Below are 72,089 nucleotides of genomic sequence, written 5' to 3'. Positions count from 1 at the left end.
TTGATATCTGATAATGGTCTTCAATTTGATAGCAAGGTTTTTCGGCGGTACTTAGGGGTGGCAATTCGTGTTTGCGTGTCGGGTTCGTGTCGTGTTAAGTCATGAGTATTCGACTACATAGGTCAACACTAACCCGACCTGTTTATTAAACGGGTCAAGATTTCTCAACCCTAACACAACCCATTTATTAAACGGGTCAGTCGTGTCGACCTGTTTATCAGATTTTATCAAAATGAAAAATAAAAATTAATGAAAAAACAAACAAATAAATATTTTTAATATAAAATTTAGAACTAACGAGTAACTGCATCACAAATAATCATTCAAAGTTAAAGCATATCTCAATATCACAAATAATCAATCACAATATGTCAAAGAAAATAAATCACAACAACTAATAAGTTTATATACCTAGAGTTTGAAGGGTATATTGGTAAAATATCATTTAATTAAACGGGTCAGACGGGTCAAACAGGTTCTATGTGTTCAACCCTAACCCAACCCATTTATTAAACGGGTTAGTCGTGTCAACCCGAATATGACACGAACCCGTTAAGCCTCAACCCATAACCTGCTAATTTCGTGTCGTGTCGTGTCGAGTTCGCGGGTCGTGTCAAATTTTGCCACCCCTAGCGGTACTGCGCGGAAATTGGAATAAGAAACGGATATTCCACACCGTACTATCCCCAAGGAAATGGACAGGCCGAAGCAACAAATAAAGTCATCTTGGCAGGATTGAAGAAACGATTGGATGACGCTAAAGGAGGCTGGGTAGAAGAATTACCTCATGTATTATGGGCTTATCGCACTACACCTCGAAGATCAACAGGTGAGACTCCCTTTTCAATGACGTATGGAATGGAAGCTATAATACCATTAGAGTCAGGTTTTCCCACCCTGAAGTCCGACCAGTATGACGAAGCAAGCAATCATGATCTGATGAATGATTGTTTGAATACTATTGAGGAAAGTAGAGAAATAGCCAATGTGAAGATGGGCAACTATCAGCAGAAGCTCAAGCAGACGTATGACAAGGGAGTTAAGACCAGGCCCTTGGTACCAGGAGATTTGGTACTAAGAAAGGTAGTGGGGGTAGCAAAGAATCCTGCCTGGGGAAAGTTGGGTCCTAACTGGGAGGGGCCATATAGAATTACCTCAGTGGCAGGTGTAGGGGCTTATCGTTTAGAGGATCTGGATGGGAGGGTGATCCCTCGTCCTTGGAATGTAAATAACTTACGACGATATTATTATTAAGAAAAGAATCTCCTTTTATATGAGGCTTCTGTTCGTTTCAATTCCATACCGGCAAAACTTAAGTGTTAAACTGACCTTAGTTCTTGTTCGGCTCCTCGGGCCACAAGTCTAAGAGAAATTAATCACTTACAAAAAGCATAAGTGTTAAACTGACCTTAGTTCTTGTTCGGCTCCTCGGGCCACAAGTCTAAGAGAAATTAATCACTTGCAAAAAACTTAAGTGTTAAACTGACCTTAGTTCTTGTTCGGCTCCTCGGGCCACAAGTCTAAGAGAAATTAATCACTTACAAAAAGCATAAGTGTTAAACTGACCTTAGTTTTTGTTCGGCTCCTCGAGCCACAAGTCTAAGAGAAATTAATCACTTGCAAAAAACTTAAGTGTTAAACTGACCTTAGTTCTTGTTCGGCTCCTCGGGCCACAAGTCTAAGAGAAATTAATCACTTGCAAAAAGCATAAGTGTTAAACTGACCTTAGTTCTTGTTCGGCTCCTCGGGCCACAAGTCTAAGAGAAATTAATCACTTGCAAAAAACTTAAGTGTTAAACTGACCTTAGTTCTTGTTCGGCTCCTCGGGCCACAAGTCTAAGAGAAATTAATCACTTGCAAAAAGCATAAGTGTTAAACTGACCTTAGTTCTTGTTCGGCTCCTCGGGCCACAAGTCTAAGAGAAATTAATCACTTGCAAAAAACACAAGTGTTAAAATTGACCTTAGCGCTTGTTTGGCTCCTCGGACTACAAGTCTAAGAAGAATTAAACGCTTGCGAGAACATAAGTGCTAAACTGATTTTTGTTCTTTTTTGGGCTAAAGGATCTCAAGCATCTAAAGCGTTAGCACAAATGAATCATTAAGCCTCGTTGTTCATTATCATGCCTGCTCTTTCAAACGTCAAAAAAGATTAAGTAGTGGAATTATGGTATCCAGGTTAAGTTTTTTCGTGTTTCTTCAAATCACAAGTATGATGAACAATTTAAAGTAGTATTATGATTTTTAAGGTAAGCTTATGAATTCGTATAAAGTGACAATCGGATGGTAGCATATTGTAGTAAGACTCGTATGTGAAACAAAAAGAGAAGAGCCAAATGTTAATTCCTTAATAAGTACTCATTACAAAATTGGGGCAATCATACAGCCCCTTACATCCGTATAAAAAAAAAACAAACAACAAAAAAACAAAACAGCAACAACAACAAAAGAAAGAGACAACCATGATAGATTGACTAAGTGACAGGTTGCTTGTCCTTCCTCTTCTCTAGTTCTTTGTCTTTCTTTTTCTTTTTTGGCTCTTCGGCCACATCACCCATGATTGTTTCTTCCACGGGATGTACTGTGGGAGAAGGGCCCTTTGAGGCTGCAGCATCAGAAGGATCGGGAACAGGAATAGGCTCAGCTGGTTCACTTGGTGGCATAGGGGGAGCAGGAGCAATCCGAAGTGCTGTGGGGTAGTAAACATTATCTGAGGCTCGAAGTTCAGCATCGGCAGCTACCCCAGCAGCGTCCAAGGCTTGACCCCATACCTCCAAGCAGAACGCCCTAGCAACCCCTTTGAGTTGGGCAGTCAGGCTATCCGAAGCCTTTTTTATTCCTGCATCGTACGCAGCTTGTTCCGCTACAGCCTGCTCCTGCTCCTTGGCGGCCAATTTCTCTTGCGTTTGCTTAAGCTCAACAACAGTTAGAGCGAGCCTACTTTGGGCTTGTTTTTGAGCCTCAAGAGCAAGGTTTGCTTGAGATTCGTAGCTTTTCAGGGCCGACTCAGCATTCTTGTGAGCCTTTTCTACCTCGGACAGGTGAGTGAGGGTCTCCTTCAAATTCAACTCAGCTTCTTTTTGTGCCCTCACTGCCGCCTCGGCATTCTGATCAGCTTTGCGGGCAAGATCCAGTGAATGATCTACCCATTCCTCAGCCATAAATGAAGCTTGGACCGCCTATGATGTATTCAAGTACAAACAAAAGAGTTAGCCATAATAAAGAGTTAAACTTATGTATAAACTGTGCAAAGGCTTAAAAAATACCTTGGCCAAGTCCTGCTTCAAAGACAAGAAAACCTCCCTTTTGCGGAAGGATCGTAACTCTGCCATATCCTCGGGAAGGCACAGAGCCTTCTCTAGACACTCGGCCACCAGGCTTGAGCTTCCCTGCCCTCAAGTTCGCATCATCCATGACAGGGCTGCCCGAACTGAGAGTGAAGTTGGGTCGCCAGGCTGACGCCTTCTTTGTAGGCTCACTACTGGGGTCCTTAGACGAACCAGTAGGAACAACTTTCTTGGAAAGGGCCTTTGCAGCCCTGGTATCTTTAACAGAGGGGTCAAGGTTTTCCCCTTCTTCGATGTCTATAACATGTTTGCTACTCTGACCCCTTTTGCGTTTTTTATCTGTCGCCTCCGAGGGGGGTGCCTGAGTAACAGCTGGAGTAACGGGACGAGGAGGAACCGACACGGCTGGCGAAGAGCTGCCTGCATGTGCCTGTAGTAGGGCCAACAGGTCGGGCTCTTTTTCTTGGAAACCCATTTGACTGGTGGACGGTTGGGAACTGGAAGGAGCGTCTGGGCGGTAGAACACCTCAAAGTCTTCCTCTGTCACCTCGAGAGAAGGGAGCTCGGGCGTGGCAGCTCTTTCCTCAACGACGGGATTAGCAGCTTGCTCCAAAGGAGGATAGATCAGTTGGGCGGCGAGCGAAGCAGGGAGTTGTGCGTCCTGAATTCCCGCAGGGGGAGGTACGGCTAATAAGAATCCCGGGGCGGCAACGTCAATTTGAGCTAGCCTTAAATCTCTTGCTCTTATCACGTTCTTCGGGCTTTGGAAGCGTTTAGTAGAGGGGTTGTATCCGAGGATGAGGTGGGCTGCTCGGAGCTGTCCGTCCCTATGTACGAATATCTCCGATCGAAGAATCCTGTTCAAATCAGCACGGTTCACGGCCGACAGATTCGGGGCAGTATGGTAATCGTCTGCAATAAAAAATGAAGGCATTTAAACAAATACGTGGTGTGGTGTAAAGCACAGAAAAGAATATGGTTAGTCCTAAGTGCTAGGTTAGTCCTCGGGAACCCTACCTGGTACCCCTTCTCGGGTAGGGCAATGCAATCCGTCATGCCAATTGCCCGAGATGACGAGATAATCTTCATCCATCCCTTTGCTTGAATCGGGTAAACAGGAAATCAGCCTAACAGAAGGGATTCTACACTTCATATAGTATTTAGTCCTGTCCCCTTTTTGGAAGTTATATACCCAATTTACATCCTGCCAGGTCAAGTTGGTTCCCAGTTTTCGGTTAAGGGCATCCGCGCATCCTAAAATTCTAAGGACATTTGGGGAGCATTGCGAAGGGGTAAGCCTATAATTTATTAGAAAATCCCTAGTTACTCTACCCATAGGAATTTCCATACCCCCCTCAATAAATGCAATCATCGGAATCAAAATGGATTCAGGTGGCCGAGACACCAGTGGAATATCTTCTACCTCACAATACGTAATATCTACGTCATTGGGGATCCGATATCGGTCCTTAAAAGCGGCCTTCGCCTCATCCGTATTCACTAACTTAGCGTATCTACCCATTAACCCCCGCTGCAAGAGGAGAAAAGCAAGCAAGAAGAGAAAAAAAGGAAAGGAAAATGAACACACCTCTGAAGATCGCTTAAGGATGGTCCTCGGGAGCTCACTTTTCTTTCAATCCTTCGAAATGGCAAAATGAGCTTTATCCAGCGTAAAAAGTTGCTTTTATAGGGGTGGGGGAAGAGGAAGTAATGGGGTAAAAGAATAAGAGCGGTAACTTTCCCGCTCATAATTAAGAGCAAAATCTGAACCGTACATTGCTCATCCAACCGTAGAACGTGCGCGGGAAAAGAAGCGTCAGACGCCATAAATGCCTCAACGTGGGATACGAGGCGCCAGATGCGGATCATGGGGCAGTGAAGAGACGTCTGTACGTGTGAAAACATAAAATGGGTAAAAAGCGTGTATAAGAAGTTAAAACTTAGTTATTAATACATGATTCATAACTCAAGTATTAAAGGGGCTGTTGTGAGGACCTGAGGACCTAAGAACCCGAGGACCCGAAGAAAGGAAGGCCAACATTTAGAATGAAAGATGAGGTCTCTCCGGGTGTGCCCGAAGATGAGGTGGCGAGGACGATAACTACATAAGGGGCATGTTACAAATATCTGGTTGTAATAGGCTGATTTGGAAGGTTGCAAAGTTGCATTAAATGCTTGGCAACAACCATTCTGGCCGCATTAATTAGTAAGCATCTCCTCTATCCGTCGCATTAATGTGGACATGACCTGAACAGTGCGGGATGCAAAGTGGAATCTTGTTCCATTGCCGACGGACAAGTGTCACAGGAAAAGGACCGCAGATTGCAAGGTGTAAGGTTACGATGAAAACAGAGAATAGTATAAATAGGAATCAAGAGACTACGAGAAGGGGGCTTTTTGTTGTTGAACCCTCTCTACCAAATGTATTGTATGAGGACTCTTAAGTGAATAAAGCAGCAGTAACGTTTTGAAGTTGATTTTATGAGCTTTTGGTCCTTACACCTACCCTTTATGTTTTTTCAGAATTCTTTTCAGTATTCTAAATTTTAGATTTATTCAATTAAGGTTTTTCCATCAATTTTTATTAAAATTTTTTGGAAAAAAAAATTGGAAATTTTTCAATCATTAATTGAATTTTTTAATTTAAAAAATTTAAAGAAAATTTTAAATTTGAATCATTTTAATCCATTATAATCTGAGATTACTACATTTTTCAATTACAAAAAAATTTAGGGGTGTGATGCAAATTATAATGGATGTAAAATATTAACCTTTACAAAAAAAAATAAAAATAAATAAAGGAGAGTGATCCTGTTTTGTAAGTAACGTTTTAGTGGGAGTTAAAGATGTATTTACTTATAATAAAAAGTGTATATATCTATTTAGTCTAATTTTTTTCTTTTGATAACTTTTTTATTTTTTATATTTAGTTTTGTTTTTGGATAAACATGGAGTGTTTTTTTCAAGGGAAAAAAACTGCAGTGAATATGGGTTGTTTAACTTATTTTTCTATTAAAAAAAAACGTATAGTTACTTTGAAGAAATGAGTTAGTGGATAAGTGTTTTTATTTTGTAGGCAATATTTTAGTGTAAGTTAGACATGTATTTTTACCAGACTATCCTTTAATTTTATTTCTACTTAAATCTAGGGGTGTAAGGATATTTTGAAATAAAAGAAATCCGGTCAAAATAGAGAAGCTTTTTTAAATAATAGTATAAATAACAAAATTTGATGGGAAAACCTTAATTAAATAAAATTGAAAGTTCAAGGACTACAAAAGTAAAGTTAGAGTACCAAAATGAATTTTGGTAAAACATAGGAAGTGATCTTTGCATTTTACCCAAAAAAAAAAAAAAAAAAAACCTTTAACAGACTAAACCCTCCCTAATTCTTAGTTTCTTTCAGCCGTAAGGTCCCTCCGACTTCATATCTGTCTCTCCCTCCGATCCCTATAGAGGGAAAGAGCTGCCCGGTGATCCCTAGCTTGCAGCACGTCCGGTCGTTAACTCCTCGCGCGGCTGCCGCCGTTTCTAGGACCGACCCACCCACGCCTCACCCGCACAGGTACCTACGTAGTGTAGTGTCGGTCGCACATTCAACATAGCGTTCGCACTTATCTTTTTGTATAAATTATGAAAAACCCATTTTTCTCTGTTCACACTTGTACAGACTCGTACCCAGAAGAAAAGCGATACGCTGTGTGTATATTGATTTTGCTGTTTGCTTCTACATTTGCCTCTTTAACTTTTATCAATTTCATGCAAAATGTTTGTTAAAAAGTTTCTGATTAGTTAGTGGTGTTTAAAAGTCATAATAATGTTATGAACTAAGTTACATGTAATTTATGCACACCACCTGTTCGATTCAATGTCTCACTGAGATTTTGCGCTCTTTCATGTTCTTATGATTACCTCTCTCTTGAATAAGACCATAGGAATTCGTTTTTCTTGAACCAAAATATTTAACTGATATCAATTTATGCAAAATGTTTGTTAGAGTTTCTGATTAGTTGTGTTTAGAATTTACAAGTCATAATAATACTGTATACTAAATTACATGTTCCTGATGCGCCCACCACCTTTTCGGCTCAATGTCTCATTGAGATTTTGGCTCTCTCAATTTATGCGGCAATGATTTTTCATTGTTTCCAATGCTGTTGAAACTTCATGTGGCCTTTATTGAGATCTTCATCACCATAGGAATTCGTTTTGATGGACCCAAAATAAGCATCCTTTTTTTTTTGTTTGTTTTATGCTATGGAAAATTTGATTCTAACAAACTTTGTTGTGGCAGTGTGTGATAATCTGAGTAAAAATTTGGCTTGTATACAAAGAAAAAGCGGTGACGTTTAGTGTCATATTATGTAATTCTATCCCCTTAGCTAACTGTTATTTCTTTCTTTATCCTTTTCAGAATAACTCCTTTATCCATCGTTAACTATGGGAGCAAAAGGCAGAGGTTTTATTTATTTATTTTTATTTCATGTTTGTTTAGTTGTCACTAGTGACCAGGCTTATGCTGATTTATGCTGCTTTTTTTTTTTGGTTACTCTCAGTGAAGAGTTTGGATAATGAAATGAGTGATGAAGAGGAGAAAGAAGAAACCAAAAGCAACAAGACCTCCAAATCTCGGAGTCAAGCCAAAGAGCATAAGAGTCAACTAGAAAGACTTAAGGACAAGGTACTTACATACATATATACATACATACATACATACATATATATATATATATATGTGTGTGTGTGTGTGTAACATTTTTTTTTGCCTTAAATGCACAGGTACTTTTTAAAGTTTAGCACAAGAGCAATTGTAGTCATCACTCTAGAGGTTGTTAGGGACCAAAATCAATCACTTTTTAGTTTTTTAGGAACTAAAAGTGATCATTTTAAATTTGTTAGGGACTAAAAGTGTGGCCAAAATCACTTATGAGCAAAAGTTTAGAGACCAACTGTAGCTTTCTAAATGAATATTTTATTTTATTTTCTCTCTGTGCTCTCTCTTCCTCTACCCTCCTTCTCCTTTATCTTCTCTTCAATTCAGCAACATGCTATGCAAATCTATACAAATCATCAAACTCATTCTAAATCTAGATCCAAATTCATCAAACCCATATACAAATTCATATAAATAATCAAACCCAAATTGCAAAAGAAGAAGGAGAAGAAGAAGAAATTAAGAAAGAAGAAGATGCCGAAGAAGAAGCAACAATTGCAAATCCACCCAAAATATTTGCTTTCTCCGCCCAAAATCACTACCCATAATCAAACCCAAATTGCAAAAGAAGAAGAAGAAGAAGAAAAAAGAAGGAGAAGAATGAGAGGCATGTTCAAGGAAAATAGAGATAAGGAAAAGAAGAAGAAAGGGAGTTTGTGTGTTCAGAGAAAAAAAAAGAGAGCGTTAGGTGGGGGTAGGTGTGAAATAATAAAAAAAGTGAGGAAAAGTATTATTTAAATAAAAGAGTGTGTATGATAGATAAACTAATGTGGGTGTTTTTGTAAAGTATTTGCGTAAAATAGAAAAAGTGGGTTCTTATGCTAATATAGACATAAAACTTTAGACGGACCGGAATGCTCTAAAAGCTAGCATTTTGTACAATCTTACTTCAAGTTTTCACCTCAACAACTATAAACCAAACACAATTTTCTGTATTCATTGTTTACTTTATAACCAAAAAAAAAAAATGTAGTTTTGTATTGCAGTTCATATGTATAACATATGCAAAAGACAACAAAGCACTTAGCCAAGAACTATAATACATGTAACAAACTTTGTGAGTCTGAGTGTGAGAGGGAGAGAGAGACAGAGATAAAGAGGAACACCTTCAATAGGATCTGTTTGATTTTGAGCTTGAGCTAACCCAAATAGTTGGCCAAAGACGCAAGCAACAAAAAACCAAAAACTAGAAGAGGTGATGATCCTACCATGACTTCAGTAGAAGAGCAATGTAACAGATAAGCTAGAGAGAGAGAGAGAGAGAGAGAGAGAGAGAGAGAGAGCTTCTCATAGATATGCAAAGCCACTAGACTAAATTCCCATGTTAATATCCCTTTGGTAAATATCTATTAACTATATAAAAAGAGCCAATAGGCGTATGAATAGTGTTAAGAATAGTGTTTTGGTTTAATCAAGTTTTTGGACGCTACTAAAAAATCTTTCATATTTATTCAAGGCATTTAGCCAATCTGGTTAGATGGATTTTTTTTTTCCTTCTCAAGTACACCAATATGTTTTTGTTTTGTTTTATATAATATTATTTATATATGAAAAGAGCGAATGCCTTGAAGCTATAGTTTTTTTGGTTTGTTCAACTTGCACTGTTTCACCAATTGCTTTTTTTTTTTTAATGCGTAAAGGTACGGTAGTTTTGTTACATTATTTTTGGTTGATTCAACTTGCAATGTTTCACAAAATAATAAAATTAATACTGTAGGGGTATTATTGTAGGGGTATTGGGCCCAGTAATTCATGAAGGACGGCCCAACGAGGTCTTTTGGGCTAGAAACCCAAATCCGAAAACATCAAAATGATCGTGGAGTTATTTAAGTGTCCCACACCATCCGAGGAGTAGATTTGTCCTCGGAATGTTAAGCCGAGGATACACAGTATACGTGGAGGACAGTAGAAAGAGCGGTGGAATGTTTAAAGTAAAGCTGCTACCACCGCCCATATATTAAAGACTCTGTAATTGATACGCTGACAGTATAGATGGAAGGATGGGACCTGAGCATAAAGCTTGGAACTTGGTCCCAAAATCCCAGCGGGCTTTAGGGAAGAATGGATGGGACAAGTATCCAAAAATCAGGGTTGCAACCATAAAGTGGAAGATGATGAAGAGAAGAGGATGAGTATAAATAGGAGGGAAGGCATACGAAGAAAGGGGGAGGACTTTGGTGAGTAGAAGAGATAGAGTCAATAGTAATCAACACTTGTATCCAAACTTGAGAAATATTATTATAAACCATCATCGGAAACAATCCGAGGACGATTTCTCAGTCTTACTCTTTGCAAACGATTCTTTGTTTTGTTCCTTTGGGCCCAAAGCCCGTTCTTTTTGTAATTGTCTAAACCATCCTTGAAATCTAAATTACAAACCCATCATCTACAAATTCATTGTGAAGAAAGGCCTTTCAAGCCCATTTTTCTCCCAGTCGTGGTTTGGGAATTTGAATTGTGTCCTTACAATTGGCGCCGTCTGTGGGGATTTAGTCTTCAAGGAAGTTTAGGACATCATGGTAGGGTCAGGACCACAACGCAGTGCGGAGTCCGTGGGCTCTCAGCGTGAGGATCACTCCTTGCATCCTGATCACGGAGAGAACCGAGAAGGAAGTGTACATATTACACACACCATCAGAAGTGCAAGTCATTCGCAAGGAGGAAGCAGAGCTCCTTATGAAAGAAATGCCAGGGCCATACAGAAGGAGATTAACGGCCTAAAGAGGAGATTGCGCCACGAAAGGCGAAGGAGAACTCCTCCGGTCTCTGACCCCTCTTCGGAAGGATCCGAGGATAACAATTACGGGCAGAGATCCAGAACTCCCCCAGGAGAATATGTCTCTTCCGAAGAAGACAATCTGCATGGGGGGCGTGGCAGAGACTACCCCCCTAGGGGCTTAGGAAATGACGCAATGGGAAGAGCATTACACCAAATCTCCAGATCACCCTTCGCGCGCAGATTGGAAGAAGGAAGGTTGCCTCGGCGCTTCACACAACCAGCCTTCACTCTTTACAATGGTCGGACGGATCCTGTGGAGCACGTAAGCCATTTCAGCCAGAGAATGGCAGTGCATTCCAGGAATGAAACTTTGTTATGCAAGATTTTTCCTTCTAGCCTAGGGCCCGTAGCCATGAGATGGTTTGACAGCTTAAGGGCAGGCTCCATTGATTCTTTCAAAGAGCTTACTAAGGCATTTGGTTCTCGCTTTATCACGTGCAGTAGAGTTCCTCGTCCATTGGATTCTTTACTGTCCATGGCCATGAGGGAAGGGGAAACCCTGAAAACGTATTCGGACCGGTATTGGGAAATGTTCAACGAAATTGACGGAGACTTTGACGATGTAGCAATAAGGACCTTCAAGGTCGGCCTACCAACGGAGCATGACTTGAGGAAATCCTTAACGAAGAAACCTGTCAGAAGCGTACGTCGACTGATGGATCGCATCGACGAGTACAAAAGGGTTGAGGAAGATCAGCAACAGGGAAAAGGCAAGGCGAAGGTTATCCCACAAGAAAGGAGGGATTTCAGGTCTGACCGATACAACAACAATAGACCTGCGCGGGATTTTTCCAGGCAGGCTGGTCACATACCCCCACAAGTGGTCAACACCGTCTTCAGGGAGCCGGTGCAGCAGCTGTTGGAGAAAATAAGGCATGACCTTTTTTCAAATGGCCAAATAAAATGGCAGGGGACCCTTTGAGACGCAATCAAAATCTCCATTGCCATTATCACCAGGAGCGAGGTCATACCACCGAGGATTGTCGCACTTTGTGGAATCATTTGGAACAATTGGTTAAGGAGGGAAAGCTGAAGCAGTTTCTGTACCAACCCAACGGGCGAGGAAACCAAGCAGGAATGACAAACCACGACGGTCCTTCATCCAGACCTCCTCTAGGTACCATCAATGTCATTTTTGCAGCACCTGGTAGGACTGGCTCAGCTCCTTTCAGGGTAATGTCAGTAGCTCGAACATTGGCCGAGGATTCACGGGATCAGCCAAAGAGGATTAAGGCGAATATCCTGCCAGTCCTAAGTTTCTCTAAAGAGGACAAGATGGGGACCATCCAGCCTCATGATGATGCCTTAGTGGTAACCCTCGAGAATAGGGAACTATGATGTAAAGAGGGTAATGGTTGATCAAGGCGATGGCGCGGATATCATGTACCCCGACCTATTTAGAGGCTTGAAGTTAAGAGTTGAAGATCTTATGCCATATGACTCACCCTTGATAAGCTTCGAAGGGAGAGGCTGTCGTTCGAAGGGACAAATTAGATTGCCTGTGCAATCGGGTCCGGAGGTGGTAGACGTAGATTTCATCGTGGTCGATGCTTATTCCCCCTATACGGCTATTGTGGCAAGACCTTGGCTGCATGCATTAGGGGGCCGTTTCCTCAACCTTGCATGTCAAAGTCAAATTTCATTACGGAGACCAGGTGGTGGAGTTACTTGGGAGTCGGTACGTGGCTCGACGGTGTGTTACGAGTACAACTGCGTCGACCAGAACCAGACTCCTCGGCCTCTGCTAACGGAGAGGCATAGCAATCAAAGTCTCTTCCCACAGCCGGGGTAGATGAAGCGGTATGTGAAGAATTGGAGAGAATTCTCATAGACAATGATCCTGAGAAGTTCTTCCAGGTTGGAGTTCAATTGCCGCAGGAAGAGAAGGCAGAACTGATTTTATTTTTAAAGAAAAATATGGATGTATTTGCTTGGAACGTGTATGAGGCCCCTGGGGTTGATCCGAACTTCATATGTCATCATTTAAAGGTCAACCCAACTGTAGTGCCGAGGAGGCAACCACCTCGGAGGTGCTCCAGAGAACATTCCGAAGCCGTAAAAGAGGAAGTGCTCAAACTCAAGGAGGCAGGGGCTATCAAAGAAGTGTTTTATCCTGAATGGTTAGCCCATACGGTGGTGGTGAAGAAGAAGAATGGGAAGTGGAGAGTTTGTGTAGACTTCACAGATTTAAACAAAGCTTGCCCGAAGGACTCATTCCCAATGCCTCGGATTGACCAGTTAGTTGACGCTACCGTTGGGCATCCTCGGATGAGTTTTCTCGATACTTTCCAAGGTTACCACCAGATACCCTTAGCCGCCGAGGACCAGGAGAAGACTGCATTCGTCACTCCTACAGGAAATTATCACTATAAGGTAATGCCCTTTGGTTTGAAAAACGCAGGGGCTACCTACCAAAGGATGATGACGAGAATGTTTGAGGCCCAGCTAGGAAAAACTATTGAGGTATACGTGGATGACATGGTTGTAAAGAGTAAAGAAGTTTCTGCACATCTGGAGGATCTGAGCAACACTTTTCAGAAGCTGAGAGAATATAAATTGCGGCTCAATGCCTCTAAATGCTCTTTCGGTGTAGGATCGGGCAAGTTTCTAGGATATATGGTGACTCACCGGGGAATTGAAGTGAATCCTGCTCAGGTTAAGGCAATAAACAGCTTAAACCCACCTCGGAATCCTAAAGAAGTGCAAAGACTAACAGGTATGACTGCTGCTCTCAACCGATTTATATCCCGGTCCGCGGACAGATGCAGACCTTTCTTTCAATTATTAAATAAATGGAAAGGTTTTGAATGGACCGAGGAGTGCGCGGTGGCTTTCCAACGGCTAAAGGAGTATCTCTCGCGACCACCGGTTATGTCTCGACCGAAGTGGATGAAATTTCGTTTGCATATATTGCGGTGGCCAACCATGCGGTTAGTTTGGTTCTTATCCGAAATGACAATAACATCCGAGAGACCGGTTTATTATGTAAGTAAATCTGCACGAGGCCGAGCCGAGTTATTTACCACCGGAGAAAGCTATCTTGGCGGTGGTACATGCTACACGAAGACTTCCCCATTACTTCCGGTCTCATACGGTTGTTGTTCTTACACAACTCCCTCGAAATCAATTGCGAAGTGCAGATTATATGGGAAGAATTGCCAAATGGGGAACTGTCCTAGGAGCTTTCGATATCAAGTATATGCCTCGCACCTCTATAAAGGGACAGGTCATCGCGGACCTTGTGGCGGAATTTGCTGAGCCTTCGTTAGAAGACTATCAAGAAGGCATGGGTAAAAAGTCAGTAGGCATGATTTCGTGTGAAGGGCCTCCGTTATGGAAAGTCCATGTTGATGGAGCAGCAAATCAGAGGGGGTCGGGTATAGGACTAGTTTTGATATCCCTAGAGGGAATTACTTTTGAGAAATCTTTGAGAATAGGGTTCTCGGCCACCAACAACGAAGCAGAGTATGAGGCCGTCCTCGTAGGGATGAACATGGTTCATAAAATGGGAGGAAAGACGGTGCAAATGTTCTCGGATTCACTATTGGTGGTAGGCCAAGTAGAAGGGAAGCTAGAAGCAAGGGATTCCAGAATGCGAGAGTACCTTACCCAGGTCAGGTATATGCAATCTAAATTTGAGTCTTTTTCACTATTGCATATATCCAGATGTGGCAATACCCATGCCGACTCATTAGCCACGCTCGCAACGTCCTCGGCACAAAGTCTACCACGAATTATCCTTGTTGAAGATCTATTGAAACCCACTGGCACGGATGGTAACTCCACTCAGAAATGACATCCTGCCTGGAGAAAAGACTGAAGCAGATAAAGTTCGCAGGAAAACCACTCGTTTTTGGTTGTCCGAGGACCAGAAATTGTACAAACGTTCTTTTTCCGGACCATATTTGTTATGTATACACCCCGAGGCAACGGAGCTACTTTTGGAAGAGTTACACGAAGGGATTTGTGGAAGTCACACAGGGGGAAGGTCTTTGGCTCACAGAGCCCTCACTTAGGGCTATTGGTGGCCAAATATGCAGAGAGAAGCGCAAGATTATGCAAAGAAGTGCGACCAATGTCAAAGGTTCGCTCCGAACATACATCAACCAGGGGGAGTCCTGAATCCTCTATCTAGCCCATGGCCTTTTGCCCAATGGGGCTTGGACATTGTCGGACCCTTCCCCAAAGCAACGGGAAACAGACGGTGGCTTTTCGTGGGAACAGATTACTTCACCAAATGGGTTGAAGCTGAGCCATTATCAAACATCAGAGACACGGAAGCAAAAAAGTTTGTATGGAAGAATATCGTTACCAGGTTTGGCATCCCTCATACTCTCATTTCAGATAACAGTTTACAATTTGATAGCAAAGCCTTTCGGAAATACTGCTGTGATCTGGGCATTACAAATAGATATTCCACTCCGGCTTATCCCCAAGGAAATGGGCAAGCCGAGGCTGTCAACAAAGTAATAGTGAGCGGACTCAAAAAGAGGTTGGGTGACGCCAAGGGGAGGTGGGTGGAAGAACTGCCACATGTCTTGTGGACGTATCGAACTACACCGCGAAGATCCACAAGTGAAACACCCTTTGCCATGACTTATGGAGCCGATGCTGTAATACCCTTAGAAACTGGGTTCCCAACCCTGAAGAAAAGCTGCTTTATTCCAGATAGCAACGATGATCTATTAATGAGAAACTTAGACTTAGTTGAGGAACGGCGAGAAAATGCCATGGTTCAACTAGCTTATTATCAACATAAGCTCAAGCAGGGGTATGATTCTCATGTGAAACTTCGACCTCTTGGACCAGGTGACTTAGTGTTAAGGAAAGTTTTGGGTACGACGAAGAATCCTGCGTGGGGAAAATTGGGGCCCAATTGGAAAGGACCTTATCGTATTACTTCGGTCGCAGGAATAGGGGCCTACAATCTGGAAGATTTGGACGAACGTGTTGTACAACGTCCCTGGAATGTAAATAATCTACGAAGGTATTATTATTAAATAAAAGGCACTTCGGCCGTTCTTTGTTGTAAACTGCATTATATTCGTTATCTTCGTTCGTCTAAGTATCAAGCTGAAACTTGGTATGCCTGGATCCTCGGACCACATACCTCGTATAAATTGATATTCTTTACTAAGTGTTAAACAGAACCTGAGTTACGTCTGGTCCTCGGATCATCTACTTTGGGAAAATTAACATTTTTAAATTTATTCATCTAAGTATCAAGCTGAAACTTGGTATGCCTGGATCCTCGGACCACATACCTCGTCTAAATTGATATTCTTTACTAAGTGTTAAACAGAACCTAAGTTACGTCTGGTCCTCGGATCATCTACTTTGGGAAAATTAACATTTTAAATTTATTCATCTAAGTATCAAGCTGAAACTTGGTATGCCTGGATCCTCGGACTACATACCTCGTCTAAATTGATACTCTTTACTAAGTGTTAAACAGAACCTGAGTTACGTCTGGTCCTCGGATCATCTACTTTGGGAAAATTAACATTTTTAATTTATTCATCTAAGTATCAAGCTGAAACTTGGTATGCCTGGATCCTCGGACCACATACCTCGTCTAAATTGATATTCTTTACTAAGTGTTAAACAGAACCTCAGTTACGTCTGGTCCTCGGATCATCTACTTTGGGAAAATTAACATTTTAAATTTATTCATCTAAGTATCAAGCTGAAACTTGGTATGCCTGGATCCTCGGACCACATACCTCGTCTAAATTGATACTCTTTACTAAGTGTTAAACAGAACCTAAGTTACGTCTGGTCCTCGGATCATCTACTTTGGAAAAATTAACATTTCGAATTTATTTATCTAAGTACCAAGCTGAAGCTTGGTATGCCTGGATCCTCGGATCATTTACTTGGGAAAAGTTAACACTTCTTTTCCTTTTTTGTCAAAAAACATCAGATATTTGCATGTCTAAATCAAAAGACTATATGCCTTATTTTTACATAGTTCAAACTAGAGATCCAAAATGAAGAATCAAATACTTAAAATGCATCGCTTAATGCAGTTCCCGGCATAATTAAACCTTCCTGGAGTATCAATTTCGATTCAAGTTGTTGTTAATAACTTTGGTAAAAGACAAAGAGATGATGTTTATGGAATGATATGATCAAAACAGAGCAAAAAGTAAGAGTCATCTAAACAAGTAAAACAACATTCGCGCTTATATTAAATTCAAAATAAAGTACTTTTTCAATCACATTTAGAAATTACACTTGATCTTTTTCAAAAAAAGAGGAAGGCAGCAGGCATTCATTGTTTCAGCTTGATCTTCAGAGGGCCTTTGGGGTCTTTAGGAGATGGAAGCTGGACCGAGGACTCAACATCAGTTCCTTTGCCTTTGGGATCATCTATCAAGGATATTGGATTAGCTTGATCACCCAACTCATCCTTCGAAGGTTCCTGAAGGTCACTTGAGGGCTGTACGTCTTCAAGCGCCTTTTCTTGTACTGGATCAGCTTGCTTAGGAGCGTCTTCAGGAAGAGTTGAATCCTCAACCAAATCACCCCCCTTATCCTCAGATGATCCTTGGGCAGCTTCTTGGGCAACTTCAGGAATGGAAGAAGCGCGAATTGCGGGAGGATAGTAGACACTCTCTGCTTTCCAAAGAGTGGAAGAGGCATCAATCCCAGCTTGGGAAAGTGCCTCATTCCACACTTGGAGGCAGTAATGCCTGCATACCTCGGGAACCTGAGCCTTGAAGGTTTCGGTGACCTCCTTCACGCCTATATCATAACCGTCTTGTTCGGCTTGGTCCCTTGAGATCTCGGCCTCTTCTTTTGCTTTCTCGGCCTTTTTCTTCTCCTCAATGGCTTCCTCTTTGCCCTTGATGGCTTCCTCTTTGCCCTTGATGGCTTCCTCTTTGCCCTTGATGGCTTCCTCTTTGGCCTTCTCAGACTGGTTCAGATCTTTCTTGAGATCCTCTACGAGTCTTCGTGCTGCTAAGAGGTTGCTGTCGGCTTCACGGAGCTTTAGGCGCTGATCCTCGGCTTGATTAGTCGTTGTCTTCAGATCAGCTTCCAAGCCTGCCTTATCACTCTCTGCCTTGGCCAACTTTGCTGTGACCTCCTGCAGTTTCTTCTTGTGAAGGTCCGAGATCTTCTGGGCGGTTTCACGCCTGGATTCCTCGGCCCTCAGAGATTTGTAGGAGTTGATGGCAATCTCCTCTGCCCTATGGGCAGATTGAACGGCCTACGAACAAAAAATATAAAAATTAGACATATGTATATAGGAAATAAAAACAAAGGCCAAGGTCTTAGAGAAACTTACCATTGCAAGCTCCTTCTTCAAAGTCATGAAGACGGTATGGTCCCTTTTCTTTCTCAGCTCAACCATATCCTCGGGGAGTAACAACGCCTGCTCCAATGCATCCGCGATGCATGTAGCTGTCCCTTCATCAGAATTTCTAATGGACGCATCCACGGTAATGACCTCGTCGTCCATAGACATGTCAGGGAGCCATGCAGGGGCGCGCACGGCCACCTGTTGGTCAGTTCTTCTTTCCGACCTAGTTTGCATGGTGCGAGCTTGCTTTCCACCCTTTTCCACCTCGGGCTCCTTGGAAACAGAGCCCTTCCTTGCCTCCACCACTTCCTTTCCTTTCGGCTGATCCCTTTTTCTTTTGAGATCAGCTATGTTGGTGCGTTGGGTTTGGGAGGATGGGGGAGGAGGAGGAAGCCTAGCTTCAGGGCCTTTGTCAGCACCCTTTTCTTGAGTCCGAGGGCGCACCTCTTTTGGTGGTTCTTGGACTCGAGGGGCCTTATCAGTGACCTCAAGGACATCCTTTAGACTGGGCTTAGTCTTTCGTTGAATGCCCATATTGTCAGATTCTTCAGTAGTATCCTTTATGATATGAGTAGAGGTGCCGAGGATGGAAGTTGAATCTTCAGGAGAGTAGGGTTGATTAAAAACCTCAAACTCGTCCTCGGAATCTGATACCTCAACTATTTCTTCTTCTTTTTCCTTTACAGTGGAGTGAGAAGGCGCGGCTTCACCAAATGTTAATTTTGTGGAGAAAGGAACTGTGGGAATTCCAACCGGAACGAATTGTGGTGGTAGGATTGGTTGGGTGACCAAGGTGCCTTGAGGAATGGCAGTCCCCTCCGGTAGCAAAAAACCTTCAACAGCAACACTGATCCGAGGAAGACGAGGATCGCGGGCTTTGATCACGCACTTCGGCGCCTGAAAAGCTTTGGATATTGGAGTGTAGCCGAGGATCAGATGAGCTGCTCGGAGTTGGCCGTCAGTATGCACAAAAACCTCAGCTTGTAGGATCCTATCCAACCGTCCGAAGTCAACGAGATTGGGATGACGATCCGCGGCATGTGGATCTGTAGAGTTGTCGAAGTAAAAGAGGGTAAGAATAAGTAAAAAGACAGAGGATAATAGTATGTAAAAGAAATTTCACTTGGAGTCCCTTCCCTTGTCGGACAGGGGAGGCCGTCGTGCCAATTTCCTGATATGATCAGGAAGTCGTTTTTTAGGCCCTTATTTGATTCAGGCAGACATTGAATTAGCCTAACTTCTGGGTATCTAGATTTTAGGTAATACTCGTCTTTTTTGCTTAGGTAATGGAGGTTGTAAACCCAGTTCACGTCGTGGTGAGTGAGCCCTAAGTTCATCTTCTCATTTAAGGCATCTATGGAACCTAGGATCCTAAAGACATTTGGGGCGCACTAGGTGGGAGCTAATCTAAAAGCCCTAAGATAATCCCTAGTCACGGTTCCCATGGGGATTTTCATTCCCCCTTCGATGAACGCAATCATCGGGATTACGACTTCCCCCGTTTTTCTTTTTGTATAATACTCTTCCTCGTTACAGTACCTAATGGATACATCCGAGGGAATTTTGTACTTAACCTTAAACTGCTCTATTTTTTCGTTTGAATCTACCAGGGACGCAAATCTACCCATACTTTTTTTTGAAAAAAGGGGGGGTGTGAAGAAGACTAACTACGCCGAGGATGAAAGACACAGTGAAAAAGGGAAGACGGGAAGGAAAAGAAACAAAAAGCTGATAAGGAGGAGAAAGAGTATTGAAGAACTTACTTTTAAAAAAGAAGAAAGCACGTCACCTCGGACAGAGTACTTGATAGAAAGAGAGAGTACGGGGAGATGGAAAGTGTGGCAGGTACGTTATGAGGTTTCTGTAGTGTGAAGAAGTTTGAAGAAAATTAGTATTTATATGTCAAAAGGTGTTTTGAAGCGGGCGAATTCCCGCCTCAACACAGGAATCGCTCTCGACCGTTGGATATGTGTCATATCAATGAAACGTGGGGGACATAGAAGCGCCAATAATAAATTCGGGGGCGTTTTGCATACCGAAGCATCGGGAACACGCGATGGGTAATTCAGAAGTTATTTCCGTTAGTAATATTCCAGGATTCTGCAGGGTAAAAAGGTCTTTTAATTCGAGATCCTATTTTCCTCCCGAGGTGAAAGAAAAATAAAGAATCTCGAGGGGCTATTGTAGGGGTATTATTGTAGGGGTATTGAGCCCAGTAATTCATGAAGGACGGCCCAACGAGGTCTTTTGGGCTAGAAACCCAAATCCGAAAACATCAAAATGATCGTGGAGTTATTTAAGTGTCCCATACCATCCGAGGAGTAGATTTGTCCTCAGAATGTTAAGCCGAGGATACACAGTATACGTGGAGGACAGTAGAAAGAGCGGTGGAATGTCTAAAGTAAAGCTGCTACCACCGCCTATATATTAAAGACTCTGTAATTGATACGCTGACAGTATAGATGGAAGGATGGGACCTGAGCATAAAGCTTGGAACTTGGTCCCAAAATCCCAGCGGGCTTTAGGGAAGAATGGATGGGACAAGTATCCAAAAATCAGGGTTGCAACCATAAAGTGGAAGATGATGAAGAGAAGAGGAGGAATATAAATAGGAGGGAAGGCATACGAAGAAAGGGGGAGGACTTTGGTGAGTAGAAGAGATAGAATCAATAGTAATCAACACTTGTATCCAAACTTGAGAAATATTATTATAAACCATCCTCGGAAACAATCCGAGGACGATTTCTCAGTCTTACTCTTTGCAAACGATTCTTTGTTTTGTTCCATTGGGCCCAAAGCCCGTTCTTTTTGTAATTGTCTAAACCATCCTTGAAATCTAAATTACAAACCCATCCTCTACAAATTCATTGTGAAGAAAGGCCTTTCAAGCGCATTTTTCTCCCAGTCGTGGTTTGGGAATTTGAATTGTGTCCTTACAAATACAATTGACACAATATTTTCATGATTGTTGAGATGTTAATTTCTTATAGGCTAAAATAAAATAATAAAATATCATATTAGAATCAACTACAACTAAAAATAAAGTTATTGTACAAAAAAAAAACGCTACATTTACAACATTTTTCACAACATTTTCATAACAAATCATAGGTTGTAAATTGCTATTGGTTCTAATTTAATCTTGCTAATGAAATTACTTTTTTGCCCACCAATAACAACTTGTAATAACAACTTACTACTTATAATTTGTTATAAAAATGTCGTGGACATAACATTTCTTTTGTGAAAATGTTAAGACATCTTGTTGTCGTCATAATATTTTTAAAACTACTGAGCTATCAATTTTTTACAAGTCAAAATAAAATATAACAAAATTATAAATGTATTATGAAAATATTGTGCCATTTTGTTGTGTTTCTAAATTTTTTTATTAGTTTAGTCCATGTTGCTAAGCCAAAATTCATTGTTTCACATACAATTTGTTTGAGTTGACTTTTTGTTTTTTTTTTTTTCCTTTACACACCAATTTAAGTAAAAACACATAGTTTTACAAAAAAAAAGAACTTTTCATCCTTTAGGTTTGGGATAGTTTACAATTCCTCCTTTAACTTTAAAATCAAGCAATTTTTCCCTTAATATTTTGGAAAAGAGTAAATATGTCATATTGTGATTCTCTCAGTTGAACCCTAATGAAAGCTTATGATTCTTAAAATATTTTATTGTGTAATGTCTAAAATACTCCACTAAATTTTAACATCCTAAATTTTTTTTTTCACGTATTTTGAGTTCTAGATGGTAGTAATGCTTGGAAAATTGGAATGATAAGATAAGATATTTTATTTGTTACCTAAAGAACATTGATGGTTTAAATTTTCAAAAATTATAACTTATCTAATGGAAAATTCGATGACACAAGCATTTTGTTTTGTTTTTTTTTTTTTTCTTAGCAAAACTTAATTGCTTATTGTTGAAAGATGATGATATTCGTTATCATTCTTAGAAGTTTTTATTGAGTGTATATATTGCCTTTATCCAATAGGTACTAAAAAACTATTATAGTAAAATATATATTTATATGTTAAATAGCTACTCTAACTTTGTGTGTGATCAAAATTCTTGCACGAATGAAATTAACTTTTTATGACATGATTATCAAAATTCTTGAAATTAATGTTTCTTTTGATTAATGTAAACTCTGTATACTTTAAAAATAAAATGATTTATATCTTTGTTTTGTGATATAAATAAAATTTAGAATTTACCTTAATCACTATTCTTATTTCATGGCAAGCATGTGCCCTGACTATGTTACATAAAATGCCAATAGGGATAGAAAGTTGACCATTGTTTACAAAACTATACACTTTTTTTTTTTTTTTGAGAAACCACCCCTGAAAAAAAGGGGGGAGGGAAATTTCATTCCGGCATATCAAAAAAGTACACAGATTCAATATCAGGAGGGATTTCCTCCATCCATACATGAAAATGGGAAAACTTACAAGCTGATCTTGCTAGCCTGTGAGCTACTTTATTCCCTTGCCTATGGGTATGACAAAAGGATATACTTTTGAAAGCTGAAGAGAAAAAGTTGATATCCATGATGATGTGCCCGAAGCTTGAAGACTGCCATCCCCCTCTGGAGAGCGCTCTGATGGTAGTTTTGGAGTCTCCTTCCAAAATTATCTGGTCTAGACTTAGTTCTTGCGCAAAACCAATGGCACTGCGCGCTGCCAATACTTCAATCGTCTCTACAGATGTAGGCAGTGGAATAATTTGTGTAAAGGTAGACATTACAAGACCTTTGTCGTTTCGGATGATGTAACCCAAACCTGCTAAACTCTTTTCTTTAAATGTTGCCCCGTCAAAATTAACTTTCACCCAGCCCGCTTGTGGAGGAAGCCATCTGGAGGTGATGGGAGCTTTTGGGGCAGGTGGGAGTGCTGACATTGCTCTCTGAAATTCCTGTAGGTTGTCTAAGGCCATGGAATTAATCTTCCATAACGGAGCTGAGCTATCACCTACTCTAAGATGGTTTCTACGGGCCCAAATAAGCGATACAATCATGGCAAACAGCTCGAAGAGGTCGCTGCGCGTCTGGCAGAGCTTGATGACTTCCACAAATGAGTTGCAATCTTTGGAGAGTTTAATTAACCAAGCAAATTTGGCCTCCCAAATTGAAGTTAATTCAGTGCAAGACCATAGGGCATGAAAGGAAGTTTTACTCTTGAGTTTACAACCAGGGCAGAGGCCATCGTTAAGCATTCTTCGCTTCAACAGATTAGCTTTTGAAGGTAGAGAATCTGTTCTAGCTCTCCATAACAAGATTTTAACTTTGTTAGGAACCCGAAGGCTCCAAATGCCCTTCCAAATTCTCTTGGTGGGTGTTAAATCAGAAGGACATTGGAGACTCTTTCAACTCTTCCTCCATAAGGAGTCTATATGCCGATCTGACAGAGTATTTGCCATCGGGAGAGTGTGGCCAAAACATCTTATCCTCACACTCTCTAAGGCTGAGGGGGATGGACTTGATAGCAGCAGCCTCGTGAGGTAGGAAAATGTTGTCAATTGCTTCCTGAAGCCAGTAGCGTTGCTCTTTATCAATTAGAACAGATACTTGAGCATCGTTGCCAAGGAAATCTCTCGGTGACACCACTCTCTTGTTGTATGGATTAGGGAGCCAAGAATCATGATATATCTGGATCAAGGTGCCATTACCCACCTGCCACTGCACCCTTTTGCTGATCACGTCTCTCCCTTTTGATATGCTCTTCCAGACGAAAGAGCCATTACGCACCTTAGCATAAAAAATGGAGCCATATGGGAAGAATTTTTCCTTAAAGAATCTGTAAAACAAAGAGGACTGATTGTCTATTAGCCGCTAGACCTGTTTTGCAAGCATGGCGTCATTGAATTTTTGAAGCTCTTTGAACCCCATTCCTCCTAAACTTTTTGGCTGGCATAATGATTTCCATTTAGACCAATGGATCTTTCTTTGATTACCCCTTTAACCCCACCAAAATTTTCTTATCAAGGCCTTAATTTCGTAGCAAAGAGTAAGCGGGAGCTTAAAGCAGCTCATGGCAAATGTTGGGATCGCCTGAATCACTACTTTGAGGAGTACTTCCCGCCCCGCTTGGGAGAGTAATTGTTCTTTCCAACCTTGGAGCTTTGCCACTACTCTTTCCTTGATATAAAGCAAGCTTACTTTCTTCTTTCTCCCTACTAAAGAGGGAAGGCCAAGGTATCTTTCTTATTGCTTAATCTCTTGCACTCCTAGCGAGATTTTGATCTGATCCAAGATGTTAGGTGGTGTGGATTTGCTGAAGAAAAGACCAGTTTTGCTTCGGTTTAGTTGCTGACCGGAGGCCCTCTCATAGCAGTCCAAAAGTTCCTGGATTTTTTGGCATTCAACTAGGGAGGCTCTGTAGAAGACCAATCTATCATTTGCAAAGAAAAGGTGTGTCAACCGAGGGCCCCTTTTACATATTGACACTCCTCGGATCTGCCTAGACTCCGCTGCCCTATGTAACAGAAAGTGGAGACCCTCAGTGCAAAGGAGAAATGAGTATGGCGAAAATGGGTCCCCTTGTCATGAGCCTCTAGAGGGTTGGATCGTTTGAGTGGGCTCACCATTAATAAGAACTGAGTAAGTGATAGTCGAAATGCACTCCATGATTAGATTGATCCACTTGATGTCAAAACCCATTTTCTTCATGATAGTCTCAAGGTATACCCATTCTACCCGGTTGTAGGCCTTGCTCATGTCCAACTTCAGCGCCATGAACCCTGACTTCCACTTTTGATGGTGTTTCATGTAATGCAGAGTTTCAAATGCCATGAGGATGTTGTCTGTTATAACCCTTCCTGCTTGGAAAGCACTCTGGTTCTCAGATATCACATGAGGGAGGATAGCTTTCGGTCTATTAGCTAGGACTTTAGAGACAATTTTATATACGACATTACATAGACTGATCGGCCTAAAGTCAGTAATAAGCTTAGGAGATTTAACCTTAAGGATCAGGGTGATATTGGTACATTTAATCTCTCTAGAAATTTTACAATTTTCTAGACAATCAAGCGTCGCAGAGCAAATATCTTCATCAATCAAAGACTAGAAAGATTGATAAAATAAGGGAGGCATACCGTCGAGGCCCGGAACTGTGATGGGTTTCATCTCTTTAACAGCTTCTTCCACTTCTTCTTTGAGAAAAGGTCTGAGGAGTTGGGCGTTCATATCCTCTGTGATAGAAGGCTGCACTACCTCCATGATTTCTGAAAATTTTGAGGGTTGGGATGAAGTGAACAAAGAGCGGTAATAATCACTGGCTATTTCTTTGATCAAGTTGTCCTTCGTGCACCATGAGTTGTCAGAATTTCTTAGGCCCGAGATTCTGTTTCTCCGGAATCTATGGGAAGCCTTGCTGTGGAAAAAGCTTGTGTTACGATCACCACACTTGAGGAAAAGAGCTCTGGACCGTTGTTGCCACATTTGGTTCTCTTTGTCAAGAAGATCATTGAGTTCTGCCCTTAATACTTTAACCACCTTGTAATCAAGTTTTCCTTTAGCTGCATTAATCTCAGCTTTGGAGAGCAATTTGCCTTTTTATTCAAGTTGCTTTTTAATGCTACCAAAAGACTGGTGGCTCTAGTCCAAGAGTTTTTCTCCACAAACTTTGATTTTGGTAGCAATCTGCACCATAGAAGCATTCCTCGATGTTGACCCCTAAACGTTGTTGACAGTGTTCCTACAGCCTTCCTCGCACAACCACATTTGCTCAAATTTAAAGGGGCGGTCAAGACGAGGAATAATACCTTCCAATTTAATCAGTGTAGCTTTGTGATCCAAGGAGTGAGTGCGGAGGTGTTGTACCTTAGTATCGGGGTAAAGAGAGAACCAACCATTGTCAGCCATCGCCCTGTCTAATCTTTCAAGGAACAAACCGTCAGCTCGTTTGCCTCTCCAAGTGAATTGTTAACTTGTTACATCATGACTTAGCAAAAAAGAAAAAAACCTCAAACCTGTTACATCATATTCCACTCATGCGCCTCTATTGGATAATTGGCTGGTAGATTTTTTTTCCCTCTTAGTTAACACACAAGAGAATTGCTGTCATAACATTTTTATAATACTTTCACAATAAATTATCAGTGGTAAGTTGTGAAAATATTATGGATATAGTATTTCTCACACACACACAAGCTATATTTATTGAAAATGAGAGTTACAAAATTCCGAATACAAATGATTTATACGACTTTTTTTGTTTCACCAATCTTGTCAAATATTTATTTTACTTTCCTTATGAAATAACTAATTATTTGTAACTTTCTTTTTTAATCTATTTTATGTTTTACCAATTACAACTGATATGTATTTATTTTACTTTCCTTATAAAATATCTAAAATTTAGAATATAAAAAAGAAATACATAACAATTTGTAATTTGTGGAAAATAAAATGGAACACAAAAATGGTAGAAAATTATTTACATTCCAAAAGATGAATACAAATCCTTTATACCACTTTTTGTGTTCCACTTCAAGCACCACCAATCATAACTTGGTATGAAATTGAATTTTTTTTTTTTTAACAATTTAAACTTTGGATATTTTATAAGAAGAGTCGAATAAATATATGTTAAGTTGTGATTGATGGAACATAAAATGAAACATAATGACTTTTAGATTTAAATATATGTTAGGTGAGATCGTAGATCGTAGGATCGGATCATGAATTGTAAGATCCTACATATATTCAGATTTAAAGCAAAAAACACATTGATAATGATTTTAAATGTTGAATAATCACGTAAAATATAAATTCATCCATAACAAAACTAAGATTTGCATCATATGATGTAATTTGCATGTCATACATCACTAAGTTTATACTAACGAAACAAATATATTTAAGTTTTGATCCAATGTATCTAAAAAGTTCAATAAATGTTTAATTAGCAACCAAATACCAAAATATTTGTCAAAACATATGGAAATTTTTTTTCAAGTTTTAGGTTCCAAGTTTGAAATCCAAAATAAGTTAGCAAATGAAAACTAGCTAACTACAATATGAAATTCCAAAGTATGATGAATATTAAGGTGAAGTGGACATTTAGGGCTTGTTTGGTTTGTGGCTAACTCATTACTCAACATTCATCACTCAAAACTCATCACTCAAACTCATTATCCATCACTCAAAACTCATTACTCACCAACAACCCAAATCTCAAAATAATTTGTTTGGCTTATCACTCAGATTTTGATATCACTCATTTTTCCCCTTTTTAGTGGAGCCCACACCTGCCACAGCATAGAACGGTAACCTCAGCCCATATAAAAAATATTTAAAAAGCTCCTCTCCTTCTTCTTTAACTCACGCTGACTCCCTTCTTCCCAACCCATTCTTCCCAAATCTCAGCTCTCTCTGAATCCAATTCCAAGCTCTCCGATTTCCATTTCTAACCCATGTCATCAAATACCCATCTCCAACACATTGCAAATTCCATCTCATATCTCTAATACCCATCTCCCCAAATTCCTATCTCCAGAAAATAGAGAGACCGATCTCGTAAAGTTGTGCCCGGACCCATCGAAAGCAAAGTTCGAAGCTTCTCTTCTCCAGCAAAAGTCGAAGACCATCTCTAGCAAAAGTCAAAGACCCATATCGATGAGTTTTTGTTTTTGTTTCTCACTAAACATATCACCGAATCTAAAAACCAGTTTTCACTAAACATATCACCGAATCTAAAAACTAGTTTGGTCGGCGTACGATGATGTTTTATTTTCCACACTCTCTGGGAAAACATAGACTATGATCGGTCTCTTCGCTATTTAAAATGGTAAAAAAAAAAAACTCTGTTTCATCTAATTTTTATTATCAAAACTATCATCATGCTCTGTTTGGTTGAATTTATATTGATTAATCTCCTCAACTCTCTCTTCAACTTTCATCTTCGCAGCTTCAAAGGAAATAGGGTTTCCATTGTAAGGAATTTCCTCTCTTATCTTTGCTTTGGCTTCTCATACACACTTCAACTTCAATTCAAATATCTCAGTATTTATCATTTCCTGAATATGATATTTATACTTTTGAATTGCATTGCATTGTGGTCTTAATATGAGGAATTTTTTGTTGTTGAAGTGGTGGTGGAATCTTCACTGATTATGGGCATTTACAAATGTATTTGTAGTGGTCGGCATTTCGTTTTCTCTATTATGGGAAATTGGGAATATGAAAAATATTGGGTTTTTCTTGAAGTGCAAGATTATTTAATCTGATACTAAGTCATTCGTACTTTGTAATTTGTACTTAAGACATTTGTACTTTGTATACTCAGCGATTAATACTCAATAAGGAATGCACGCTTTGTGATTAGTGCTTAATAGATTGATTTACTTGGTGCACAACCTTACTCTTAAAAATGTGACAAATTGTTCATTTGTTTGTGATTTTGTTGGGAACTATTTGTTGGTGAAATGGTTGTTGTTGGCCTGGTCAATCATTCTTTGCTGCCTCTGTGGTATTTGTTTGTTTTTACCATAATTGTTTATTTTGTGCTATGTGTAGAGAACGTGGTGTTTGAACTTATGTCGGAAGGAAGTAACTACTACTCCAGCTCTAATGGCCATCCATGCAACATGGATCACTGTGTGGTTAGGACATCATTGAAGCTCCATAACTTTGGTAGGAGGTTTTATGGTTGTAGGGAATGGACGCTGGTGAGTTTACATTTGTGTTTAGTTACATTGTTTGTAAATTTTTAATAAATTCTTTCATTTCGCCTTAATTGATATTGTCATGTACGTTGCAGGATGATGACTGACATTGTAAATTTTTTAGATGGTTGGACAACAACACCTGCAAAAACCAAAGCATGAACTAAAGATATTGCAATATATAAACGGACAAATTAATATAAAATACTAAGAGAATTGCAATAATGTTAGCTGAACTTACCTTACAATGTAAGTAACATGAACTAAATAACAAATATTAAAAAAGAATATAATACTATAAAAAAACACCAAGTACATAACAAAGCCCACACACTAATTTAAATGATATCAAATTCATGAGCATAGTTCACAACACTAACATTACAATAAAACTACGTTAAATAAAAGTGTTCAACTGAATAAAAGAAATAAAACCAAACGTCGAACATTGTCCAAGCACACACCCATAAAGTCCTTAAATAGTACTTAAAAACTAAACTAAGTGATTCACATTGAAATCACATAACAAAACATCACAAAAGCAATCCCCATTAATTATCCGGCTGCTAAGCATGGCGCTCCATCCACCTCCTCCTTCTATGCTCTGGCATGCACATGAATAACACCATTTTCTCTTTCTTTTGGAGAGTCTCGACGATGTTAACATAGGTGTCATCATCAAGATCTTCATACTGGTTTAGCACTTCTAAAGCTCTCCTAAGCGAGCAAGGATTGCCACCACCGATGGATTGTGCAACATGACTAGAGCTACCACTAGACTTTCCCTTTTTGTTGTTGGAAAACCTTTTCCTTGCCAAAGCAGTGTACTCTTGAAGAGCCATGGTCATCTCACTAGCCCTATCCACTTTCTTGACAACCTTCTTCCCCTTGGTAGTAGGCTTTTCCATGGGACGTTTGTCCGCATGTTGGGTTTGCTCATCAACAGGGGGATCGTCTTGGGTTATGCCCTCCATGTTGGGATTGTAGCAATCATCATCACCCAACTGGGCACGACGTACCTCATTGGCAAGTTCCTCTTCTAGGGCACGCTCTTCATCGTTATTTGGGGCTGGCGTGTTTGAGGAAATTTAAAGGGAACCGGTTGTAGTATTAGGGCCAAAAAGTTGCTTCAGCTTCTCATAATTAGGACACCTTCTCTTCCGTAATGCAGCTGCCTTAGAATCCTCTTGAAATGACAATATATACATCAAAGTCTTGCTAATATGAAATAGAAAATTACAAACAAATATGCAAAGAATTAGGGTAGTAAATATAACATACTGCAACCACATTAGCCCACACCTCCTCTGAACCAGTAACCGTTTGAGTTGTCTCATCCCACCCCAACCCGGTATGCCTCAAAACATGGCTCCACTTTCTCTGTTTTTGCTTAAGCCTATTATGCTTATCTTTCACTTGCTTAGGGAGGAAACTCTTCCCAGTTTGCTCATTTAGGGTTTTCGCAATTGATAGTCAAGCTTTGGCCTTAAAGACACCATGTTCCATATTCCCCTTTTGTTGTTCATCAACCATAATATCAATGAAAATTTGTTCAATGTGAGGAGGCCACAATTTGTCGTCAGTATCCTGAGTTTCTTGTGCCATCTAATACAAATTTCCCAACACAATTGCATATGTTGATATATTTGTATATTAATAGTTCTATGAATGGGCCACTTGAATCTCTAACCAACTACTCAGCTTAAGTGAAGAAGACAAGAAAACCTATTTAGAAAGCAATTTAAGCCTAAGTGAATAAATTGGTTCTTAGCATGAGCAACTCAGATATGTGGCTCATTTTGCTACTTATCAAACCGACATCTACATGGCCTTTGATAGGAAAAATCACTTAATTTCACTTTTAGTACAAAGCATCTTATGGTACCAGTTGAGTGAGTCTTATATCATTGGGAGAATAATTTTCTAGTTGTATTCTCCTAGGACTGTCTATCAGCATACATGGTGTATAATCAAAAATGCCTTTGTATTAGAAGTAGAGCTTTAAAAAAGAAATTGTTTATTCCTAGAGTGTGAGTGATTTATAATGCATCTTGATCCTCTAAATCCTAATCTTTCTTCTAGTAAATAAATACACATTTTGCTAGTAAAAAAATCCTAGGCTTTCCATGAATTAAAACCATAAACAAATGCCAAAGTTAAACATAGGATTTCTAGATTTTCAAGCCAATCAATTTATGTAGTAATCTATCAATGCTATGCCTAACCAATACTAAAATATAAAATGTTTCAAAGAAGGATTTAACACTTCGGGTTCAAAACGAAGGTAGAACTTAAGAAATTCATAAAGACCCAAACCAACATCAATACTTTAATATATCTGATGACTACAAAATGATTAGTAGTTTAGTACACGCTTTGCTATGGTCATACGTTGTTAGGAGTATAATACAAATGATTATTTGATTTTTTTATTTGATTTTTTCACTTACATGCTCTGTTTTGGACCTATGGTATTAGAGTAAGATAATAGAACTTTTCCCTAAAAATCCATATGAGAAGAATTCAATCAACATGTACGTGAAGGAAAATTTTGAAATCAATGATAATTTATGACATACAGGCCTGTCCAAGTAAACTGTGACCTGAAGAAAACTGTCCGACATATAGTATTTCTCGAACACAAAAGCTATATTTGTTAAAAATGAGAGTTACAAATTCCGAATACAAGTTGTTTATACAACTTTTAGGGTGTGTTTGGTTGGAGTGAAAACAGTGAGGATAGAAAATAGGGTAGAAAATGTCATTTTCTACTGTTTGGTTGAGAGGAGGAGGGGCAGAGAAAAGTGGTGGAGCCCACAAGTTTTCTCTCCTCTCCCTTCAAAAGACAATCTCTCCAAATTGGAGAGAAAATTAGAGTAAAAAGTGAGAAATTTTTTTGACAAAACTACCCCACTTTTCTGGTTTTTTTTTTTTTTTTTTTTTTACGTCAACGTTTCTGGGTTTTGGCTTTTTTTTTAATAATTTTTTTTAATTTTTCTTTTGACTTTGCAACTGTAGCGTTTTTTTTTTTTTTTTGGTCAGGTGTGGGTTCTTCTTTTCTTTCTTTTTTTTTTCTCATAATTTTTATTTTTACTATTTTTTAAGAAAATATTTTTGGATGATATTTTATGCTATTTTTTTGAAATGTCTATTTTCATCTATACACTTTTATTAAAAAAAAAAGTATAATGTATTACTTTCTCTTTTATTTAAGAGGGATATGATGGTAAATTTATACAAATCTTATTTTCAACCAAACCAAAAAAAATTTCATCCCTCTACTTTTCCTCCCTCTCAACCAAACACAACTAAGGAAAACTAAAAACTTTTCTATCCTCCCACTTTTCCATCTTCCCAACCAAACAGACCCTTAATGTTTCACCAACCTTGTCAAATATTTATTTTACTTTCCTTATAAAATAGCAAATTATCTATATAAAAAAAAATTGTTCTATTTTATATTCTAACGATCATAAGTTATCATGTAATTATTTTACCCTCCTTATAAAATATCTAAATCTTAGAATAAAAAAAAAAACACATAACAAATTGTAATTAGTAGAATATAAAATAGAACACAAAAATGGTAGAAACTTATTTATATTCCAAAAAGCGAATACAAATTCTCTATATTACTTTTTGTGTTTCATTTCATGCTCCTCCAATCACAACTTGGTATGAAATTGATTCTTTTTTTTACACTTTAAACTTTGGTTTTTTATAAGAATAGTCGAATTAATACATGTCAAGTTACGTGAGTTCTAAATAGTTCAAATGGTAAAAAATTTTATAGTTGAATAAGAAATCTAATATTCAATCCTTGCTTATACCAAAAATCGATTGGTGTCTTGATTTAATACCTACACCAAAAACTAATTAGTATATTGATTTAATAATAATAAATTATCATAAAAAACGTCATAAATTAAAACTCTTTCTTAAAAGAAAAATACATGCCAAGTCATAATAATAGATGAAATACGAAATGAAACACAAAGTGGTATTGAAGATTTTTTTATTATTATTTGGGTACTGAAGATTTTTATTCCCAAAACACTACCCTATTGGTGGCAACTTGGTAGGTTTTTATTTATTTATTTATTTAGTTTAGAAAAGCAACTTGGCAGTAAGCAAGTACATGTACAGGCTTCACATTTCATTTTCGGGTTAGTTCAGCTCTAGGCCATCTAGTCATAACTCGTGGCCCTTTTTGTATATTTTGTACAAGTCAATGACTCATCATGACCGTAAAACCTGTTACAATTTCCAAAGATATTTTTGGGCAAGGAATCGGATGCTAAGAATGCGTTTGGATTCAGCGTTTTGGCGTCTGCGTTTCTCCTTCAGCTTTTTGCCTCTCTTTTTTTTTTTTTTTTCCCCCCAGCCGCACTTGTTGACTGTCCTGCATTTCTCCTTTTTTTTTTTTTTTTTTTTCTTGCAGCAGCACGCTTCTCAGGAACAAACGGCTACTGTTCATGAACAATAGCCGTATATATCTGACTTTTCAGCTGCTTTCTCCCGTGAACAGTGCATTCGTGTACTGTTCACGGACCCACAAATTTTATTTTCAGTTATTTTTTTTATTCAAAATGGGTCCCACAATATTATTTATACATTTAAAAATTATTTTGCTACAGTATTTTCAGTTTTCAGCAATAAGTTCTATCTAAACGAACCCTTTATAAAATATTCGAAGTTTAGAATTTAAAAAAACATGGGAATTTGGTCCGGTGGCTTTGCATATTTATGAGAAGCTTCTCTGTGACATTGCTCTTCTATTGAGAGAGTGAGAATTTAATTGTAAATTTAATCTTAAATAATATCGTTATAAATAAATAATTTTTGTTGAACTTTCTCAATCATTTTAAGCATACTATTATTTTAATAATAAAATATTTGAGAAAAGAGAAACAAATGACTTAAAAGTAAAATTGACCCAAAGTCTTTGCAAGTTACAAACAATGTGAAGCATTAAGGTAGGTTGTCACTTATAGATGAAAAAAAAAAAAAGAAAAAAAAAAGTAAAGACGCGTGAATGGAACATGATATAAGAGGCTAAAAGCAACACGAAACTCAATTATGAACAACGGTCCCCTATTGGCATTTTATAAAATATCTGAAGTTTAGAATTAAAAAAAAAACATAGGAATTTCGTCTGGTGGCTTTGCACATTTATGAGAGAGCTTCTCTGTTACATTGCTCTTCTATTGAAATCATGGTAGGATCATCACCTCTTCTAGTTTTAGCCTTTTGTGTTGCTTGCATCTTTGGCCAACTTTTTGAGTTAGCTCAAGCTCAAAATGGGACCCAACCTGCTACAGATCCTGCTGAAGGTGTGCCTCTCTCTCTCTCTCTCTCTCTCTCTCTCACACACACACACACAGTTTGTTACATATTAATGTTTTTGGCTGATCAGAGCTTTTTTTTGTCTTCTGCATATGTTAGATATGAACAGCAACACGAAACTTCTTTTTTTGTATTTTTTGGGTTATAATCCAATAAATAAACAATGAATGCCAAAAACTGTGTTTGTTTATAATTGTTGAAGTACAAAACTTGAAGTAATATATAAAAGGCAAGCTTTTAGAATTTGATCGTGCTATATAGCTTGCAAATCTAGCAATGGATGAAATTAATAAGAGCCCCAAACCAACGAATCATGCTGATAAGTGCAAGGTAGATATTGTACTTTTGATATTATCATCATTTCAATGGCAAGCATAGCTTTACAATTGTGCTGGCAACTTGTGGCGTCAGCTATTACATTATTTGGGGTGGTGGTAAATACTAAATAGTATTAGTGAGGCTTGGGTACATCATAAATTAATAATTACATATTTAACTAAATAATCAGACAGCTATGAGCAATGCTCTCTCTCTCTCTCTCTCTCTCTCTCTCTCTCTCTCTCTCTCTCTCTATATATATATATATATATATATATATATATATATATATGCATTGAAATTTCAAAGGCCACCACCCTAGTAATTTAAAAAGAAAGAAAAAGTCATGAAAGATTTTTTTTGGGTCACTATATAGATTGATGAATAAAAACAAAATTCAATCAATCTATATAGTGACCATAAAAAAGATCAAGGAAAAAAAAGAAATCTATGTTACATGGATTTTACTCACTGTTTCATTCACTGATTGATATTTTTTTTCACCCTTTAAAAGTGGTTAATTGTAATTTTAATTCTTAAAATAAATAAAAAAAGTATTGGTAGATTTTTTTTTTTTTTGAGGAAAATATTGGTAGATTTAATAGTTTTGGACAATTTGGATATTTGTTAATTAAGTGAGATTTATTTAACGGTTCAATCTGTGATGGGTATCAATGATTAGAAAGTTCTTTTTTTACTCTTCACAAAAAAGAAAGTTCTTTTTTACAAACACAACATTATTATTATTATTATTTTTCTGTTTGGGATGGGCTTAAAATAAAGATAAGCTATTTATTTTTTTAGTAGGATATATTGCAAATTACACCATTGAAGTTTGAAGTTAATTGAATTTTACACCCTCAAGTTTTAGAAACTTGATTTTGCACCCTCAAATTTGCTTCTATTACCAATTCACCCTTACCGTTAGTTTCTGCAATTAAGTAACACATCATCATGCTAACATGTTTTATTTTTACCAAATTAGCCCCAAAACTACAATGTTTCATGATAACTAAGTGCATAGCTGGCAAAACTACGTCCTTTTAGGCATAAACTTAAAACACAAACCTGTAGCCTAAACCGCAGGCCAAATTCTAAAATTAAAAATATAAACTACAAAGATGGCAGACCTCATACCTCCCTAACTCAAACCCCACAAGCCCAGGCCTCCCTAACCCAAACCCCACGAACCCAAGTGGCAGCGGCAAAGGCTAACCAACAATGGTGGACGTCATTTTTGTTTATGGCCTAGTGATTCGCGAATGCTCAAAAATCTAAGATTACAAAAGCCAAATTCAAAAACAGAGAGAAAGAGGAACAGCTCACTGTCGGCGCAGCTGCTGCCTAGAGCCTTCTTCGTGGTTTATGTTTTTAATTTTAGAGTTTGGCCTGTCGTTTAAGCTACAGGTTTGTGTTTTAAGTTTAGACTTGAAATGACATGGTTTTAATTGTGCTAGCTAAAACGACGTAGTTTTGGGGCTGATTAAGCAAAAATAAAATACATCAGTACAGAAGAAACTGAAAAATCAATTTTATGAAATTTTAAGGTGTAAAATCTAATTAAGCCAAACTTCAAGGCGTAATATACAATTTTTGGTATAATAATTTTATAAATTTCGCTCTTTTTTTCTAAATAAAACTATACTTTTAAACGGTGGCAATGATGTTTAATTGTGAATTTGATTGCATGCAGTGAGAGCATTGAATACAATATTTCAAAAATGGGGGATCTCAGCATCATCAAATCAATGGAATATAAGTGGGGAACCATGCAGCGGAGCAGCCATCGACTCCACAAGTTTTGATGACCAAAACCACAACCCCTTTATCAAATGTGACTGTTCGTACAATAGTAACTCTACTTGCCACATTACCCAATTGTACGTTTCTTTCTTTTATATATATATCCTCATGTTTTGTTTCCCATGCCATTTTTGCTTAGAATTACAATTTCAACACATTCAATAAAAAAAAAATAGTTTAATGTAAATTGCATTTTTTTATATTATAATTTTTTATTGAACTAAAACGAAAAGCAAGGGGATCACCTCTATTATATCTGACTGGTTGTTGAAAAGGTTTAAGTTTATTTTCGATATTGGTTAAAAAATTAGTATCAAAACTGTTGGATATATTATATTAACTGGTTGATGAAGAGGATATTATATTTTAACTGGTTGCCTAGTAGCAAAACTTATTTTTATATGTTATCATATACTAAAATTCTATGTACCTTTATAGAGTGGCAGAGGAAAGTAGCAATAACCTTTTAAAAAAAAAAAAAAATTTGACAGGTGAGGTCAGTTGCCAATGTGCATTACAAAAATCCCTATTCATATCCTTGTTTTATAATGTTTGTCCCTAAAATTTTGTTATTGGACCTGGTGTTTATTTATTTATTTAAGGAGGGTGTTTAGAGCTCCTCAAGCTCTGGATTATTCTCCCGAGTGTGTGTATTACCTCTATCTGACATACACCAACTAATTATCAAGAATTTTGTTAGTTTGTTGGGTATAGAGATGGATATTTCTAAAGTGAACCTAACTTAGATTGGTGGGGGGGGGGGGGGGGGAGTTCATGGATGATAATAGTTCTTTTTGTTGGTAGGTAACATAGGTCTCAACTGTATTTTTATAGAGAAATGAGGAGGTATTATTCAGATGAGAGCTTATTAATAAACCTACTTAATATTGCATTGAGAAATAGATAAGGGATAGCAGTCATTCATTGAGATATATACTACCCCAGGTCATTTTTCTATGCCAATTCCTACCATTCATATTAGGATAAATACTGTAAATGCACAGTTTGTACCCGGACCCAAAAACAAGTGATGGGCTCAGGCCCAAAGAGCCTTATACAATGAAATTTGTAGAGTATGGGTTTGAAACCTAGGTTTGGGATGTTGGAAGTTGATAAACAGACTAGAATGCCGCAATCTATGCAAGTGATAGATGAATATGACAAAAAAACCCTCCTCGGACGTAAGCCGAGGACAATTTGTATAGTCTTTCTTTCTCTTAAGCAAAAGATTACGATTTTTAGTTTTCAAAAAAGAAGCCCCCCTTTTCTTTCTTCTCTCGTCTTCTTCTTCCCTGTTTCATCCACGTGTAACACAAATCTTCCTCCCAGATACTTGTCACATCCACCACCTTCTTAAAATTTTCAAATAATAGCTGGAAGGCTGAATTCTACTGTTCAGAGGTCATTTCTCCATTAATGCGGCCAGGGAGGTAGATGCAGGGCCTTCAATATGGTGGTGGCAGCTTTTTCATCATATATTTCTTACCTGTTCCTGCTTCTAAAGGGTGCTTGGATCATACCTTTACCCCACAAATCTTCTAGAATTCTGCCTCTTTACCATTTAGCAAGTCCCAGGACCTTTCCTGGGCCTGTCCGAGGAAATACTCCTCCTTGGACCATTTCTAGTATGGACTGACCTGTGGGCCTAGAGACCCTGATTGAACAGATTTGTACCAACTAATCGGGCCCAAAGCCTAAACGTATATTCAAGCACTTTTACCCCCCACAATAGCCCCTCAAAACTTTATTTTGCCTTCCCATCCAAGGAGAGAAATAGAGTTTTGAACCAAATAGCGCACCCTCCACACAATTTGCAAACCGCCACACGTGTAGGGGTCCTTTCGTTCCCTTAAACCATCTCTGACGCTTTGAAACCCGGAACGCTCGCATTTATGACTGCAGATTACGTCTTGTCCCCCACGTTCAACGGTGAGATACGCATCTAACGGCCCAGGTTTGCTCTAAAAACTTGGGCGGGAGAATTTTGATTTCAAGGCTGCCTCCCGCACGTCAAAATGCTTGGGAATCCGTATCTCCATCCATTCTTTCAGAAATCCATCACATCTAAGTGCTAATCATTATCTTTGCTCTCAAGAAGCTCGTGAAGAATCACCTAATCAATCCCCATAAGTTCTCCATTTTCTCTACTCATTCCTTCTCGGCTTCTATCCTCGGCCACCATCTAGATCCCTTTCCCTCTTTAAACTTTCGTTTTCTTCCCACCAAATGGGTAGATTTAAGTGTTTGGTAGATACCGACGCTGGTATGGAGGGTTTTAAGGCTAAATATCAGATTCCTCACGATGTAGGCTTGAAATATTGCCCAGTAGAAGCCATGGGTGACGCTAGGAAAGAGGGAGAAATTATCATTCCCATGATTGCCTTCCTAGAAGGTGGGATGACCCACCCCATGAAAAACGTAACCAGCAAATACCTACGTAACCATAAGTTATGCCCAGATCAGTGCACACCAAACGTATTTAGGGTCTTAGGTTGTGTCGATACTTTAAACGAGTAAATGGGTCTGAACCTCACATGACACGACGTTGTCTATATGTACGAGTGCCATAAACTCAAAAGTGTAGGATATTACATTAAATCCAGGTCTAGCATCGTTAGACTGATATCCTGTCTTCCCAAATCTAACAAAGGCATGAAAGATAACTATCTCATCGTCTCGGGAAATTGGTTTGACGGTCCTCACTGCCCAGTCGAATGGGGAGAGTCAGGTGTGACTCCATAGGAGTTAGATTTCCTAACCCATGACTCAATCCTGTTACTTTTACCGTTTTTAATTTTACTGCACATTATTGCTTTTTCCCTTGATATTTATCACTAATCCAGCCATGCTCGTCTTCTCGAATGTTTCTTTTCACAGATAAGCAACATGTACGTCCGCGTCTAAGCCTTTGCAACGTCGCAGACTTGAATCGCATCCTTCGCTCCGAAGTCTTTGTCAGTGAAGACCTACAAGTGAGAGCTGCCCACCTGATACTAGGATATGATCCTTTATCAGTGGATTTTCAAGAGATTGATAACGCGATCACTGCGGGAGACAAACGACGCAGAAGGATAGACGTGTCACGACCAGGCTTCCTTTCTGACCGCGAACTCCCAGACGACCCCTCCATCATACTATACTCTCGCCCTATTACAACGATTCCTCTTTCGGCACATTCCCAGACAACCGTCGACTGAGAAGAGCAAGCGTCCTCGCAACGATCGTTGGACGAGGAGATAGACCAATTTCGACTCGAGGAAGCTGAGAGACCTCGAGAGGATCAACTCATCATCCTCTCGGACGAAGAACACGCGCCAGCCGAAACTTCGAGCATACAAGGTCTAATCATTGCACAGCCTGATTCCAGCTCCGAAGAAGACGATATGGCCACTCTACGGAAGCTGATGACAAAGAGGGGCTCAAAAGTCTCCAACAAGGGATCGGGTAGGTCCCAGGTCCCTCCTTCCTTGCCACCACCCCCTCCTCCCTCCGATCCTAAGGTTCCCATTCTGGAGCCTAAGAAGAAGAGGAAGAATGAGGTCGATGAGGCAGAAGCGGAGAGGCAGAAGAAGCTGAAACAACAACAACAACAACAACAAAAGGTTGGCAAAGGTAAGGGACGTGCCTCTTCAGTGGAAAGCGGGGAGAACCGGGAACTGGCCGAGGTACGCCGTACACCAACCAACTGGTCTCCCAAGCTGAAGCTGGATGGGGCGCCAATCTCTTACTAATCCAACATTAGGGCGTTCCAGCAAGGTCATGCTCACCACTTGGCCGAGGCTTTGGAACGTCCCCTTCTTCTGTCCAAGGACATGGACGTCTTGGACAAAATGAGCCAACCGCATCTGTTTCTCTCGCTAAAAAGGGACTTGGCTTTGGTGAGTGTCTCAGTCTCAACCTCGCTTTACTGCTTTCATTACATTTTAACGAAAAAATCATTCTCATGTACTTTAAATTTGCTCTACTAATAATGCATCTATTTTAATACTTCACCATAGGCCATTCAGGAAGTCTTCGCTGCCGAGAAGTGGGTGGAAGACTATTGGAAGAAAGCTACAGCTGAACTAGAGGTTAGGCAGGAGACTGAGAAGTCCCTAGGCCAAGCTCTTGCATAGAACGAGTGCCTAACCACGCAGCTGGCAGAGCTGAAAAGGGAGAGGGGCGGTGCCGAGGCCAACCTGAAGACAATGAGGACCCAGGTGGAGGGGCAACACAAGCTTCTGCGTCAGAAGGACGTAGACTTATCCAAAGCTCAGCAAGAGAACTTCGACCTAAAGAAGGAGCTTGCTAGGATAAGGGAAGAGGTTCGTACCTTCAAGGACACCATGGAGGCCACGAAGAAGACTGCTTACAAGGAAGGGGTGGAGGCGACAGAAAACCAACTAACTGAGGAGTTCGCCGAGCTGTGCCCGGAATATTGTCAACAAGTGTGGGAGGAAGCTTTAAATGTGGCAGGGATTCTTATAACCTCCGAGTTGAGGAAGCCTGAAAACATTTGGCTCCCCCAAGACATCCAGGTGCTCGAAGAACTTCCTCCTGTCGCATCTGCCCCCGAGACAGTGTCTTCCATGCTCCCCTCCATGATTCCAGAGCCCATTCCAACTCCTAAAGAACCTGAGGGTTCTAACAAAGAGAAGGAATAGGGCGATGGCGCCGAGAACCCTGCAAGCCAAAATGCCGAGCCCAATGTCCCTCCACCGGTGGCAAGAGATAAAGGGCAACAAGTTCAGACCTCCTTTGAAGCAGAGTTGAAACGAACAGAGGCTGCCAACACTTCCGAGCAAGACCCCCCTTCTAAGGCTTAAGGCTTAGGCTAGCTAGGACTTCTTCCCTTTTTCTTATGTAACAAATTTTTATATTAAGAATTTTTCTTTGTATGTATATTTTAAAAGAAATTAATGAGAAACTTTGACTGGCTTGATCTTTATCTGTCTTCCAATCTTTAATACAAAAATACTCGTTCGCCTCTTTTTAGCGCAAAAAATGAATGAATGGAACAACTAACTTCACCTCCAAAATTTCAATTAGCCGTAACTTTAAACAACTTTGAACAAAAGTACATACACTTAGCCTATATTTGCAAATCATGCCTCAAGAGCATATTACATGTAACACGGCAACACACAAACAAAAATTTAACTTAGGATTCAGTCTGAGGCATAAAGCAATCCATCAAACTTACTGTGGCTCATCAACAAATCGACACTAACGTGGTATGGTTTCTGGTCATATTCTCAAAGCAGAGTATCTGAGGACTCGACATAACTAAGGTTCTGTTTAACAAACAATAGGATATCAATTTCCACAAGGCATGTGGTCCGAGGACCATACATGTCCAAGTTTCTGTTTGATACTTAGAAGTATTAAATTGAAATGTTAATTTCCCCAAAGTAGAAGGTCTGAGGACCCGACATAACTAAGGTTCTGTTTAACAAACAATGGGATATCAATTTCCATAAGGCATGTGGTCCGAGGACTATGCAAGTCCAAGTTTCTGTTTGATACTTAGAAGTAGTAAATTGAAATGTTAATTTCCCCAAAGTAGAAGGTCTGAGGACCCGACATAACTAAGGTTCTGTTTAACAAATAATGGGATATCAATTTTCACAAGGCATGTGGTCCGAGGACCATGTATGTCTAAGTTTCTGTTTGATACTTATGAGCTGGGAAGCACGGGTGCGGTGTTTGGGCCGCTGCACCTGCGTCCGACGTGGGGACGTGCAGGCGACGCCGCTGCCTGCGCGTCCGTGCCGCGTCGGACATTAAAAAAATAATTTTTTTGGTGCAATACGCGCCGATTGGAGCCGATATGGGCCAATGCGGGCGAAATTGGACCAATTCACGCCGATTCGGCCAGAATCGGTCCGTATTAGGCGTAACACCGATACCGGCCAATACGGGCGAAATCGGCCGATAAGGCCGAAATTTAAAAAAAAAAGGTGCGCAACGCACCGTTTTACTTGGCTGAAAAAAAAAAAAAAAAAAAAAAAGTGCAAATGGTGCGTTTGGAAAAAAACAAAAACCCTATAGCTCTCAGCCAAAACTCTCATTTCTCTTCAATTTTCAGTTTTTCACTCAGTCCGCTTCTGCTCTCAGCCGACCCAGCCCTCTGCCTCTTCAATCTTCATTTTTCTTACGCCTCTCTCCCACTCTCTGCCTTCACTCTTCAGCCCTCTGCCTTCACTCTTCATTTTAGTTTCAAACTTCTGAGTTATATTTTAATTTTCGAACATCATGGAATGTTTATATAATGGAGTTGTATTCTAGTTATTATTTACTATTGTTCTTAAATTTGGTATATGTTTATATAATGTGAAAAAAGTATGTTTAGCAATATATTAAAAATATAAATAAAAATATTTTTAATAATTTTTTAATCGCCGCACCCCACCGCACCTGCACCTTACCCTTTCTGAAATTGCCGAGTCCCGCACCCGCACCCGCTCCCGCACCTGCACCCGCACCCGCACCCGCACCCGAATCCCGAAACACACTCATGCTTCATAGCTTATGAGCAGTGATAAATAAACCAAACTGCATAATGATAATTTGGACAACGAACGACAAAAATACTTCTTATTAATTATAATACCTTCATAGGTTGTTTACATTCCAGGGGTGTTGTACAATTTTTTCATCTAGATCAGCTAAGCGATATGACCCTATACCCGCTACGGAAATGATTCGATATGGTCCTTCCCAATTTGGTGCTAGCTTTCCCCATGCTGGATTTTGGCGGTACCCACTACTTTCCTCAACACCAAATCGCTAGGCGCTAGTGGCCTCAGTTCCATATGAGCATCATATCCTCGCTTAAACTTCTGCTGATAATAAGCCATTTGGACCATGGCGGCCTCCCGCCGTTCCTCGACCAGATCAAGGATTTTTCCTAGGAGGCCATCATTATTCCCCGGGCTGAAGGAACTCGTCCTTAACGTGGGAAACCCAAATTCTAAAGGTATGACCGCCTCAGCCCCGTAAGTCATGGAGAAAGGTGTTTCTCCAGTGGATCTTCGCGGCGTAGTCTGATATGTCCATAGAACATGTGGCAACTCCTCTACCCATCTACCCTTCGCATCATCCAGCCTCTTCTTAAGTCTGCTGACTATAACTTTGTTAACGGCCTCGGCCTGCCCATTTCCATGAGGATAAGCTGGGGTGGAGTATCTATTTGTGATGCCCAAGTCATTACAATATTTCCTGAAAGCTTTACTATCAAATTTTACGCCATTATCTGAAATAAGTGTGTGAGGTACCCTAAATCTAGTGATAATATTCTTCCAGATAAATTTCTTGGAGTCGACATTCCTAATATTTGATAAAGGCTCAGCTTCGACCCATTTGGTGAAGTAATCAGTTCCCACAAGCAGCCACCTTTTGTTTCCCACAGCCCTTGGAAAAGGCTCAACTATATCCAGTCCTCATTAAGCGAATGACCAAGGATTAGACAAAGGATTAAGGACTCTCCCGAGCTGATGAATATTGGGAGCAAACCTTTGGCATTGGTCACACTTTCTTGCGTAGTCTTGAGCTTCCTTTTGCATATTGGGCCACCAATATCCCTAAGTCAGAACCCTATGGGCTAAGGATTTTCCCCCAGTATGGCTTCCACAAATTCCCTCATGCAATTCTTCCAAAAGTGTCTCCGTTGCTTTAGGATGTACACACAGCAGGTATGGTCCGGAAAATGAGCGTTTATACAATTTCTGATCCTCGAACAACTAGAACCGAGGCGCCTTTCGACGAATCTTTTCTGCTTCAGACTTTTCCTCAGGCAGAATATCGCTTTTCAGAAAAGAGACCACAGGGTCAATCCAGCTAGGTCCGGGCCTTATTAGATGGATATGGACGACACTTGCAGTTGTTAAAGTTGGCTTTAGCAAGTCTTCGACGAGGATAATCTTAGGTAAACACTGAGCCAAGGACGTCGCTGAAGTGACCAATGAGTCCGCATGTGTGTTTCCACTTCTAGAAACGTGCGAAAGGATGAAGGAATCGAACTCAGATTGTAAACATTTGACTTGGGTCAGGTACTCTTGCATTCTTGGATCCCTAGCCTCCATGGTCCTCGCCACTTGGCCCACAACTAATTGAGAATCCGAGGACATATGAAGTGCCTTTCCCCCCATTCTTCGTACCATATTCATATCGACCAGGACAGCTTCGTACTCGGCCTCGTTATTTGTGGCCGAGAAAGCTAATCTCAACGATTTCTCAAAGGTAATTCCCTCAGGGGATACCAAAACAAGTCCAACGCCAGACCCCTTCTAGTTTGCTGCCCCATCAACATACACTTTCCAAGTCAGAGGTCCTTTGCCCGTGATCATGCCAACTGATTTTTCATCCATGTGCGATTCCATCGCATTTTCTTCTAACGATGGGCGTCAGTGAACTCTGTCACCAAATCAGCAAGAACCTGGCCCTTCACTGAGGTGCGGGGTATATACTTGATATCGAAAGCTCCCAGGACAGCTCCCCACTTGGCTACCCTCCCCGAGTAGTCAGCACTTCGTAATACTGACTTGAGAGGCAGTTGAGTCAAAACCACGACAGTATGGGACTGGAAATAATAAGGAAGCTTTCGTGTGGCATAGACTACAGCCAGAATTGCCTTCTCCAAAGGCAAATAACGCACCCTAGCTTCATTCAAAGATTTGCTAACATAATAAATCGGTCTTTGTACCCCACAGTCGTCCCTTATCAGAACCAGACTGACGGCATGGATTGCTACAGCTAGGTATGCAAACAGGATTTCATTGGCCTCCGGCCGAGACATGATGGGTGGCCAGGAAAGATATTCCTTAAGTTGTTGAAAAGCTAAAGCGCACTCCTCAGACCTTTAGAATCCTTTCCATTTATTCAACAGTTGAAAAAAAGGTCTCCACCTATCAGCGGACCGAGAGATAAATCTGTTGAGAGCAGCAGTTATCCCAGTCAATTTTTGAACTTCCTTTGGATTCCGAGGTGGTTGAAAGCCCTGAATGGCTCTAACCTGCGCCGGATTCACCTCTATTCCTCTATGAGTCACCATGTAGCCTAGGAACTTTTCGGAGCCCACCCCAAAAGAACACTTAGAGGCGCAGCTTGTACTTCCTAAGTGTTTGAAAGGTGTCGTCCAAGTCTTTTACATGCATAGGTACTGCCTTACTCTTTACTACCATATCATCCACATATACCTCGATAGTCTTTCCAAGTTGCGATTCGAACATCCTGGTCATCATCCTTTGGTAAGTAGCCCCTGCATTTTTCAAACCGAATGGCATCACTTTGTAATGATAATTTCCCGTAGGAGTGATGAGTGCAGTCTTCTCCTGATCACCCAACGCCAATGGTATTTGGTGATAACCCTGGAAGGTATCTAAAAAACTCATCCGAGGATGCCCAACCGTAGCATCCACAAGCTGATCGATGCGAGGCATCGGGAACGAGTCTTTTAGGCAGGCTTTGTTCTAGTCCGTAAAGTCTACACATACCCTCCACTTTCCGCTCTTCTTTTTCACTACGACTGTGTGCGCCAACCATTCTGGGTAGAAAACTTCTTTAATAGCCCCAGCCCTTTTGAGCTTGTGCACCTCTTCCTTGACGGCCTCAAAATGCTCTTTCAAAGATCGCCGAGGTGGTTGCCTCCTGGGAACAACGGTAGGGTTGACGTTCAAATGATGGAAAATGAAGCTTGGGTCGACCCCCGGAGCCTCATAGGGATCCTAGGCAAAAACATCGATATTGTTTTTCAAAAAATTCACCAATTCCATCTTCTCTTGGTGTGGTAACCGTAACCCAACTTGGAAGAACCTTTCGGGATCATCAGTTATGAGAAATCTTTCCAAATCTTCACACATGGCCTCCTCTACTGTCACCGCACCGGGCGTATCCAGAGTTGTTAATTGCTAAGTCTGCCATAGCCGAGGTCGAGGACTCTGTCTTGGCCTGATGCAGTACTGCAGCCGATATGCATTGTCTTGCTACTGATTGACTACCAAGGATTTCTTCAATGATTCCACCTGAAGGAAATTTTACTTTAACATGCAAAGTTGAGGAGACAGCACCCAAAGCATGCAGCCAAGGCCTGGCTAGGATGGCCATGTATGGAGAATACACGTCAACCACAATGAAATCCACATCGACTGTTTCCAAGCCGGACTGTATGGGCAATCAAATCTGTCCCTTTGGTATAACAGTCTTCCCTTCAAAACTTATCAACGGCGAGTCATAAGGAGCGAGATCCTCCAGCCCTAACTTAAGCCCCTTGAATAAGTCAGGGTACATAATATCCGCACCGCTGCCTTGATCGATCATCACTCTCTTGACGTCGTTATTCCCTATCCTCAACGTGACCACCAGGGCGTTGTCATGGGGTTGAATAGTCCCAACCTTATCTTCATCAAAGAATCCTAAAATAGGCACACTCCCTTTGATCCTCTTCGGCCTCGAGCTTGACTCCTCAGCCTGGGAATGTGACACTGCCATCACCCTTATGGGACAGGAACCTGTCCTGCCGGGTGCAGCGAAGATGACATTAATCGTTCCCAATGGCAGCTGAGATGAGTTATTCTTCTGATTGTTTGAACTTGACTGATTGCCTTGCCTGTTTGGTTGATACAGGTGTTGCTTCAATTTTCCCTCGCTAACAAGTTGTTCTAAATGGTTCCAAAGGGTCTGACAATTCTCGGTGGTATGACCCACATCTTGATAATAATGGCAAAAAAGGTTCTAATTCCGCTTCATGGGGTCCCCCGCCATCTTACTGGGCCACTTGAAGTAGGGCTCTTTACGGACTTTCTCCAGCAATTGGTGCACTGGTTCTCGGAATACAGTATTAACTACTTGAGGAGTGGCTGAACCAGATTGCCCTAAGAAATCTCTCTTCGGCTTATTGTTATGATACCTGTCCAACCTGAAATCTCTTCTCTCTTGCGGGATAATCTTCGCCTTACCCTTACCTTGTTGTTGATCTTCCTCAACCCTTTTGTACTCGTCGATGCGATCCATGAGGTGACGTATACTTCGTATGGGGTTTTTGGTCAGGGATTTCCTTAAATCATGATCAATGGGAAGGCACACTTTGAAAGCATTAATCGCCACTTCATCAAAATCTCCATCGATCTCGTTAAACATCTCCCGGTACCTGTCGGAGTATGCTTTCAATGTCTCACCCTTCCTCATGGCCATAGATAATAGTGAGTCCAAAGGTTAAGGGACTCTGCTGCATGTAATGAACCGAGACGCGAATGCCCTGGTAAGTTCCATGAAAGAATCGACAGACCCCAACTTTAGTCCGTTAAACCATCTCATAGCAACAGGTCCTAGGCTGGAAGGAAAGACTTTGCACATCAAGGCTTCGTTCTGAGAATGTACCGCCATCCTCTGATTAAAATGGCTCACGTGTTCGACAGGGTCCGTCCTGCCATTATAGATGGTAAAGGTGGACTGAGTGAAACGCCTTGGGAGCCTTCCCTTTTCGATTTTGCGTGAGAAAGGTGACTTAGAGAGTTGGTGCAACGCTCGGCTCATAGCGTCGTTCCCCAAGCCCCTAGAAGGAAACTTCCTATGCTTACGACTCGGTAGGTCATCCTTTTCGTAAGAAAAGGTTTCGCTTGGGGGTGAAGCCCGCCTTCGTTTGACACAGCGTAGCTTTTTCTTGAGGTGGTTGATCTCCCTATGTATGGCCCTGGCATCATCCTCATGGGTGGCGCTGCTCCCACTACGCGAATGGCTTGCATCAGGGTATACGGTACGCACGTTTCCCTCGCGATCCTTCCGACGCTCAAGACGCTCAAAAAGATCCTCGCGCTGGGACCCCTGAGATTCTGCATGATGCGAACCTAAGCCTGCCATGATATTCCAATTCCTTTCACCCTAGATTCCCACAGACGACACCAATTGTAAGTGCACAATTTGTACCCGGACCCAAAAACAAGTGATGGGCTCAGGCCCAAAGAGTCTTATACAATGAAATTTGTAGAGTATGGGTTTGAAACCTAGGTTTGGGATGTTGGAAGTTGATAAATAGGCTAGAATGCCGCAATCTATGCAAGTGATAGATGAATATGACAAGAAAACCCTCCTCGGACGTAAGCCGAGGACAATTTGTATAGTCTTTCTTTCTCTTAAGCAAAAGATTATAATTTTTAGTTTCCAAAAAAGAAGCCCCCCTTTTATTTCCTCTCTCGTCTTCTTATATCCTTCTTCTTCTTCCCTGTTTCATCCACGTGTAACACAAATCTTCCTCCCAGATACTTGTCCCATCCACCACCTTCTTAAAGTCTTCAAATAATAGCTGGAAGACTGAATTCTACTGTTCAGAGCTCATTTCTCCATTAATGCGGCCAAGAAGGTAGATGCAGGGTCTTCAATGCGGTGGTGGCAGCTTTTTCATCAGATATTTCTCACATGTTCCTGCTTCTAAAAGGTGTTTGGATCACACCTTTACCCTACAGATTTTCCAAAATTCTGCCTCTTTACCGTTTAGCAAGTCCCAGGACCTTTGCTGGGCCTGTCCGAGGAGATACTTCTCCTCGGACACCTCCTCAGACCATTTCTAGTATGGACTGACCTGTGGGCCTAGAGACCCTGATTGAACAGATTTGTACCAACTAATCGGGCCCAAAGCCTAAACGTATATTCAAGCACTTTTACCCCTCACAAATACATGCACAAAACCCCATATAGTTTCCCTTTAAAACACAACACATCGAGGTTTTGAGTGTAACACTTAAACCCCTTGCGGTGTTGTTTTACTTGTAAATTGTTAATTATGTAACATTTTACCTTCTTGAGGATTTTGAGTTTAACACAAAACCCCCTAGGGTATTTCTTTATGTGAAAATATAGTTAATATTCTTTTATTTTAATGGATGTCTATGGTTTTCACATAAAATGATACACATGGAGTTGAGTACCGTTACATTAAAATGATACACATGGAGTTGTGTGTTTCCCTCTAAATATATATGCGTGTGTGTGTGTGTGTGTGTGTGTGACAGCAGTCAAACAAATGAGAATTTTTTTGCTACCCAAGTCAAGCCTTTTCTAATTAGAAGATCTAATCTGTCATGGGTGTGTCCTCATGGTGCTTCCCATGTTATGTTCCTTTATTTTAAAGGTTTTTGAGCATGTAACATCATACCATCAAATTTGAGCATAAAAGATAAATTATTTTGCTGCTTAAAATTTTGATGAAATGTATCTTCATGCACCAATTTAAGTTGGTGGCATCTGTTGGTCAAACCAATACCTATGATGGATGTGTGCGCTTTAAAATTATTGAGTTTTGCATGAAATTGGCCATAGAATCCTAAGGACTAAGGCGAGGTCATGGAGACATCATAAGGAGGCCTTGTCATAATATCCTCTTAAAAGAAAATCTCATGTATGAATCATCTATATGATGACCAAAAATGAAAAGATAAAATGTGTCTACTTTATAAATTCACATTGGTAATATAAAATGGGAACTTTACTTGAACTCAATGTTCCAGTGTTGAAATGGGGAAAGGAATTGAAAAAAAAAATTGAAGAGATAAGTTCTTTGTGTGTGTGTGTGTGCATGCGCACGTGTGTGTTTTATAACTTAAAAGTTCCTCATGTGGTTTCTTGGATTTATATATTGATGGTTAATTTTATCTTCTCCTATGCTCATTTTCTCCTTGTACCACATTTCACTAGTACAAGTGTGGTTTTGTACAATGAACCATGAATTTTATGCCATTGGAGTATACAAGCACAATTTGAGATGCATTTAGCGCAAACAAAAGAATAAAATCTAAATCCTTGCAAAGGATAATCAGATGGGGCCTCAATATGTATTATTTTTGCAAAGTGTAGTTAAGGGGATTCGAGTTTGACCCTTAGATCTAAACCCAAAAAAAGGGAGCAGAATGCCAATAGGGTATATGGCCATTAATTGGAAACTCACCGTTATATGTAAACATTGCGCTTGTAGAGAGCTTTTATGATATTAATTACTAATATTCTTGAACAGTCATTCAATCTGCCACCTTTACTAAGCTTACAGTTTTAGCGATCCATGAATTAAATTCATATACAAGTTGAAGCACAATTATTTCATATGATAATCCCCCCTTTTTTCAATTTTTATTTATTTATTTATTTTTAAATCCTTGAAAGTTCTGCAAAATTTAGTAAGTTACAGAAACTACACTTCAAAATATCTTGGGCATCTTCAGTATATGAATCTCTTTTTTGGTGGTTGATGTTTTTTTTCCCCTTTTACAGGAAGGTTTATGCCCTAAATGTAGTTGGCGTAATTCCAGATGAACTATGGACTTTGACTTTCCTCTTCAATCTGTATGATATCTTCCTGATATGCTGTTTACTTGCGTTTTGCATGAATATGGATTACCTTCTTTTTCATGTAAGCTAGGATTGAACTTAGACCTTGAAAGTGTACTGCGTCATGTAAACCAATTGAATTTTGTAGTAGATGTGGTGTACTAGTTTTCCAGGATGGTTCATTTTCATTATATTCTGTTAAATGTGCTATGTTTCCAATATATCTTACAGGAATTTGGGCCAAAATTACTTGATTGGTAACTTGCCAGCATCCATCAACAAACTATATCGCATGCAATACCTGTAAGCCTGTCTTAGTTCTGGTTTGAAACTCAAAGGATATTGTACGTCTAATGTTAGCTAACCTTTCTCTTTCCTTTGATGTTTAATAAATTAGGAGTTTTGGCATCAATGCGTTATCAGGGACACTTCCAAAGGAACTTGGGAATCTTACAGAGTTATTATCATTGTAAGTTACCCTCATTCAAAATTTGTAAGTCATCTATGTGGCATCTTGGTGGTGTTGTTTCAACCATTCTTTTATTGTAATTTATTTGAACAAGGGTTTTGTGATAAGGTCTATCTCAAATGGAATTTCCTCCTCCCTTAATAATAGGATGCGTGTTTGACTTCCTATTAAAAACAATTAAGAATCACAAAAATTTGAATTTAGTAGTCACCCTGATGCAATTGTACACCTATTTTGATGCTTTCTGCATTTCACATCTTTTTTTTTTGGGCTGGAATTCTACATCTCACATACTTGATCTTGATGATTTGCACCCTGAGAGAATCAAGTCCTTGTTTATAAATTATAATTCATATATTGTTTTACTTGTTAATTTTGTAGGTCTTTTTCGACAAACAACTTCACTGGTTCTCTCCCATCTGAGCTTGGCAATTTAGTGAAATTAGAACAGCTGTAAGTTCTAGTACCATAAAGCTTTCCATTTTCAGTGAACATTCTGAAAATCAATTTGATTTTATTTTATAGCTAGGTGAGGTAGACTTTGGAAATGGTTCTAGTAAATCTTCTAGTAATATCCTGTCTATTGCTCAAGATTATAAGAACTTTGTGACAATAAATCTCATATGCCATATTGCAAGGTTTGCAAATGCAAGATTATCTGTTTCATCCCAGGACAGAGAACAATGTAATCATATTTTTTAAATATATATTTTACATGATAAAGTCAAGTACTATTAGCTGCCAAAAATTATATGGTGAAAATGATATATTTTGTAAATACTTACCATGAGAAATTTTGAAAATTGTTCTATTAGCTGCCATAAATGGCTTGAGACCTTTCCTTTGGTTGTTAAATTCATTAACTGTTACTACTAAATTTTTATTTGAGCTGAGGATAGGATACTAATATAATTTTATTCATGTAAATTCTTTACCTCGACAGCTACTTTGATAGTTCTGGAGTTAGTGGTGCGATTCCTTCGTCATTTGCTAATTTAAAAAGCCTTGTTATAGTGTAAGAATTAGCTTACTACTTCTTTTCTCACCTGCAAACTTTCTAAAATTTACATAATGATGAATATTAAAAAAAATTGTGATTAGATTGTGTGAGAAGATATTTCTTATGGTCCCAGGTGGGCTTCAGACATTGAACTAACAGGCAGGATACCTGACTTCATTGGGAATTGGTCAAAGCTTACTACCTTGTAAGACTATTGTTAGCCCTATCCTATTTGCTTCTCTCTAAATCATACTTTATAAGGCTCAATTTTCATTGCAAAGTCAAAGTTATTATTGATAAAATTTCAGTGTATACTTGTACATTCTTCAAAAGAGATGCATTTGTGCACAATTTATGATTAACTACTCCAAATTGATTTTGGTAGGAGGCTTGAAGGAAACTCTTTAGAAGGTTCAATACCCTCAGCGTTTTCCAATTTGACTTCTCTAACAATGTTGTGAGTGTCAACATCTCTTAGTTACTTTTATTTGTATTTTGCAAATCTTGTAAAGTTAACAATCTCATGTGTGATATTACTGTAGGAAAATAAGTGATTTGTTTAATGGGAGCTCTTCATTGGCTTTTATAAGGAATATGAAATCTCTAAGTACCTTGTAAGAAAACGCCCAAGCGTCTATGTTTCAAATTCCTAATTATGAATATCCATATTTTCTTTCCTCTTTGTTGCTCTTCCATAATATAATATAACAGTTTAGTTGCATTTGTTGCAGAGTGCTGAGGAATAATAACATTTCTGATTCAATTCCATCAAATATAGGAGAATACTTAAAGTTGTCACAGCTGTAAGTAATTCCCATTGGTGGGTGACTATTTATAATTTTAGATACATGTAGTACTGGAATTTAGGTTGAATTTGATTGTTGTTCAGAGCAATGGAACTGGGAACATCTATGCTATTTATTAGGTTGGGCAATCCCAACCTGAAGAAAGAAATTTATGTGGGTTCCTGTATTAAAATTTATTTGGTAAATATTGATCAAATTAAGTGATATTGTTATCAGGTTTCTTTTGGCTTGCAAAATTAACTCACCCTGTTTGTAATTGGATAAGGGGCCACTTCATTGTATTTCAAATTCATCTCGTTTCTTTTCCACTCTTCGTATCTTTTCTCTATCCTTTTCTTTTTCTTTCTTTCTTGTTGGGATAATGTGTAAGGATTATAATTGTTAATAACTTCTTGTAGATAACTAGTTTTATGAATCACAATCATGTGATAATTATCCATACATAATAATCATATTGTTTAACTTTTTTAGGGATTTGAGCTTCAACAATATAATAGGACAGATTCCAAACGCGCTTTTCAATTTGAGTTCGCTCTCTTTCTTGTAATATACCTCATTTTCTTAATTTCATATTATACATCCCAATATTATTCTGTATTATATTGAAGCATTTACTATTGCCTTCATTATCAGGTTTCTTGGAAATAATAAGTTAAACGGCATTGTGCCTGCACAAAAAAGTGGGTCTCTTCTCAACATGTAAGTACATAAAGACATTATTTGCATTTAATAGCATTATGATACATTTAAAATGGAGGTGTCTAACAATTAGCTTTTTAATTGAAATCCCTTATTTGTATAAGGATTTTTTGAATCTCCGATCCATATGTACAAGGAGTTATATTTAGTCTGATGTCAAGAGGGTAGTATGACTCCGATCTCGTATTAATTATAAGCTATTTATGGTGGTATTTTAGTAGAAAAACGTTGAGTTCCACATACCAAAATCTTGTATGAGCTAAGCGAACATTTATATGTAGTGAGCTATAACAATCTTATGCAGCAGATGCTTTGACATTGGGAGGTTATAACACACTCAAGGTTAATCAAAGATTTGATCTCCATGTAATAATTTAGCGATTACTCTAAAATGATGGAAGTGTTTCCTTTCTTTTTTTCTTTTTTTTGGGGGGGGGGGGGTGTGGGGAGGGTATTTTCTGTATCTCTATAAGCAAGCAATTACAGAAAATAATAAATGCTGTATCACCAATGGATTAATTGTACTAGCCTAATCTTATAGTCTCATAAAAGAGTATACATGGATTTCCATGTGTAGCTAATAGCATAAACAAGCATGGCATTGTTAGCAAACATAGAAAAATAGAGGTTCTAATTTTTGAATAATGTTGCTTCAAAATTTTGTTTTAGAGCATCAATGTCAATTGACTAATGCGTAATTTAGTACTGAACATGGGATTGTTTACCAGTTGAATGGATCATGTATCTAACATCCTTCTTATGTTATGATTGCAGTGATTTGTCTTACAATAATTTACAGGGAAGCATTCCTTCTTGGGTTAGCGAACCAAATTTACAAGTGTATGTATACTATTGTATTTGAAAATATCTTATATTATATTTATGTTTCTGATATTCTATAACTTGCTACTCTTGAATAAAAACTGACATTCAGATCTTATGCTATATAATATGTAGTAATTTAGTTGCCAACAATTTCACAATAGAAGGTTCAAACAACAGGTAAATTTCTCGATGCTATATTTTCTTATTTTAATGCTTGAGTTTTACTATAATGAAACCAGTTTCTAATCAAGTTTAAAATGTTATTATCTTGTCAATTATGGTGATGAAGCTGTTAGAAGCTGATAGCATGTATATTACTTAGACATGTTCATTAAAAGGAGTGAATCAATAGGGTCTGATGCAGGACAAAAGCTTTGATACCAAACTAATTTGAGATTTGTCGAGTTTTGGGATAGGTAGGGCTAGTTTTTGTTGTGGAGAAGGCTGGAAAATATTTGGAAGTGAAAAAGAAAATTGCTGGAAGTTGAAGAGAAAAAGGATGAAGTAGAAAATATTCTCTTAAGCCTCACATGTGGAGATCCTGAGCATGGGAAATGGGGTTTCCAGCTCCAACAACTCAGGAGTCATCAATTACCAAAATATGCACACAAAAAATAATTAGAATGGGTCAAGCCTGGTTATATCATCTTATTTACATGGTCAAATGACACCTAATCTATATGTTCTATTGGTACAAAACATTGATAAAAATGAAGGGTAATTAGCTGATTTGATACCTAGGGGAGTAATGGGGACTATCAAAGCCCATTTAATTAAATTGCCCCTCCCCCCACCCCAAAAGAAAAACACCACTTCTGCATAAATATTATATATTTCTCTTCATGATCAATTTCATATATATTTATTTACTTATTCTGATTGCAAGTAATGCCTTACATTAGGAAACCACCAGTCGTAAATCATTTAAAGAAACTTCTTTCATCATGGGGTAATCATGGTTTAGTATTATTAAGAGAATGTTTATGAGCTTATTGCCAAGGGATCATTTCTAATTACGTGAGTGAAAACCTAATCCTAATAAGAATATTTGCATCAATCAAATTTATCTGCTTTAATAACTAATGTTTTATGTCTTTAAGCTACATATTCCATGCCTAAGTGCATTTAAGTTCTGCTTTAGTGTTTTGCCTTCAGGATTGACTTGTCTTCAACGGGGTTTTCCTTGCAATCAAGGCATTGGGAGATGTAAGTACAATTTAAAAAATCACACTTGATTGTAAGATTGGAAAGTATTAGTAGGTATTGAGACCAAACTGCGAGAAGATTATACTCTAGGATTGGTGCTTCTAAGGAGAATATGAACTGACGAAACTTCAAATGCTTACAAAATATTGATATGGACACAGTAAAATCAAGATGCATTCCAAATTTTTATTACACGTGAATATTAGATATGTCTTTTTAAGGGCTAAATTGGCAATGCATCACAGTTACATTCTAGTGTTAATTCAGTATACAGTAATTTTAAGTGGCAACATGATGTACTTTAAAGAAAAATTGCAAGGTCAGTGAACCTTTGCCAAGAACCCTATACTGGTGATCATTAAAAGAGTATTTAAAAAGTTCGGGTTTAAATATGTAAATCTTTTGTACTTAGCACTAAGTTGCATGTTCAACTTAGAAATAATTAAACTATTTTTCAACTTACATTCTAGTTTATTTATTTATTTTTAATAATAGACTACTGGTTAAAATTCTAAATTCAAGTATGTCCACTATTGAAATGCATAGCATGCTTATGAATGCACAAATTTAATTACCTTTTTTGAGCTTACACATCAATGACTGTTTTTTTTTTTTTTAATATTTGTTTACAGATTCTGAGTTTGCAATTAAGTGTGGTGGACCTCAGATTACCTCTTATAATGGGATTGTGTATGAGAGGGATGATGAGCCACTTGGTCCAGCCACATATTATGTGGTTGACACAGAAAGGTGGGCAGTTAGCAATGTTGGATATTTTAGTGGGTCCAATAATGCTCAGTATACACTTTCTACGTCATCACTATTCTCAAATACTTTAGACTTAGAGTTGTTCCAAACAGCTCGACTCTCTGCTTCATCATTACGTTACTATGGCCTAGGGCTCAAGAATGGAAACTACACTGTGAGCCTCCAGTTTGCAGAAATAGCTTTTGTAAACTCTAAAACATGGCAAAGTCTTCGGAAGCGTGTCTTTGATATTTATATCCAGGTCTGCATCATATTATCAAATTGTTTTAGAACATCAGCGTTTTCTTTTAAAATGAAGTTTGCATTGCCTAAAAAGTTTATTCACCCTAGTAAATAAGTTAGTTTCTTTGATAACCGTTAATTGTGTAGTTTAATAATTTCGCACCATGATCGTGACTAGGGATTATGATGCCAATCAAAGTGTATGTTTCTTTACAGAAAAAGAGTATAAGATACAAATATATTAACTGTCTTATTCATCAATATAGATTTTTGTTGAATATGATGCATATTTGCAATTGAAATTATCTAATCAATTCGAAATTTGCCACTAGCAGTTCTCTATTTTGGCCCCTCCACATGTTTTCTTTAACTATCTATTTTGCCCTTAGTTTTCTCCGAATTTTTGTCAAGTACTTTACAACCATTACCTCTGTGATTTCTTCACCTTTTTTGAAATTTATATCCAAAACTGAAAATAGTTTTGATATCTAAAATATGTCTATAATAATGATAAGGATTTTGAATGAAACCTTTGATGTATTCCCTCTCCAATTTTCTCTATAAAATTACCTCTTTCCTCTTATCCTCATTCCTTTTGTTTTGCTAATTTTTGAATTTGTTTACTCCAGGGGAATCTTGTTTTAAAGGATTTTGACATACAAAAGGAAGCCGGTGGTGCCTCTTTTGTAGCTGTTCTGAGGGAATATAAGAATGTTCTGGTATCAGAAAACTACCTTGAAATCCATCTCTTTTGGGCTGGAAAAGGGCCTTGCTGTGTACCTGCTCAAGGTACTTATGGACCTTCTATTTCAGCCATCAGTGCTACCCCAGGTAAAAAAGTGCAGAAACTCTAGACGCAATTTAGAAAGATTTGGTACTGGTTTGCTCACATTTTAGTACTATGTTATTGACTATCTTATTTTGGTATAGAATTTACACCCACTGTTAGTAACATACCTCCAAGCAGCAACAAGAATAGGACTGGTCTGATTGTGGGTGTCGTTGTTGGTGTTGGGGTTTTGAGCTTTCTGGCTGTTTACGTGGTTTTCTATATTGTTCGAAGAAGAAAACCACTGACCAATGATGATGAAGGTAAGCCAAAAATCATGTTGCATATACATGATAGTTGTCAAACTTCATTCAGTTTTCTCTACATATTAGAAAAATGGAATTCTTTCCTCTATCTGATGCTATGGTACTCACTATTAATGACTAGTGAGGTGGCCTCTGCATATTCCATATTAAGTAGTATAAAATGCAGTGTATCATTTGTTGTGTACATAGGCATTTTTACTAAAACCTCATTCTATTCATGTCTTGGAATAATATGCACTCACTCACAAACAGACATATATGACCAAAAAGTAATAGGGAGAAACATAATTTATGTGGCCAATGAAGCCCCAGGCTGCATACAAATTCCCATTTATTATGCTTGCTACCTAATCTCCTGCTTCAGTCCAACAACGTTCTGGACTAGAACACATTGATGATATTGATTCTTAAGAAAAGGATAGTTCCTCATTTAGCTTGCAAAAACGTTGCTGAATTTTCTGCTATAACCACTCAAGCAAATCGATTAAATTACAACCTATGTTTATGTTGAAATTGCAGAGCTCCTCGGAATAGATGCTAAAACATTCACTTTCAGCTATGCTGAACTAAAGACAGCTACAGAAGATTTTATTCCTGATAATAAGCTTGGAGAGGGAGGATTTGGGCCAGTTTATAAGGTAATTCCTTATTCTAATCAATAACTTCAGTGGCTGAAACCAAGCCATTGCCGTAAAGTTGACTGTCTGATATACATCTATTGATAATTCCAAGCAATAGCTATTAACAAATCACAGAGTGCAACATCACCCCTTTTTCTTTTTGTTTCTTTCATTTATATTATTCATTTATTTTTTTTTTACTTAAAAAAAAAAAAAAAAATCCTTGGCCGCCCTTATTGTGATATCTTGTTCCTGTGATTGGCTAGAAGCTGGCAGTTGCAATTACTAAATTGATCCAAAAATAAATGAAGATTAGTAATTCCATATCCATATGCAACAAGCTGGTTCTGTCCCCTTTTTTTACGGCTACTCTTTACACTGGGTAAACTTAAAAAGAAAGTATCGTACAATGAAATGAGGCCCATTTTATGCCACTATATTGCAATTTCAAGAAGTGAATCTGTTATTAAAAAGCACTTATTTACAGCAAACTACTTATAGAGGGTGATGAATTGATGAAAATAAGGGACGAATTACATTTTAATGATTATGGAAATTTAATATCCTCATGGATGGCTTAGTGTTTGACTAGTTGTTTAAGATTGTTCAAAATGGACTGGTCAAGAATAAAATCATCTCTGGCTGACGTTTATTAGATTCGATAAACATGGGAACCAATATATGAGCAATTGCATTTTGTGGAGGGTATAGTTGTTTGAGTAATCACAATTGGTACGAATAAATAATTTCCAAAATGTTTTAGTATTAGGAGACTCTAGCCAAATAATTGAAGTCATTAAGCAAACAAGATTATATATACTAGGAGCATAAAATTAACCCTTTTTTTTGTTCCTTCTTTTCTAGACGTTAGTAAGGTTGTTTACCTGATCTATGAAATGGGATCCATAAGATGACATTTTTGGTAGTTTATAGCTTGCCAGATGTATTGCTTGTATCATTGGAAGTAAAACCACTCTGGAAAGCAAGTTTTTTAAAAATCAAAGTTTTAGACCATCCGATCAAAAAAAAAAAAAAATTAAAGTTTTAGACCATACGAAGACAATCTAATGCTTTGTAGAGCATTTATATCAGCAACTTGTCATTCCTGCCTGATACTTTTCCTTGAATGTTTGAGGCATAAAATTGAAATTGATTAAAATCGACATGCAATTTCATGGTGAAGATGACCACTGACCATTAAGAAACTACAATGTTTTGAAATTTATCCTTATAAATTTTATGTATAAATGGGTATTGTGTGGTTTTGTTTTACATTGTTTGACTTTACTTAAGACATCAATCAGATAAAAAGTCTAAATTATATCTATTAAGCCATCCATCCTAATTATCCAAACTCTCCTTTTTATATTTACTATAATAGATTAAAATTATATGTAGAGTAATATTTTTTTTTAAACATTAATATTTTGTTTGGTACTTTGTATAAAATAGGGAACACTTAATGATGGGAGAGTAATTGCTGTGAAGCAACTATCTGTAACATCGCACCAAGGAAAGAACCAATTCCTGACTGAGATTGCTACTATATCTGTTGTGCAACACCGTAACCTTGTGAATCTGTATGGATGTTGCATTGAGGGAGATAAACGACTCCTTGTGTATGAGTATCTAGAAAATAAAAGTCTTGATCAAGCATTATTTGGTATGTGAACGCATCTTTGTTGTTGCTAACTGAGCATGTAAGTATTTATTTATACTATATAGATTTAATTTATATGCTTGCATGAGACAGGAAAAAGAAACTTGAATCTCAATTGGTCAACACGCTTTAATATATGCTTGGGTGTAGCAAGAGGTTTAGCTTATCTTCATGAGGAGTCACGGCTTCGAATTGTACACAGAGATGTGAAGGCTAGTAATATCCTGCTTGACTCTGATCTTATCCCCAAAATATCAGACTTTGGCTTGGCCAAGCTTTATGATGATAAAAAGACCCATATAAGCACGCGTGTTGCAGGGACTATGTAAGATCCTAGAGGCTTAGCTTGTCACCTTGTCTTTCTAAATTACATAATCCTTTATTTTGTGCATGTAAGATCCTAGAGGTCTAGTTAGATTAGTACTAATTTGTGCATGTGATTTTTACTGGTGCAGTGGGTATCTTGCACCGGAGTATGCCATGCGTGGGCTCCTTACAGAGAAGGCTGATGTGTTTGCCTTTGGTGTTGTGGTTCTAGAGCTTGTTAGTGGGAGGCCAAATTCTGACTCAAGCTTGGAAGAAGAAAAGATATATCTTATTGAATGGGTATGAACAATATTTTTTGTGCACCATGACAGTCATCTTTCTTTAATTGGATGGATTTTTTCCTTTCAAAAGTTTTCATGGTATATATTTTTGTTTGGATATTTATTTTGGGTTCACGACAGTCATGATCCATCCACAACTATATATATTTTTTCTTCTGTCAAAAGTTGAAGTACCAGCAAAGCCTGGGTCATAACTTATCAATAAATAAATAAAGAGGAAAGTTAGGACGTCTAAAGGAAGTGAAGTAATTTTATTTGCTTATTTAGAGTATTTGAAAAATGAGTCCAATTTGTAGCATAATAGGAAATCAAATGAGTCTCCATACCCAAATCTACGCTAGTAAGAGCCTACTTTTTGCATGACCAAATACTATGTAATGGTCTCTTTCCAAGTTATTTTATGAAATTCAAGATAACACATAAGTTTTGTTTTTTACCTTATTTATTCATAATTTTGTGATGTTCCTGATTTTGAAATTTACACACTTAGATATTGAAATATATGTCAAGCTTGGCCTATCAGTGTCACTCATCCATATGTCACCAAACATTTAAAGTGTGTGTTAATGGAGTGGCAATTAGATTCACAAGATGAGCTTGTGGTTGACTTTAGGGATAACAACTAGATTTTATTTAGATCCCCAGTAAAACATGGTTATCTTATTCATTCAGACAATTTGAATACTCACTACCAATACCTTTATACTATGTTATGAACACTTAGACTCATTGAAACAGTTAGAATATTGGATTACTCACTTCTACATCATCCTCATCCAAGGACTCATCGGCTCTCTCATTTAAGAGCAAAAGATTCACTAGATTTATGAGAAGGCAAACCGAGCTCATAAGTTTGAAGTGACCCAACAAGCTCTTGAATGTTAATGTCATCCAAGTCTTTGCTATATTCAATGGCTGTGACTTTCGCCCTAAAGTTTTCGGGTAAAGACCTTAAAACCTTCCTCACAACTTCAGTGTCCTTAATCTTCTCTCCAAGATTAAGCTTGGCATTGATTTTCCCATTGAGTCTTTCATAGAAAGAGTCGAACGACTCGTCCTCACTCATCTTCACTTTCTCAAATCGAGTAGTGAGAATCTGTAGTTTTGTGTCCTTGACCTTCTTAGTACCCTCATAGGTAGTTTCAAGGATCTTCCATGGTTCTTGGGTGGTTTGCACATATGATATCTTGGGAAATTCGTCAGTAGATACACCACAGAAAATAGCATTAATGGCTTTGCTATTGGCATTGGACAAAGCTACGACGACCTTATTCCATTCAGCCTTGGGTTTTTCTGGTCTAACCCATCCAATCTTGATGGAGTCCCACACACTCTCATCAATAGAACATAAGAAAGCACGCATACGTACTTTCCAAAACGCATAATTATTCCCATCGAAGAAGGGAGGTGCGTTGAGGGATTGAGATCGATCCATCTCAAACGGGGTCTAGGATCACGCAAAGATAATCAAACCCAAATATGTGTACTAGATCTGATACCAATTGAAAGCTCAAATAGTGCAAAACACTATTGCTTGTTTAGACCCCCAAATTAAAACTTACGGCTAGATTGCTTTTACCTTACTTAACTAAGCGCAGAATAAGAGTAAGTGTAACGCAATAAAACTGAATCTACTTTCTAAAGCATATGCATATACAATAAATAATATATGTAAAGCACAAAGAGTAAGGGAAAAATATGCAAACACAAGATAACATCGAGGTACTCGGCGAAAAATCTCTCCGCGACCCTCCAAGCCAAAATGATCCACTAGTGAATAAAGTTGGAGTACAAGGATATCAAAAAGACCCTCCAAGTCTAATTTACCTAATGTACTTGAATCTTCCGAGTTCTAGCTCCCAACAGACTTCACTGAGTCATGTCTTTACTAGTTATCCGGATCCCGCAATGCGGGAAGCACTGGAAGAAGTAATTGATTGGCGGATGCAATTTGCTCCAAATTGCATTTGCCAATCAATTACTTCTTCCAATGCTTCCCACACACACCGAAACTTCTCTCAACACTCAGATTTGGTGAGGTAAGTGTTTAGGATAAGAACCTCTCAAAGATTGTAATTGGAGCGGTAGGAGTAGAGGAAAACTAATAGAAACTATATAGATGATTACGGGTTTACAATCTCTAACTCTCAAGTGTATTCCTAAGGTTTTCCCTCTAAAAGCCTCCTTACAATTTCGTAGGTAATGAGGACTTATATAGTGTAGGTAAAAAAAAGAGGAAAGCACTCTTTAAAATCATCTAGGCAGAGAGTTTCGTAGGTCAGTTGCAGTTTGGCCAAGTAGCAAAGTGACTCCCGAAATACAACCTAGCAAAAGACTGTTCAGTATCCAACTTGTGCTTCTCACGTGACCTTTCGCGGGTTATTCACTCGCGAGTTAGTGGCAAGCAAGTCTCGAACTTCACTGTCTTCACAGTTATTCACTAAATTCTCACACTCAACCCTTACATTAAATCCCACATACAAAGAATATATTGATAGAATAAAATCAAATTTGACACGGAATTAGAGCCAACAAAACATAGTTGAAAATCATCGTTTGAGTTGGAAAGAGAAATTAATACATACATATATATATATATATATGTATGTATGTATGTATGTATGTATTTTAAAAAATTTATTTTCACTATGCAATGTAGTTCAAAGTTGTTTATGCTAACTTGTAGCTATCCCAATGACAATTTTTTTTTTTTTGGATTTTGTTAGCAAAATATTCATTTCGGGCTAGTGCTTTAATAATGCTCTAAGGAATATCTTTTCCTTCTCATTGTTGCTGCCTATATACTATATTATGTAGCCTGGTAACACATAGATATCTTTCTCAGGCTTGGCAACTACATGTAAACAACTGTGAAGTTGATCTTGTCGACACTAAATTGTCAGAATTCAATGAGGAGGAAGTAAAACGAGTGATGGGAGTATCTTTTTTGTGCACTCAAGCATCCCCTACCTTACGGCCATCAATGTCGCGTGTGGTGGCAATGCTTTTAGGAGATATTGAAGTCAGCACTGTAACATCAAAGCCTGGATATTTGTCTGATTGGAAATTTGATGATCCAACAAGTTTAAGAAATGATGTTGCAGCAAGAGGAACTGGTAGCATCTATTACGACTATTCAGAAAGTTCAAGCATGGTGGGTTACAATGATAATTCACCAATTAGTACTTCTAAACTCATGCTTGGTAAGGCTATCAAAGAGGGTAGATGAGAACTAGTCTGTACCTTTCTTCCTCCTTTTCAATTCCTAATTATATATATATATATATATATATATATATATATATAGATACTAGCCTCATCACACGCACTCTGCATGTGCGATGAGGCTCCTTTTTTATTTTGAATTTAATGTAACTTTTCAATTTGAATTTATTTATTGTTAATGAGGTTATACAGGAATGAATTTTTAAGAAACTAAATTTTAGAACTTGAAATGGAGTAAATTGCTGGTATAGTGTTTGCTACTTTTTAGGAAAACATATATCCAACGTGCGTGAGATATATTTAAATAGAGAGTGCTAATTTTTAGGAAAAAAGTTTCTCTAGTAATTTTTTTTTTAATAATTTTGTTGCATTACCATTTTAACCCCATTTTTTAAGAATAAGGATTATCTAATTAGATTATGGGTATTTTTGACATTTTATTGAAACCATAACTAACTTTTTGAATTCTCTTAATAATTAGCATAGATGCATGAAATGCTTGTAAATATATAGTAGATGGGCAGATAGACAGAACTATCTGCAATAGGCATTGGAATCATTTAAAAAAAATTGTAATCATAAGTAGGTAATAAATAACACTATATAAATAAAAGAAAAGAAATGGACATAAGAAAATGACTTAAAATTTTAAATATATATTCATAGGTAATTAGACTTTTTTTTTTTTTTTTATAGAAAGTAATTAATTGATATCAAGGACATAATAAACAATAGATATAGGCCTAAAAAATTAACTAAATAAATAAATCTTTAGATTATCATTCATTTTTTTATTTATTTTTTGTGATTAATGCTAAATCCGCAATGCACTAAAATCTATACATGTCTAAGCATTACTCTTTGTATTATATCATATGCCCATACCAATTTAAAAGAAAACTCTGTAACCATCGCACACCCTTGATACGATAATCACTCTACAAGTACTTGTAGGGTATAGGGAGCAAGTACTTGTAGATCTAACTAACTAATATAGTCATGTAACACAAATATATTAATAAGAATATTGGTATATAGTTGGAAAAAAGCCCAAGTGAGAGATGAAATAAATAAATGAAACAAATCTAGTTTTTTTTTTTTTTTTCTTTCTAATTTATAGAAAAGTAAGAATGGAATGGTATTTTACATATACCTTCCAAGAAGTTGCCTTTCTGCTTAAAAGTTGCTAAAGAAGCAAAACTCAACTCTCCCACTTGACTATCATCTCCTCTTCTATAACGCTACTTTTTTCTATTTAATTCCTTCACTTTGTTAATTCTCTTCATTCTTATCTCTTCTATAACATTCTCGTCTCCTTCTTTTTTATTTTTTTCTCTCTCATTGTACCTCTATAACTCGCTCCTATCTTTTCCATTTTTTTTTCTTTTCCTCACAATAAGATCATCCATTGCTTTCATTCTCATCTTCTTATTCTTCCTCTTCTTCTGTCAAATGCTGAAAAAGTTGAAAATTGAGAAACTGCTGGATTTGGTGGAGTTCGAACCAGTACAGTTGAAAAATGGAGAACGTTGTGAGAGATATGCATCAGATCGTGAAATTAAGTTTTTTTTTTTTTTGGCCTATCTATTTTTTTCTTCTGTGTTTTCTGTCTCTTTTCTCTGTATAGAAATAGAGTGATACTGAAGTAAGAAGCAGAGTACACACAGCCAATATGTGGTGGGGACTTTCATATATATATATATATATATATATATATATATATATATATATATATATTGAATTTGTACACAATGAAAGGCAACAAATCTGCCATTATAATATTTACATTAAATGTAAATATCCCATTGAGGGATTATAATATATATATATTAAACTAGCCATGGTCCTGTGCAATGCGCGAATAATGCTTTAAGCTGTTATGTGAAAAACTTATATAGAATATCCAAAATATTTTAAAGTAATAACATGAAGTAATGTTGCAATAACATGAGGAGGTTTTTGTTAAATTAATGATGTAATACAAAATTAAGGGGATGGGGAATTAGTTATTATGTGGTGTAATATCTTCTAAAAAAAAATGTGGTGTAATAAGTTGATTGTTTGTTTAATTATTTATTTTTTTGCTGAAATTTTTAATCATAATTTTGTTTCTACGTTGGCTTGGAGTTAGCATAAAAAATTTGTAATTTCATGTAAATGTTTTTTTTTTTTTTTTTTTGGAAGAAAATGTAAATGTTTAGTTGGTTTGTGGAAATATCATCTAAAATTTATGATGTCACGTTTATGTTATTGAAGTATGATAGTGGTAAGTTAAACACTCAGTGAAAATAGGGATATCCTATGTAAAAAAGTTGAGGTGTAAAGCTAAATGAAAAATTACTCTTACAAAGCACCATATGACAGAATCGCATGATCTCTCACGTGATGTTTTTTCTTTCTTATATATATATATATATTTAAAAAAAAAACCATATAAAATTCTTATATATATATATATATATAGATAATTAGTGCATACTTATAGAGAATTAATGTGCATTCACTTTATTGACACATTCAATGAATTAAAATTTTTACATAAATGTAAACTTTGATGAGGTGGAAGCATAAATGAGAGAAGCTCAACGAATGTGCCATTTGGCAGAACCTCATGCTCTTCCACATGAAGTCTCTGCTTTTATATATATATATATATATATATATATATATATATATATATATATATATATATATTGATGTAAATATCCTATTAAGGGATTTCCTTTATTTGGTACGTATTTGACTTTGGCTGCTAGCTGCTTTGGTGTGATTGCTTGATTCAAGGAGCCTTGATTCACGTATGCTTGATGCATGGGTGCTTGATTCAGAAATATCTTCAATACTCCCCCACAAGCTCAACGGGAGGGGCTAGACGTTGAGCTTGGAGCGAAGAAAGGAGAACCAGATGGAAGACAGGGGCTTTGTGAGAGCATCTGCAAGTTGATCTTTACTAGATAAGAAGCGAACATCAAGATCACGACGAGCAACTTTTTCACGGACAAAATGATAATCAATTTCCACATGTTTGGTGCAGGCATGAAACATGGGATTAGCGGAGAGGTAAGTGGCACCAATGTTGTCGCACCAGAGAATGGGCAAGTTGGGAAGGAAAAGACCAAGTTCCCGGAGTAGAGATTGAAGCCAAATCAATTTTGCAGTAGTATTGGCCAAGGCTTTTTAACTGTGGCTCGGCTGCCTTGGTGCTAGAGCGAGCCACAATTTTCCTTGAATTCCAGGAGATGAGATTAGGCCCTAGAAAGATACAAAATCCGCTAGTAGAGCGTCTGTCATCGGGGCAACCAGCCCAATCAGCATCAGAGAAGGCGCTGAGTTGAGGAGAGGGGTTGCAACGAAGAAGAAGACCATAATCCAAGGAATGTTTAAGGTAGCGCAAGATTCGTTTGACAGCATTCCAATGAAGATTTGTTGGCCTATGCATGAATTGACAAACTTTATTAACAACAAAAGAGATGTCAAGTCTTGTGAGAGATAAATATTGGACAGCCCCAACGGTGCTGCAGTATTGAGTGACATCAGAGACTAGACTGGACTGATGGGTTGCAGACATAGGCGAACTGACTGGTTTGGCATGGAGCATGTTGGTCCTCTTGAGTAGAGAAAGAATATACCTCTTTTGACATAAAAATAGCCCATCTTGTGAACGGTGGGCCTCAATGCCCAAAAAATAGTGTAGGTCACCCAAATTTTTGACAGCAAAGTCAGACCCAAGAGCTAATATGAGAGAGTCCACAGCTTGAGAGGAGGACCCAATGATGATGATGATGTAAATATCCTATTGAGGGATTTCCTTTATTTGGCCTTTATTTGACTTTGGCTGCTAGCTGCTTTGGCGTGATTGCTTGATTCAAGGAGCCTTGAGTCACGTATGCTTGATGCATGGGTGCTTGATTCAGAAATATCTTCAATACTCTGCGACTGTATGGTACCTGTATCTAGTGGAAAGATATGGTTTTTTAGTGTTAGTCAATTTTGAGACTAATAAATATAAATAGTGTGGTGTTTCATCATCACTACCGGCAGTAATTTTTCCATTTTCTTCAACAATGATACAAGAGTACCCCTTTGAAAAACAGCATAATCAGTAGCCAAAATATAAAAGAAATAGTAGAAAAACAAAGGCAGATCAGAGTAACGAGATAAATAAGGACGAAAAAGGTAGACCAGAAAAATCGCACCTCTAGATTACTCAGTGGTAATGGCTTGGATGTGCTGGTGATTTTCAAGAACATGTTGATCACTTGCTGTATTGGCATCGAGATTGTCGGCCAGTTTTTTTCAAAGACATAGGTGTGCGGTTGGAAAAAAGAAACTGTTTGTAAATCTCAGATTTTTTGTAGTCTGGTTGAGGGATAGTATTTATATGTATCGAGGGAAAAGCAGAGGTATGATGACTACCCAAAAACCAAACATTGTATAACGTAAAGGCTTGTTTCTTTTGGCTGTAGTTTGTTATTTATTTTGGCAGATGTCTTCATCTAAAGAAATGCACGTGGATTTTATTTATTTATTCTGTAACTACTACCAAGAAAGACATAACTGAACAGCAAAGGTTGAAAAGGCACAACATTTCGGTATTTTTAAATGTAAACGTAACTTATGTAGTCACGTGGTGCAATAAGTAGTGGTCAACAAAAAGTCAAATGTTTCGATTTTATATTGCTAGTCATAATCCCGTGTTGATAACGAGATCTAAAGAAATTTTAGTTTCTTTTTCTTCTTCAGTTGAATATATCATTTCTTTGCAGCAAGTTCAAGAGTGCAAGTATCAAAAAAAAAATATTGTTACTTCAATATCAAAGCTGGCTATGTATTCTTATGTTATACTAAAAATATAGCACAAATATCTTTGCAAATAGGGAAAAAAAAAAAAATATATATATATATATATAGATAGATAGATAGATAAATCATCATTGGTAGTGACTCACTACTATGGTAACTAAACCACTAAACTACAACTTTTTAACAGTGACATCTAATTGGATTTAGTTGATGTTTTGATCTACTTTGAGCCTTATGTTAGGCATAGGTTTCATTAAGTTGGACTAGGTGAATAGATGTTTGGTTGGCAGAGGCAAAATAGAATAGGGATTTTATTGGTTTGGAGACATAGTTCATAGTTGTATGGAGTTTTGGCATATGATGTGTGTTGATGCTCATTTTGGCAAAAAAGCCCAATAGCAGGAAGAAGCTCAATAATATGGGAAGAAAAGAGTTAGTAAATTGGGAGGAAAACCATTAAGCCCGAATGATAGGAATAATGGATCATAGGCCTAGAAAATAATAAATTGACCTCAAAGAAAACAAGCGGGCCTAGAGGAGCCTAGAGAAAGAAGTAGTAAACTCATGAGAATTATATGAGATAGAAAGTAAGCAAGAATGGGCCAAAGAGGCTTGAAGCAATGAATTAAGTGAGTAAGGGGTTGATGGAAAGCCCATGAACCCCAAAAGTAAAGGATATGGTAATTGGGCCGGGAAAGCCCAAAAGACTTAGCAAAAGCCCATAGGAATACAGAATTAGAATGGGCCGAGGATGCCCGAGGAAAGGAAATGGGCCGAGGATTCCCAAGGAGGAAGAAATGGGCCAAGGAAGCCTATAAGCAATGAAATGGGTCAAGAAAGCCCGAAGTAGCATGAATGCAAGCCCAATGATAATACTGGGCCACTGTAATTAAGTAAAAGGAAAGCATACAGCAAGCCCAAAAGAGGCCCAGCAAGCACGGACCAAACAACACCATAGCAGGAATAACAGAATGGCATGGCAAAAATGCTAGCAAGTCTACGGAAGGACCAAAGAATGGGTTAAAGAGAGAAAAACCCACAATCAAGCAAGACCCAGCCCTTGAAGGAAGCAAGCCATAAAGAATAAAGGCTCAAAAACCCATTCACGCCACAAGAGGTCAAGAATGAGCAGTAAAATGCACAAACAAGCCTCTAGGGCATGGCAAACGCATGAGCAGTAGACAAGCTTTGAACACACACGGAAGTGGAGTACGCACAAGACTTAGGCACCACCAACTTGTACCCAGTCAATACAAGAGTGGTGGGCGTCAGAGGTAAGAGAGGGTATGGTCTAGCGGTGGGGAAAAAGGGGGAGCCTATTCTGGGTTCCCACTCAAACTCTTTTAGGAGAAATGTCCTGCTGGTATGATATACCATCCAAAAGAGGGAAAGATATTTGGAATTACTAGGTACATGCCATGAGAGATAGTGAGAAAGAATGCCCACCCTTATCCAGATGGGAATGCCACGGTGAACAAGCAAACAAAATAGAATTCTTTGTCTGGTAATGGAATGTAGCACGGCCAACACTGTTAAGTAGTGGTGGTTGGGCAACTAACAGACCAGTGGGTGATCTGGAAGGACACCCACACCCAGACAAAAGCAATTGAGGGGTAAAATGGTAAAAAATCAGTCATGGCAAGCAGTATAAAAGGAACCTCTGTCGTGCATAGTAGATAATCAACACAACACAACAACAACCACGAAAAGAACAGAACACATAAAACAGAATAGCAAAGCTTAGAGAAGGAAAGGGGGGGAGAAAGAAAAGGCAGAGAGAATAGGATGGTAGGTAGGCACCAATAGGCTCATCTCTTCTCTCCCTCTAAAAGCCTTCCCTCTATTAAGGATTAAATATTTTTAGGCATAAGCCATTTAGGCCAATTCTCTCAAAATGGGTAATTTCTACAACAGGACCTTCCTGTAAGGTTATCCACATTGAGGAAGTGGTTCCCTCTTTGGTCTTAGTTCCGTGATACAACTAAGCACGGCAGACTAACCTCTTCACCTTTGATCTCATTGATTAAATATCGGTGTTATCTCTTTTTCATTATTATCAATTTATTTATAATGCATTTTCTATTGTTGTGTTGCTCTTTTCTTTAATTGGGAATTCTTTGCTTACAATATGCACATTTCCTTTATTGTTATTATATTATACTTTTCTGCCATAACTCTTTTGTAATAGTTTCATCTGCCATGGGCATGTGACCAAAGTTTCAATAAATGGGTTTTAGTTTGCGCACAAGCCAGTTTGAGGTGAGTTGCAATCAAACCAGTCCTACCTCTCCTACCTAGAACCTTTAGGCCGTAGTGTGGCAAGAGGCAGCCCAGCCCACAATCTCAAAAAGGCCCACCACAATGTGCTGGGTTGCAAAGCTTGTGGAATGGAGATGTGGTTGTGTAGATTGTGAGGTTTAGAGGTGCTGTCTAATATAGAACAGATTGGGTTGCTGGGCTGTTATGTTTCTTCTTTACAAATCTTGTCAGTTTTGTGTGATTGAAGAATGACTTCTTCTTTTTTTGAGAATCTGATTGAAGAATGACTTAATTTTACCATTCTGAGCATGATACAAATTATGAAAAGCCAAAAAACTTTATTCTAAAATTGTGCCCAGAGAAGGTAAATTTTTCAGTCTATAAAAAAAGAAAACGAAAAAAATATAAGTGATAGAATCCAATTTTTTATACCAACCCACCAAGATAAACTAAAATCAATATATTTCATTATTTCTAGATAATATTAGTCTAAAATCACAAGCAAATTGGGTAAGATTATAAGTTATCACAAAATTTTATAACCATATACAACATTAGAATTATATAATCAACAACTATGTTATTCAGTTGATAAGATTCAACAAAAATAGAAGATAAATCTTTAAAAAAAAAAAGAGAGAAAAATATCAAATTACTTTTTGGTCACCAAATTTTCTTCTCCAATGTTTTCATCACGGAGCTACAACAACAACAACAACAACAACAACAACAACAACAAAATAAAAATAAAAATAAAAAAACTAAATTTTTTTCTTTTTGGGAAACAAAAAACAAATTATATTCACGTTGAGAATGTTGTAAAATAGCGGAAGCTCAAATTACCAATATTGATTGTAAAAATATTTTTCAGGCTAGAAAAAGATCTCCAACCAAATAACAGGAACTAAAAAAAATTAATCCAAAACAAAAATACACAAAACATGAAGAATACTTGCACGCAACTACAAGCAAAACAATAGTCGGCTAGATCCAATAGAGATACACATACTGTTGGAGCTTTAAACCAATACAAATTTCTACTCCTATTCCAAGTAGAATTCCAAATCAAGTAGGAAATAAGATTTGTATCTTGTTAATAGAGTTTGGTTTTTATATTCCAATTTCAAAAGATAGTAACCAAAGGAATAAAATTCTTTTCTCATCCAAATCCAATAAGGAGTGGAACTCCTTAATTCAAGCCATATGTCTACAGATATATCACGGAAGAATTAGGTCACATTATTATAATTATCGCTAAGGTCTACATGTCATATGCAACATCTAAACTACACAATCAACAACT

General features: G+C 38.2%; 1 protein-coding gene across 2 annotated transcripts; it reads left to right on the top strand.

Moving 5' to 3' along the window:
- Positions 1-33,855: 33,855 nt before the first annotated feature.
- On the top strand, positions 33,856-63,970 carry LOC142614632 (putative LRR receptor-like serine/threonine-protein kinase At1g56140). Of its 2 annotated transcripts, XM_075787190.1 has the most exons (24): positions 33,856-34,095; positions 36,120-36,306; positions 50,465-50,536; positions 50,753-50,824; positions 50,919-50,990; positions 51,372-51,443; positions 51,934-52,005; positions 52,124-52,195; positions 52,376-52,447; positions 52,533-52,604; positions 52,722-52,793; positions 53,268-53,339; positions 53,430-53,495; positions 54,270-54,335; positions 54,453-54,497; positions 55,462-55,526; positions 56,159-56,535; positions 57,146-57,347; positions 57,447-57,608; positions 58,131-58,249; positions 59,684-59,894; positions 59,985-60,216; positions 60,347-60,497; positions 63,345-63,970. In XM_075787190.1, the coding sequence occupies exons 1-24, from the start codon at positions 33,978-33,980 to the stop codon at positions 63,726-63,728; spliced, it is 3,105 nt and encodes a 1,034-aa protein (XP_075643305.1). In that variant the 5' UTR covers positions 33,856-33,977; the 3' UTR covers positions 63,729-63,970. The 2 variants fall into 2 exon arrangements, with proteins under 2 accessions (XP_075643305.1, XP_075643306.1); XM_075787191.1 differs by lacking the exon at positions 53,268-53,339.
- Positions 63,971-72,089: the final 8,119 nt, after the last annotated feature.

The sequence above is a fragment of the Castanea sativa genome, chromosome 11 (genome assembly GCF_040712315.1).
Source record: "Castanea sativa cultivar Marrone di Chiusa Pesio chromosome 11, ASM4071231v1".
In the NCBI taxonomy this organism is placed as follows: Eukaryota; Viridiplantae; Streptophyta; class Magnoliopsida; order Fagales; family Fagaceae; genus Castanea; species Castanea sativa.
Note: the sequence above shows the minus strand (reverse complement) of the source record. Positions and strands in the feature narration are given on the sequence as shown.

Coding starts and splice junctions, on each gene's coding strand:
- LOC142614632 (XM_075787190.1), top strand. CDS start 33,978: ATGGTAGGATCATCACCTCTTCTAGTTTTAGCCTTTTGTGTTGCTTGC. Junction 52,794..53,267: donor TACTTAAAGTTGTCACAGCT/GTAAGTAATTCC, acceptor TAACTTTTTTAG/GGATTTGAGCTTCAACAATA. Junction 59,895..59,984: donor TCTTGATCAAGCATTATTTG/GTATGTGAACGC, acceptor TGCATGAGACAG/GAAAAAGAAACTTGAATCTC.